At 47.3% G+C, this 71432-nt stretch overlaps 1 protein-coding gene across 5 annotated transcripts; it reads right to left on the bottom strand.

The window, feature by feature from the left end:
* Positions 1-14326: 14326 nt before the first annotated feature.
* On the bottom strand, positions 14327-55382 carry SLC25A48 (solute carrier family 25 member 48). 5 transcript variants are annotated; one of them, XM_059060609.2, is made up of 8 exons: positions 55131-55268; positions 51129-51172; positions 47610-47681; positions 45358-45616; positions 29766-30023; positions 27106-27239; positions 17871-18000; positions 14631-14699 (listed from the first exon to the last, which is right to left on the bottom strand). In XM_059060609.2, the coding sequence occupies exons 1-7, from the start codon at positions 55174-55176 to the stop codon at positions 17878-17880; spliced, it is 936 nt and encodes a 311-aa protein (XP_058916592.1). In that variant the 5' UTR covers positions 55177-55268; the 3' UTR covers positions 14631-14699; positions 17871-17877. The 5 variants fall into 5 exon arrangements, with proteins under 5 accessions (XP_058916593.1, XP_058916592.1, XP_058916594.2 ...); XM_059060610.2 differs by lacking the exon at positions 47610-47681 and having other exon boundaries at positions 14327-14699; positions 55131-55382; XM_059060611.2 differs by lacking the exons at positions 14631-14699; positions 17871-18000 and having other exon boundaries at positions 26851-27239.
* Positions 55383-71432: the final 16050 nt, after the last annotated feature.

Raw genomic sequence — 71432 nt, 5'->3', positions numbered from 1 at the left:
GGGATGCAATCAGCTGCCAGAGAAGATGGGCAGAGAGATAAGCTGCAACCCACTGTCACAGCTTAGTCACCAGCAGAGCTTGGCGGTTTCCCTTGGCTTTTCGGCAAAGGTGGCATTACCCACTGGATGCACCCCTGCAGCCAGTTCAAAGCAGGATTCTCAGGGCCTGCCTGTGATGAGGTGCCCTATCATTGCTCGCCTTCCTGTGCCAGAGGAGTTGAGATTTATCTAGAAGTCACCTTGGAAAAGGATAAAAACTAACATTTATTGTTTGCCGTGTACCAGGCACTCGGTTAATGATGTTTTGTTCAATATCTAGTTGGATCTCTACAACAAGCCCATGAGGTTGGTGTAGAATTATTGTCTGCAATTATGCCTAGTGCACAGATGAGGAAACCGAGGCCCAGAAAGTTTACAAGGTTACATAACTTGCTAGGGGCACACTGCTCACAAGTGGAAAAGCCTAGATTCCAGCTCAGGTAACTGACTCAAGAGCTACAGTCTTAAATCTGACCCACAGGAGGGTGTTGGCTCTCAACACAGTCAGTCTCAACAACCTGGCTGCCTTGTTCAGGTTGCCAGGCCTCCAGCAGAGTTGTGCCCAGGAGATTCCAGATCAGGGCACAATGAAATTGGCCAAAGCCAAGCCCGGATGCTTCTGGCCTGAAAGCTGACCAGTCCACATCCATCTGTCTGTCTCTCCCTCTCTGCCCATCCACCCCATTTAAGGCAGGAAGATACTGTGCACTCTCAGCCCTGCAATTCCTTTCCTACCCTGCTCCTCTCCTCATTCATCCCAGACCAACACCTGTCTTCCTCTGCAAAGGGAGCGTTCAGCAGAAATGCAAAGACCATTCACCCATTGAAAGTGTACAACTCAGTGGATCTGAGTATATTCACAGGGCTGTGCAACCATCACCACAATCTGATTTCAGAACACTTTCATCCCCTGCAAAAGAAACCCTGTACACATTAGCAGCCATTCCCTATCCTCCCTTCCCCCAGCCTAATCAACTAATAATCTACTTTCTGTCTCTACTGTATAAATTTACCTCTTCTGGATTTTTCCTATAATTGGAATATGACGTGTTCTTCTGGGACTGGCATCTTTGACTTACCATGATGCTTTCAAGGTTCCTTATGTTGTAGCACGTATCAGTACTTCATTTCTTTTTATTTTTTTAATTTTTATTTTATTATTATTATTTATTTCTTTTTGGCCACGCCGTGCAGCATGTGGGACCTTAGTTCCCCCACCAGGGATCGAACCCACATCCCATGCAGTGGAAATACAGTCTTAACCACTGACCACCGGGGAAGTTCCACTTCTTTTTATAGCCAAATAATATTTCTTTGCATGGATATACTGCATTTTATTTATCCATTCATCAGTTGATAGACATTTGTGTTGATTCCACTCTTTGGCTATTATGAATAATGTTGCTATGAACATTCATTTAAAGGTTTTTTGTGTGAACATGTTTTCATTTCTCTCGGGTATATACCTATGAGTGGAATGGCTAGGTCATAAGGTAATGCTATGTTTAACTTTTGAGGAACTGCCAAACTGTTTTCCAAAGTGGCTGCACCATTTTACATTTCTACCCAGAAATGTATGAGGGTTACAATTTCTCCACTTCTTTGTAATCATTTGTTATTATCTGTCCTTTTGATTATAGCCATCCTAGTGGGTATAAGGTGGTATCTAGTAGTAGCTTTGATTTGCTTTTCCCTTATAACTAGTGATGCATGTTTTCATGTGCTCATTGGTCACTTGTATAGAAATATCTATTGAAATCCTTTGCCCATGTTTTTTTTAATTTTTAAATTTTATTTTATTTTTTTATACAGCAGCTTCTTATTAGTCATCCATTTTATACACACCAATGTATACATGTCAATCCCAATCGCCCAATTCAGCACACCACCATCCCCACCCCACTGCTGCTTTCCCCCCTTGGTGTCCATACATTTGTTCTCTACATCTGTGTCTCAATTTCTGCCCTGCACACTGGTTCATCTGTACCATTTTTCTAGGTTCCACATATATGTGTTAATATACGATATTTGTTTTTCTCTTTCTGACTTACTTCACTCTGTATGACAGTCTCTAGATCCATCCACATCTCAACAAATGACCCAATTTCGTTCCTTTTTATGGCTGAGTAATATTCCATTGTATATATGTACCACAACTTTTTTATCCATTCTTCTGTCACTGGGCATTTAGGTTGCTTCCATGACCTGGCTATTGTAAATAGTGCTGCAATGAACATTGGGGTGCATGTGTCTTTTTGAATTATGCTTTTCTGTGGGTATATGCCCAGTAGTGGGATTGCTGGATCATATGGTAATTCTATTTTTAGTTTTTTAAGGAACCTCCATACTGTTCTCCATAACGGCTGTATCAATTTACATTCCCACCAACAGTGCAAGACGGTTCCCTTTTCTCCACACTCTCTCCAGCAGTTGTTGTTTGTAGATTTGCTGATGATGCCCATTCTAACTGGTGTGAGGTGATACCTCATTGCAGTTTTGATTTGCATTTCTCTAATAATTAGTGATGTTGAGCAGCTTTTTTTTCTTGGCCATCTGTATGTCTTCTTTGGAGAAATGTCTATTTAGGTCTTCTGCCCATTTTTGGATTGGGTTGTTTGTTTTCTTAATATTGAGCTGCATGAGCTATTTATATATTTTGGAGAGTAATCCTTTGTCTGTTGATTCATTTGCAAATATTTTCTCCCATCCTGAGGGTTGTCTTTTCATCTTCTTTATGGTTTCCTTTGCTGTGCAAAGCTTTGAAGTTTCATTAGGTCCCATTTGTTTATTTTTGTTTTTATTTCCATTACTCTAGGAGGTGGATCAAAAAAGATCTTGCTGTGATTTATGTCCAAGAGTGTTCTTCCTATGTTTTCCTCTAAGAGTTTTATAGTGTCCGGTCTTACATTTAGGTCCCCAATCCATTTTGAGTTTATTTTTGTGTATGGTGTTAGGGAGTGTTCTAATTTCATTCTTTTACATGTAGCTGTCCAGTTTTCCCAGGACCACTTATTGAAGAGACTGTCTTTCTCCATTGTATGTCCTTGCCTCCTTTGTCATAGATTAGTGGACCATAGGTACGTTGGTTTACCTCTGGGCTTTCTATCTTGTTCCATTGATCTATGTTTCTGTTTTTGTGCCAGTATCATATTGTCTTGATTACTGTAGCTTTATAGTATAGTCTGAAGTCAGGGAGTCCGATTCCTCCAGCTCCGTTTTTTTCCCTCAAGACTGCTTTGGCTATTAGGGGTCTTTTGGGTCTCCAAACAAATTTTAAGATTTTTTGTTCTAGTTCCCGTAAAAAATGCCATTGGTAATTTGGTAGGTATTGCATTGAATCTGTAGATTGCTTTGGGTAGTTTCATCATTTTCACGATATTGATTCTTCCAATCCAGGAACATGTTATATCTCTCCATCTGTTGGTATCATCTTTAATTTCTCTCATCAGTGTCTTATAGCTTTCTGCATACAGGTCTTCTGTCTCCCTAGGTAGACAAAAGACCTACCATTTACCATTTTGTTGCAATGGTAAATGGGAGTGTTTCCTTAATTTCTCTTTCAGATTTTTCATCATTAGTGTATAGGAATGCAAGAGATTTCGGTGCATTAATTTTGCATCCTGCAACTTTGCCAAATTCATTGATTAGCTCTAGTAGTTTTCTGGCATCTTTAGGATTCTCTATGTATAGTATCATGTCATCTGCTAACAGTGACAGTTTTAGTTCTTCTTTTCCAATTTGTATTCCTTTTATTTCTTTTTCTTCTCTGATTGCCATGGCTAGGACTTCCAAAACTATGTTGAATAATAGTGGTGAGAGTGGACATCCTTATATTGTTCCTGATCTTAGAGGAAATGCTTTCAGTTTTTCACCACTGAGAATGATGTTTGCTGTGGGCTTGTCGGATATGGCCTTTATTATGTTGAGGTAGTTTCCTTCTATGCCCACTTTCTGGAGAGTTTTCTTTATCATAAATTGGTGTTGAATTTTGTCAAAAGCTTTTTCTGCATCTATTGAGATGATCATATGGTTTTTATTCTTCAATTTGTTAATATGGTGTGTCACATTGATTGACTTGCATATATTGAAGAATCCTTGCATCCCTGGGATAAATCCCACTTGATCATGGTATATGATCCTTTTAATGTGTTGTTGGATTCTGTTTGCTAGTATATTGTTGAGGATTTTTGCATCTATATTCATCTGTGATATTGGTCTGTAATTTTTTCTTTTTTTGTAGTGTCTTTGTATGGTTTTGCTATCAGGGTGATGGTGGCCTCATAGAATGAGTTTGGGAGTGTTCCTTCCTCTGCAATTCTTTGGAAGAGTCTGAGAAGGATGGGTGTTAGCGCTTCTCTAAATGTTTGATAGAATTCACGGGTGAAGCCATCTGGTCCTGGACTTTTGTTTGTTGGAAGATTTTTAATCACAATTTCAATTTCATTACTTGCGATTGGTCTGTTCATATTTTCTGTTTCTTCCTGGTTCAGTCTTGGAAGGTTATAACTTTCTAAGAATTTGTCCATTTTTTCCAGGTTGTCCACTTTATTGGCATAGAGTTGCTTGTGGTAGTCTCTTAGGATGTTTTGTATTTCTGTGGTGTCTGTTGTAACTTCTCCTTTTTCATTTCTAATTTTATTGATTTGACTCTTCTCCCTCTTTTTCTTGATGAGTCTGGCTAATGGTTTATCAATTTTGTTTATCTTCTCAGAGAACCAGCTTTTAGTTTTATTGATCTTTGCTATTGTTTTCTTTGTTTCTATTTCATTTATTTCTGCTCTGATCTTTGATTTCTTTCCTTCTGCTAATTTTGAGTTTTCTTTGTTCTTCTTTCTCTAGTTCCTTTAGATGTAAGGTTAGATTGTCTATTTGAGACTTTTCTTGTTTCTTGAGGTAGGCTTGTATAACTATAAACTTCCCTCTTAGAACTGCTTTTGCTGCAACCCATAGGTTTTGGATCATCTTGTTTTTATTGTCATTTGTCTCCAGGTATTCTTTGATTTCCTCTTTGATTTCTCCACTGATCTCTTGGTTATTTAGTAACGTTTTGATTAGCCTCCACGTGTTTGTGTTTTTTATGTTTTTTTCCCTGTAATTCATTTCTAATCTCATAGTGTTGTGGTCAGAAAAGATGCTTGATATGATTTCAATTTTCTTAAATTTACTGAGGCTTGATTTGTGACCCAAGATGTGACCTATCCTGGAGAATGTTCCATGCGCACTTGAGAAGAAAGTGTAATCTGCTGTTTTTGGATGGAATGTCCTATAAATATCAATTAAATCTATCTGGTCTATTGTGTCATTTAAAGCTTCTGTTTCCTTATTTATTTTCATTTTGGATGATCTGTCCATTGGTGTAAGTGAGGTGTTAAAGTCCCCCACTATTATTGTGTTACTGTCGATTTCCTCTTTTATGGCTGTTAGCATTTGCCTTATGTATTGATGTACTCCTATGTTGGGTGCATATATATTTATAATTGTTATATCTTCTTCTTGGATTGATCCCTTGATCATTATATAGTGTTCTTCCTTGTCTCTTGTAACATTCTGTATATTAAAGTCTATTTTATCTGATATGAGTATTGCTACTCCAGCTTTCTTTCAATTTCCATTTGCATAGAATATATTTTTCCATCCCCTCACTTTCAGTCTGTATGTGTCCATAGGTCTGAAGTGGGTCTCTTGTAGACACTATAGATATGGGTCTTGTTTTTGTATCCATTCAGCAAGCCTGTGTCTTTTGGTTGGAGCATTTAATCCATTCACGTTTAAGGTAATTATCGGTATGTATGTTCCTATGACCATTTGCTTAATTATTTTTGGTTTGTTTTTGTAGGTCCTTTTCTTCTCTTGTGTTTCCCACTTAAAGAAGTTCCTTTAGCATTTGTTGTAGAGCTGGTTTGGTGGTGCTGAATTCTCTTAGCTTTTGCTTGTCTGTAAAGCTTTTGATTTCTCCATCGAATCTGAATGAGATCCTTGCCAGGTAGAGTAATCTTGCTTGTAGGCTCTTCCCTTTCATCACTTTAAGTATATCATGCCACTCCCTTCTGGCTTGTAGAGTTTCTGCTGAGAAATCAGCTGTTAACCTTATGGGAGTGCTCTTGTATGTTATTTGTCATTTTTCCCTTGCTGCTTTTAATAATTTGTCTTTAATTTTTGCCAATTTGATTATTATGTGCCTCGGCGTGTTTCTCCTTGGGTTTATCCTGTATGGGACTCTCTGTGCTTCCTGGACTTGGGTGGCTATTTCCTTTCCCATGTTAGCAAAGTTTTCGACTATAATCTCTTAAAATATTTTCTCGAGTCCTTTCTCTCTCTGTTCTCCTTCTGGGACCCCAATAATGCGAATGTTGCTGCATTTAATGTTGTCCCAGAGGTCTCTTAGGCTGTCTTCATTTCTTTTCATTCTTTTTTCTTTCTTCTGTTCCACAGCAGTGAATTCCACCATTCTGTCTTCCAGGTCACTTATCCGTTCTTCTGCCTCAGTTATTCTGCTATTGATTCCTTCTAGTGTAGTTTTCATTTCAGTTATTGTATTGTTCATCTCTGTTTGTTTGTTCTTTAATTCTTCTAGGTCTTTGTTAAACATTTCTTGCATCTTCTCGATCTTTGCCTCCATTTTTTTCCCCAAGGTCCTGGATCATCTTCACTATCATTATTTTGAATTCTTTTTCTGGAAGGCTGCCTATCTCCACTTCATTTAGTTGTTTTTCTGGGGTTTTATCTTGTTCCCTCATCTGGTAAATAGCCCTCTGCCTTTTCATCTTGTCTGTCTTTCTGTGAATGTGGTTTTTGTTCCACAGGCTGCAGGATTGTAGTTCTTCCTGCTTCTGCTGTCTGCCCTGCCTTTGCCCATTTTTAAATTGAGTTATTTGTCTTTTTATAGTTGAGTTGTAAGAGTTCTTTGTACTTCTGGATAAAAGTTCCTTATTTGATATAAGATTTGCAAATATTTTCTCCCATTTTGTGGGTTGTCTTTTTCCTTTTCTTCATGGTATTGGTAGCACAAAAGTTTTAAGTTATCATCCAATTTGTCTATTTTCTATTTTGTCACTTACACTTTTGGTATTCTAAGAAATCTTTGCCTAACCCAAGGTCACAAAGATTTATTTGTATGTTTTCTTCTATGAGTTTCATAGTTTTACCTCTTACATCTACGTCTATGATCTGTCTTAGGTTAATTTTCATATATGGTGTGAGGTAAGGTTCCAACTTCACTCTTCTGGCATGTGGATACTCAGTTGTCCCAACACCATTTGTTGAAAAGACTATTCTTTCTCCATTGAATTATCTTGGCACCCAAATCAAAAACCAATTGACCATGAATAGAAGGGTTTATTTCTGGACTCTCAATTTTATTCCGTTGCTCTATGAGTCTATCCTTATGCCAGCACCATGCTGTCTTGATCACTGTAACCTTGTCATAGGCAAGAGTGAGTCCTCCAACTTGACTCTCCCATATCAAAATTGTTTTGGCTACTCTGGGTCCTTTGCATTTCCATATGAGCTTTAAGATTAGCGTTTCAGTTTTGTTTTTCTTTTTTAAAGCTGTCTGGGATTTTGAGAGATTGCATTAAATCTGTATGTCAATTTGGGAAGTACTGCTATCTTAACAATATTTAGTCTTCTGATCCATGACATAGAGTATCTTTCTATTTATTTAGATCTTTTACAATTTCTTTCAGTAAGGTTTTGTAGTTTTTAGTGTAAAAATCCTATACTTCTTCTATTAAAATATGCCTAAATATTTCATTATTCAAATACTATTGTAAACAGAATTGTTTTCTTAATTTCATTTCTGGTATGTTCATTGCTAAGATATAGAAATACAATTGATTTTTGTAGGTTGATCTTCTATCCTGAAACCTTGCTGAACTTGTTTATTTGTTCTAATAGGTTTTAGTGGATTCCTTAGGATTTTCTATATAACAGATCATATCATCTGTAAATAGAAGTAGCTTAGCTCTCCTTTCCAATGTGGATTACTTATATTTCATTTTCTTGCCTAATTACCCCGGCTACAACATCCAGTGAAATATTGGATAGAAGTGGCCAGAGTCTTGTTCCTGATCTTAGCAGGAAAGCATCTATCCTTTCACTATAAGTTTGATGTTGGCTGTAGACTTTTTGTAAATGCCCTGTATCAGGTTGAGGAAGTTCTCTTCTGTTCTCAGTTCACTGAGTGTTTTTATCATCAACAGGTACTGGAGTTTGTCAAATGCTTTTTCTGCATTGACTGAGGTGACTGTCCTTTACTTATTAATATAGATGTTAATTCTTGGCTTTTGAATTTCCAAAGATAGAGCTCCTAGCTCTAGGCGGAGGAAGTAATAGCATATGAACCGTGGAAGAGAAGTTAGAGAAGATGATAGCAGACACTGGTGAGTGCCTCTCCCCCAGCTGAGCTTGGAGTGGTGGTGGCAGAACTCCAGGGAGGCTTGAGAACCTGAGAGAGAAAGGAGGGCTCCTGAGCCACATGTCCTGTGTGTCCTGGGAGATGACAATTGGAAGAGAAATTGTCTCCTGCCACCCATTACATGATGTGGCATAGGGAGCCCCAGGAAGGTGGGCAGGGTGTGGAAGGCAAGGCTTTTCCCATAGGACAGAGAGGGGCATGGATGTGTCATGGAGCACGGTAAGGCCAGAGGGGCCTCAGGGTTGGCAGATATGGCAGGCAGGAACCATGTGGCCAGGACCAGATGGGAATGAAGATGCTTCCACAGAAGCCACCATGGAGGGAAGGCCATGCCCCAGGACTAGACAGTAAGAATGCTAGCATAGGATGGAGCATCTCCCAAGAGCAAGAAGCCTCTCCCTATACCCCAAACTCTGAGAATCTATAGTCACCCCAGGAGAGAGAGAAGAAGGAGAAAATCCTGAACTGGCTGTATTTAACTTGGAATTTCTGAGTTTTACATCTGAAATGGCAAAATTACTTTTTCTGCCACCAGGTAGAATGGAAGCTTGAAAAAAACTAAATTAAAAAAAAAAGCAAGCTTCTTTTATATTTTGTACACCTGAGGATGTGGCTGAGTCAATCAACAAACACCAATAAAGCATGCAAGAAGTGCCAGATGCTGGGCTCGGCACCGTGGTGAGTAAGACACAGTGGTGTCTTCATAATCTATAGGTGTGGAGGGGAGCTACACCTGGCACAAGGCAGTTAGGGGTGGGTCCTGTGACTGGTGAGGGTGACTGGGCCCAGAGCATGCTGGCCTCTCCCCACTCTCCACCAGCAGCCGGAAAAAGCAGACATTCTCTGGATGGTTTTTCTGGCTCCCAGGTGCTCACGGGCTGGACTCCTCTGCTTGACCAAATGTTTCCTGGAAACTTCATTGATATCAGCCTGTCAGAGAGAGGTACTGGGACTCAGAACCCTGGAGGGCTTGAATCAATGACTCGACAGATATCCTGGGCATCAGAAAGGTCACATCAGCATCTGTAGCCACCCCACCCCAAGCATGCATATCGGAGGTCTACTTGGGGGTCCAGAGGCCTAGGAGCCGAGCATCTGTAGAAGTCAGAGTTTTAGAGGCAGAGACAAGGCTCAGGGACCACTGACGCAGCCACTCTGTGTCACTCCATGAAAAACGCCAACAACCCAGACTCAGAGAGAGGAGACAGCCTGAAACTGACACAGGAAACATCACAGAGTACCCAACCTCCACCATGTTCCTCTGACCCCTATGTTTAGCACTTCATATTTTAGAAAACCACTTTAGCAATAGAGTCTTACTGAATCCCTGGAAGATAGGTAAGGGAGGTCCACCCAGTGGAGCCATTTTACAGATGAGGAAACTGAGGTCTAGGAGGGCCAAATCTTGTCAAGTTCATGCAGGTAGCTGATTACAGACCTGAAGCTGGAACCCAAGGCAAGGTCTCCCTGGTCTGAAGTTAGTTCCACCAGAGAGAAGTAAAAGAACAATGACAACAATGGAGATGATGAGACCCAAAAAAACAGGAAGAGAGTGTCATGGGGCCCAGATACTCTAACCACTGAAACCAATGTCACGAGGTACCAGAAGCCCCGACCTGCGGTGCATTTAGTTGACCTCTGCTGCCACCTAGTGGCGATTCTACAGTTCATCAGCCAAGAGCGCTTTTGGGTGACTGATTTTGTTTTGTAGAGCAGGAGTTCTCAAAGGGAGACCCGTGCTCAAAACTATTTTCATATGACACCAAGATATTATCTGACTTTTTTACTCTCATATTATCATAAGTGTACAATGGAGTTTTCAGAAAACTACATGGCAAGGGATATCGCAACCGCCCGAAAGCAGAAGCAAACATGGGAATCCAACTGTCCTCTGTTTAAGCCAGACATTAGGAGACTTGCAAAACTGTAAAACAGTGCAACTTTTTTCATTATTTATTTTTGCTTGGAAAGAATAACTGTTTTCATTAAAATATGTGTGCTAAAATGTAATGGGCTTATTATAGTTTAAATGAATACTTTTAAAATTCTCAGTTTTTACAGATGGCCAAAAGATGCTCAACATCACTAATTATCAGAGAAATACAAATCAAAACTACAATGAGGTATTACCTACACCAGTCAGAATGGCCATCTTCAAAAAGTCTACAAACAATAAATGCTGGAGAGGGTGTGGAGAAAAGGGGACCCTCCTGCATTGTTGGTAGGAATGTAAATTGGTACAGCCACTATGGAGAACAGCATGGAGGTTCCTTAAAAAACTAAAAATAGAACTACCGTATGATCCAGCAATCCCACTACTCGGCATATATCTGGAAAAAAAACATGGTTCAAGAGGATACATGCACCCCAACTGCAGTGCTGTTTACAATAGCCAAGACATGGAAGCAATCTAAATGTCCATTGACAGAGGAGTGGATAAAGAAAATGTGGTACATACATACACTGGAATATTACTCAGCCACAAAAAAGAATGAAATAATGCCATCTGCAGCAACATGGATGGACCTAGAGATTGTAATACTGAGTGAAGTACTGATAAGTCAAACAGAGAAAGACAAATATCATATGATATCACTTATATGTGGAATCTAAAAAAATAGTACAAATGAACTTATTTACAAAAGAGAAATAGAGTTACAGATGTAAAAAACAAACTTATGGTTACCGGGGAGAAGGGGGGGAGGAATAAATTGGGAGATAGGGATTGACATATACACACTACTATATATAAAATTGATAACTAATAAGGACCTACTGTATAGCACAGGGAACTCAATACTCTGTAATGACCTATATGGAAAAAGAATCTAAAAGAGTGGATATACGTATTCATATAACTGATTCACTTTGCTGTACACCTGAAACTAACACAACATTGTAAAAATTCTGTTTTAAATTCTGTAAAGGTTATAATCTACATAAACAAAAATTCCTTGCGGCCCTCCGTAATTTTACAGAGTGAAAGGACTGCTGTGGAGAATGTCTGCTGTAGAATAATGGTTATTGGTATTCTTTTCACTGTCCCCAGGAAGGCAAAAGGGCAAATCTGAAGTTCTTCGAGATCAGGATACAGGCACCAAACCTGGTGCTTAGCGTGAAATTCTGTTCTGTCTTCAGTCTCTCTGAAAAATGGGATTCTGGGACTCCCCTGGCAGTCCAGTGGTTAAGACTCTGCGGTCCCAATACAGAGGGCACGGGTTTGATCCCTGGTGAGGGAACTAAGATCCCACATGCTGCAAGTCTCAGCCAACAACAATTAAAAAAAAAATGGAATTCCATTTGTAAACATATTCCTGATGATGACACAGATCAGCCTGTACTAAGCTTCCCGAGGGCAGGGTCCCTGCAATGGTCACCCAGCATGCCTAGCACAAGCACCTGGTAGAGAGTCAGATTCAACACACATCTTTTGGGTTGAGTGTATGATGTGTGGACTAAGGAAAACCCCCAAACTATTGCTCCCAATTATTCCAGAAGATTATCTCCTCCAGGAGAATCTAACAGGAAGTGGGGCCATTGCTGGTTGACCCCTCCCAGTACTGGCTACACATGTAGTTTGTCTGGGTTGGGGTTGAGTGCCTTCATTAAGGTTGAGGCCCATCCTTTTGCTGTCCAGGTGTGTGTGTGTGTGTGTGTGTGTGTGTGTGTGTGTGTGTGTGTGTGTGTGTAGAAAGTGTGCTGCAGGCTGTGTATAACTGGCACGGGGGTGGGCAGGGCAGGCAGAGGAAGGGCTGTTACTTAGAGGCTGAAGTTGGCCTGTGCAGCTGAGCCAGTGGGAGCCTGAGAAATAAGTGCCCAGCATGGAACCCAGCTCTGCAAATAGATGTGGCTTTATTTTTAAAAATTATAAAATCAATATATGCTCACTGTAGAAGACTGAAACACTATAGTGGTACACAGAGAAATCACCATCATCATCAAAGTAGAAATTGAAAGCCTTCCCCCAATTCCATATTCCCAAAATAGCCACTATTAAGTTTGGTGTGTACCCTTCCAGATTCTTTTCAATATCTACATAATTATGCATAATTAGAATATATTTATATAACATATATATTTTTTAAATTAATTTATTTTTATTTTCGGCTGTGTTGTGTCGCTGCATGCGAACTATCTTTAGTTGCAGCGAGAGGGGGCTACTGTTCGTTGCAGTGTGTGGGCTTCATGGTGCCTTCTCTTGTTGCGGAGCATGAGCTCTAGGCACACGGGCTTCAGTAGTTGTGGCTCACAGGCTCAGTAGTTGTGGCACACAGGCTTAGTTGCTCCGCGGCATGTGGGGTCTTCCCAGGCCAGGGCTCGAACCCGTGTCCCCTGCATTGGCAGGCGGATTCTTAACCACTGCGTCACCAGGGAAGCCCCAACATATATATTTTTAAAGGAGTAACATCACACATTTTACCCTTCCACTACATTTTTGCACTTAATGTACGGCCAGCATCATATTTCCATGTTAACGTACCTCCTTCGATCACGCAGAGGAGCCAAGATGATCAAAAGAACCTGGGAGAGGTTCTGACACCTGAAGAAGGTTGTTGTGGATCTCAGCTCATCAGGAGCACCCAGCAGAAGACCCCACCTGGCCTCGTAAATACAACACTCTTCTGAACAAACTGGCAACCAGCAGCAGCGCCAGGAAATGGTCTAGCTGACTTAAGAAACATGTTCTGGGTTGTGTTATACAAAACACCTCAGGTTCCCCCGGGAATGAACCAGATGCTAGTCAGCCTCTCTTCACCAGCATCCATAGTGCCTGCCGGGCCCAGAGATGCACACAGACCCACCTCTCATGTAAACAGAACCGTCTATAACACGCCAGAATGGAAGTACCACAGGGGCCCTTCATGGCTGTCCCCAACATCAAGGACAGCGTCTGCATGTAGTAAATGCTCAAAAATGTTTGATGACTGAAGGAATGAGCAAACATCCTGCTGCTGGCGGGATGAAGAGTTTAGACCGCAGCCTATAGAGCTGCCCGGGGACCCTGCAGTGCCAGGGGTAGTAAAGGAGAAAAATCAAGGAGACCATACTGAGGGTTTTATTTCAAGCAGGGAACCCTTTGCTACAGTAACAGCATAAGTTGAGGAGACTGAACACTTTCAACTTGGTGCCAGGGCCATGCTTTGTGTCGGTGCTGGGTCTGCTGGGGGAGGGGATTTTCAGAGACATTCTCCAAATCACTCACGGGGGATGGAGGCAGTGGAAAAATCAAGGAAGACCCTTTCAAGGGGGAAAAAAGGGGTGGTGGGGGGGGGGAAATCTAAGGATATTTTCCCCACCAGGATTTAGGCCAGGAATAGATGCATCATGCTGGCTGGTGGCGGCTTCCCAGGGCACTGTGTTGAGAAGGATTCGGGAGCTGCATTCAGCTCACAAGGAAGGGGCTGTATGACTGATTAGGGATGCTCTTGGGGGCGTGGAAGTGGCAGTGACATCATGGACACATAACAGCAAAAGAGCAGGGGCCTCCCCACGTGGTCCCAGGGAGAAGTAAAATTTAGATTAATGACATCATAATGGAAATCAGACTGTGGACAAAGAGTTCATTTTGTTCTGTTTTGTCCTCCATGTGAAAATAAGGCCCAGAGAACGCCCACCCGACCTGCGCTCAATGCTGCCATCCCGGAGATGCTGTAACCGCGCATGCGACTGTCCAGGGGAGAGAAACCTGCTACAAGGCTTCCCCGCCGCCCTGCCCACCTGAGGCAGCTGGGGAAAAAGGAGCGAGCTTGCCATCTGAGTTCCTCTCCTCACCTGTGTCGAGCGGGCTCCTCTCTGGGCCGGTGACATCCACAGGGGTCTAAGCAGAGGGAAGAATGAGGGTGGCCAGTCTCTTGGAAGCCAGGCGGAAGCAACTGATACAGAAATGTTTTTATTTGGGAACTTAGAGACAACTCCAGCTCCTCTGTGAATTCTCAGTGTGTTTACAGTAGTCTTGGGGGCAGGGTCTATTTGATCCTGCTTGATATCAGGTGCCAGTGAGGATCTGAAATAGATGGTCATGAATCAAAGGTCCTTCCAAGGCAGCAGCTCAGCGGCCCCAGCCCAGAGGTGAGGAAGAGGGCTTGCAACTGGGAAAGCAGGGATTTTGGAGGTGAGACCAGTTGGCTGAGGGTCGGCGGGGAGGCTTTCCTTCTCTTTAGTAAATTCACTACCGCAGGTTCTAGAGACGCCACCATCAGCATCAGCTGTAGCAGAATGAGGCCCTGGTCAGGTGATGCTGGCTCTGGGAAGAAAGAGGAAAGGTAAGACTTTCATCTAACTGGGGTTATCAGTCAGCGAGATCCAGGAGTCAATCCATCTGAAAACTGTTTTTGTGAAGCAACACTGGGCAAAGTATCGCCATGAGGACAGACTGGGGAAAGGCTATGAGGTTGTCTGGGGTTATCTGTAAAAGTTCGATAAAAGATATTGTAGGAAAACATGTATCTTCCTGCCTTGAAAGTGAATTTTCCTGAAGTTGAAAGTGGGCCAATGAAGTCTGAAGATCACAGCAGAGGGTGGACCAGCATCATTCCAGGAAAGCTCTGGGGGCAGGGGATGCTGGCGGGGCAGTAGGGATGGTGCAGTCGGATTCACAGGCCTTGGACCTGTGAATTCAGGTCAGTGCTTTGGATTAACAAGTGCTGACCGCTGAGCAGTGGTTGGGACCCCACTTCTACCACCAAAGGTCATCTTCCTCGTACAGTCTGATCCTGGTTTCTCCATGTGAACAGACAAAACTAACCACGTCACAAAACCACCACCTTGTGCGGTATTTACTGGGTTTCAAATGATCCTTGGGTCACTCATATGTGTGATCTGGGAGTGAGATAACTGAGTGGATGAGTGAGAGGGAAGTGCTCTTTCTTCCCAGGACTTTGTGGGAGCGGGGGGTGGGGGGAGAGCTCTGGTGGTTGGAAGGGGGCTGGAGCTGCTTGGGGCTGGACTCTGTTCCCTGCAGGCACCTGGAAACAATTCCACGCCATTCCCACCACCTGTGCCCAGGAATCAAGATAGACAGCATCCCACCATTTTTTAGGCTCCCTAATTCTCTAACTACCTCATCCCTCTCTGTCCTCAGTCTAGGTTACGAGGTGGGCACTGGCTGCCTTGTCTTCAGAGAGTGGGTTTTATTGCTGCCTGGGGCATGACCTGCCCGAGATCTCAGCACGACTCGATAAATTCAGATCCAGGACTCATTAAAGGGCTTTGGTGTTCTTGGATTAGAGCAAGAAGTTGAACTCCTTGGGTGAGGCTTGTTCAAGATGAGGCTCCAGAAGAGTTACTGGGAATGCCCTCCTCCACCTGAGAGGCACCAGCCCCCTTGTCACCCCAGCAAAGAAGAGGCACACAGACATCTGTGCCCCTTGTCCTATCAGAGCACTTTCAGAATGAAAAGCTTCCAGTTGGGTCACTGCTCTGAAAGGCCAAATCCAGGACAATCAGGATCGGGCTTGCTAGCAATGCCTTCTTTCCTCCTGAAGCAGCCAATCACCAGGGTGGCCACAAGTGGCAGGGTGCCATGGCTCAGGCAAGCGTCCAGTGACTCTGGGATCTGTGAAGACTTGGCATTAAACCCGCTTTGCAGCTGAAGATTTAATGACATGGAAAAATGGTCCTGAACTAGTAAATGGGAGAAGTGAGTTATAAAATACTGAGTAAAGTTGGATCCCATTTGGGGGATTTAAAAAAGTTGGAAAAATATTAACAAGGTCATGAGATTACAGGTATTTTTATTTTGTTCTTTCTGTTTATTTGTATTTTCTATTTTTTCCTACAATAAAAATGCATTGATTTTATGATAGGATTTTTTTAAGTCACTTTCATCTGTTAAAAGGGGGATGTGGCCAGTATCTGAGCACAGCTTTAAGAACCAGACTTCTCTTCCCTGTCCTGGACATAATCCAAGTTCAGTGACTCTTAACCCAGGATATTTAATTATGCAAAATGTGTTGCTGCCCTTTTCCTTTTGTAAGAGAGGGCAAAAAGCCAGAAAGCTGTGGATATAGGTGCTTTAGTGAAAGGCTAAAGCATGTGATTTAAAGCCAGCGTCCAGGGCTGGGCCTGGGCTCACTCTCATGAGCTTGATCCATCCTGCCCTTCCCTTGGCTCTAGGGTCTGGCCCCATCCGTGCATCCTAGCCAGACTCTGATGCCCCAGGGCAGTCAACAGGGAGGTTGGCTAGACCTTCCTGATGAAGACAATTCTCTCCTTTTTGAGAGAATTTGCAGTCACCACAACTGAAGCAAAATGGTCTCTTGTTTTCTAGAAAATTCAGTGACTCAGCCCACTTTGTCTTCTGAGCTCTGCAAACAACTAGTTTGGGGCTCGAGAAGGAGAAACAAGGGAGGAAAAGAAGGGGAGGAATTGAGAGGATATTGGAAGTTGATCATCCATCTACTCAACGGTGTTTCTTAGTCGCCATTTGTGTGCCAGGCTTCATGAGAAGCATTAGTGATACAGAGGTGAAAACATTGTTACAGCTCTCCTGGAACCTTCGTGCTGGCTGGGGAGTGAGGAAAGCTGGCAGGCAGTTATAATGCAAGGGCATGTGGTAGAGACAGAGCAGAGCCTACAGCAGGCACACATCCTCCTGGCTGAGACATCAGGGCAGGCTTCCTGGAGGAGGAGACCTCTACACCAAGGCCTGGACAACAAAGAGGAGTTGGTGAGGCCAAAAACAAGAGGAAGGCCTGAGGAGAGGGTGTCAGGCAAGGGCGGCATGCACAAAGACCCAGAGGCGAGAGTGAGGATTGTATGTTTAAGATGCTGGTGAGAACGAGGCTGTTAAGGACCGACCTATAACCTAGAGGGCAATGGGAAGCCATTGAGGACACTGGAGCAAGGGAGTCACTAGTTCAGATTTCTGTTTTTAGATCCCTTTGGCTGCAGTGACCTTTCTACAATGAGAACAGGAAAAGGAGAGGGTGAGGGAGGCAAGGATGGTATAGCAGAGGCTGTCCTCTAGAGCTCTGGGAGCCTGTCCTCAGACCTAGACTGAGTTCAGTAGGGAGATTGGGGAGATGCTGCCTGTGTAACAGGCGGTGGGCACCCTGGTTCAAGTCCTCCGTCTTGAGCCTGGGTTATTTAAATTGTACAGTGAAGCTAAACACGTGTCTCTCCAAGGGCTGTTGAAGCTACTGAATGGGAAACAGATAGGTGAGCTCACTATAAACAGGTAAGTTCTGTGCCGACCTCAGTTACTGAGCGTCCAGCTCACCATCAGCCACAGGTGGGCATTTCAGAAGGGATTTTTGATGACAAGAAGGGTGGCAATTCTAGCCCAGAATTAACACAGATTAAACAGGAAACAAATGACAGAGGGATATTTCAGAAGGCCACACCATTTTCACCACAAAGAAGAAAGTTTTAAGCTCCAGGAGGGCACAAGTGGCTGGGAAGGAGGTGCACTGACCTTGCGCTCAGGGGCTGGTCGCCACGTGGTCCCCGCGGATCGCCTGCAGCGAGAGCTCGTACCCAAGGAACATGGCCGCGCTCATGGGGAAGCCCCGCACGGCATTGACCGTGATGCCTCTGAAAAACACCTTTGGCAGGAGGCGGCGTTATCACAGGGCACTGACCTGCACCTTCCGCAGGGCTGCCACCAAGGGCAGAGCCAGGGCCGGCGCTGCTGTCCACCCACGCAGCCCCCTGTCCCACTGGACCCTACAAAGCCCAAAGGACCGGGAAGGTGGAGACTCTCCCCCCCCACAGCACACACACACCCCAGCCACGCCCCCACCCTCAGCCACGTCACTTCTGAAGGCACGTTCCTTCGCAGGCCCAGTACACATGCGCTACATACTATGCGCCAACAGGGAGTCCTGCGAACACCACGTACACTCGCTTAATTGTTGCTCTCTCGTGAGCATGCGCACACAAGCTCAGTTCTCGGGACTCTGCAAGTCAGAGCTCCACACGCTTTGCAGTGGTAAAGCACCCGGCCATGACCAACAACTGTAACAGGTGCTTCACAGGACGTCCCCAAAGGGGGAGGGTAGGGGGAACTCAGGCCCTGCTCAAGATGACACACCTGGAGTCCAGGTACAGTTTGCCAGTTAGTAGCTGTGTTACTTGGGAAAATAGCAAAGTCTCTAGAAGTCAATTTTCCCAGCTGTCAAATGGGGGTAATAATACTATTGACCTCCTACAGTTTTTGAGGGAATAGATGAGCCGTTGCTTTTAAAGGCATTTTCACAGTGCCTGTCCAGTAGTAAAGCACTCCTTAACTGTTGACAATCACACCACCATCCTTATTATCAGTAGTCACCACTTCATACAGAGTAGCACTCCACTTTGGTTACTAGTATGAGTGCTGAGGAGTATTAGTACCAGTGGCCTAAACCCAGCCTTTAATACAAGACTGTATTTGTCTTCACCCATAGGGAATATGGTAAGATGCTTTCCTTCCACCCTGAATCTTCCTGCCTGGTGCTGGGTAGACACTGATCTCTGTGACATGGTTCTAGCCCTTGGGAAGTTTATAACCTACTAGGGAAGATAAGCCCCATTCAGGAGTAACTACAGTATAACCTAGAACATGATGAGAATAAATAAAGGCCTTGATGAGGGGTGGGATGGGGAGGAGCTGTCATTAAATGTCTTCTCTGGGAAGAGATCACATGTCTGAAGGCAAATCACTACCCAAGTGTGAATGACCTGAGAACTGTCAGGTATAAGATGTAAACCTGTTTATTAATGCCTGTATAATTTACTGTTTATGGACTAGACCTAGTACTATAATTTTCAGAAGATAGAAATCCCTTACATGTCCCCAATTTTCTTAGTTGTTGGACACTGTGATGTCAGAGTAGGTGCAGGCCACTGTCATGGGCCAGGACATCAGGTGACAGACATCCCTTCAGGAGAGGTGCCTGCACCATGGCACTTGTGGCAGCCTGGGACATGCAGCTTTGTCAGGAAGGAGAAGGGCCTCAGTGTACCTTGGGGGGTGAGGGAGACTTGGCCCCAGGGAAGGGAGCTTAAGATGCCCAAAGGTGAGCAAGTGGCCCAACCAAACCCTGGAGCAATTCAGGTAGGGGGCAAGAAGGCTCCTTGTAACATTAATACTCCTCTCTAATGTCTAACCTTTATGGAATTCCACAGGCTCAGCCAGGGTGACTGAATAGCAGCAAGGAACTGGGTCAGCCTCTGAGAGGAAAATTCCATGCCGGGTGCACACAGAGGTTCCCGTATGCACCGGGGTTTGGCTCTGCAAGGCGAGGCAAGCCAGGCAGGACGCAGCTTGGAATGTGATCCTCCTCTCCCATGGCACTGGGCCGTGCAGGAGCCGTGGGCCACTTCAGGCAGCCAGAGTTCATGAATGCATGAACGAACGAACTCCTTGATGTGAAAAAAGAATGGTCTCTGGGCTGAAAGCATCCTGGTGGTGGTTGTGGTAGTGGGGGATTCCTGAAGTGGAGGGAGGCCTTCAGATCCCCCAAGTGGCAGAACCAAAGAGTAACCAACACTGATGCCTACTTAAAAATGGTCCCCTCCATCTCTCCTTAGAGTCATCCAGTCTCATCCCACTGTCACAAGCCCCCTCACAACAGTCACCTCTGTGGAGCTAGAGGGCATCAAGTCACTCCTCCAGCCTACTTATTGCAGATGACAGCTCTCCAAGTGTGAGCCATGGCCCATGTGGTTTAGGACATGGATCCTTGCAGCAGGCAGAGAATGGATCCAAAACTACCCCACCTTTCTTCCATTCTGACTTGGGAATGCCCCAGAAGTCCATGGACTTACTAGTTCCCCTACCATAAAGACTGCTTTACTGGTAATCCCTGAGTTACAAGGGGCTACTAAAACTGGATACCACTGCCGTTATTTCACTCCTTTCCAATTCTTTACTATCACTGAGTTCTTCTTCCATAGGGAAGTGAGAATAGGTTGCAGCCTTAGTGAGCTGCAGTAAAACTGTTTGGGAATGCGTACTCCACAAAGCCAGCACTCAAGCTCACTAGGATTGGAGCCATCCCTCAGCCTTGGGAAAAGATGCTCCACCTGCCGCTGCTGGGGATCTGACTGTGAGACCACCCAACTTTCCAGGGCTGTATAAGATTATTTTTTAATCATGTTACTATGTATGTTTATATGCAAACACATATACAAACATGCATAAATATACATACACACATATATGCTTGCATAGGCTGTGAATATTTTGAAAATATATCACAAGAAACTTATAACAGTGATTGCCTTTGAGAGAAGACTGGCAGGGGGTCACAGGAGGGACATTTAGACAGTATATCCTCTTATACCTTTTGAAGCTTCCTATGTTCACATACTACAAATTTTTTAAGCAACTAATAAAAAATAATTTCAGTCAATGATGTGGTTAATCAAGTTGAATATTGCTCTCTCTGCTTAAAACCTGTCTCTGAATATAAATTGTGTGTCAGACACTTTTGAGGTTAAGAAATCAATCATCTGACCTCAGTTGTTTTCTAGGACTTTACTTTTAACAGAACACAGTAAATTTTTGGAGGAAATAATATCAGCAATATATTTTGCTTCTACAGGACTTTTTGGAAAAATGATACATTAATATTTGGGGAAATAGAAAAAAATCTCAAATAAAAACTGAGCATCTATTTTGAATCTCTCTTATGTGTCACTCTGTATTTGTTGGTTGAATCACAAACTGTGTTTCTGCTAAAAAAATACAAAAGACAATTGATTCAACATCTATTTATGATAAAAATAATAAAGGCCATATATGACAAGCCCACAGCTAACTTCTTAATCAATGGTGAAAAGCTGAAAGCATTTCCTTTAAGATCAGGAACAAGATGAGGGTATCCACTCTTGCCACTTTTATTTAGCATAGTATTGAGAGTCCTAGCCACAGCAATCAGAGAAGAAAAAGAAATAAAAGGAATCTAAATTGGAAAAGAAGAAGTAAAACTGTCACTGTTTGAAGATGACATGATACTATACATAGGAAATCCTAAAGATGCCCCCAAAAAACTACCAGAACTCTTCAATGAATTTAGTAAAGTTTCAGGATACAAAATTAATACACAGAAATTTGTTGCTAACAATGAACTATCAGAAAGAGATATTAAGAAAACAGTCCCATTTACAATTGCATAAAAAATACCTAGGAATAAATCTAACTAAGGAGGTAAAAGGTACTTGGTAAACTATAAGACATCAATGAAAGACACTGAAGATGACACAAACAGTTGGAAAGATATACCATGCTCATGGATTGGAAGAATTAATATTATTAAAAAGACCATACTCCCCAAGGCAATCTACAGATGAAATGCAACCCCTGTCAAAATATCAATGGCATTTTTCATGGAACTAGAACAAATAATTCTAAAATTTGGATGGAAAAACAAAAGACCCTGAATAGCCAAAACAATCTTAAGAACAAAGAACAAAGCTAGAGGTACCATGCTCCCTGATTTCAAACTATACTACAAAGCTACAGTAATCAAAACAGTATGATACTGGCACAAAAACAAACACATAGATCAATGGAACAGAATAGAGGACCCAGAGATGAACCCATGCTTATATGGGCAATTGATCTATGACAAAGGAGGCAAGAATATACAATGGGGAAAATAAAGCCTCTTCAATAATGGTGTTGGAAAAACTGGACTACTTTCTCACACCCTATATAAATTCAAAGTGGATTAAAGACTTAAACATAAGACCTGAAACCATAAAACTTCTAGAAGAAAACATAGGCTATACATTCTTTGACATCAATCTTAGCAATATTTTTTGAGATCAGTCTCCTCAGGTAAGGGAAACAGAAGCAAAAATAAACAAATGGGACTATATCAAACTAAAAAGCTTTTTCACAGTGAAGGAAACTACCAGCAAAATGAAAACGCTGCATACTGAATGACAGAAGATATTTGCAAATGATATATCTGATAAGGGGTTAATATCCAAAATATACAAAAAACTCATATAACTCAACATCAAAAAACCAAACAACCCAATTAAAAAATGGGCAGAGGACCTGCAAAGACATTTTTCCAAAAAAGACATACAGATGACCAACATGCACATGAAAAGATGCTCAAAATCACTAATCATCAGGGAAATGCAAATCAAAACCACAATGAGATAGCACCTCACACCAGTCAGAATGGCTATTATCAAAAAGACAAGAAATAACATGTGTTGGTGAGGATGTGGAGAAAAGGGAACCCTTGCACACTGTTGGTGGGAATGTAAATTGGTGCAGCACTATGGAAAATAGTATGGAGGTTCCTCAAAAAATATTAAAAATAGAACTACCATACAATCCAGCAATTCCACTCCTGGGTATTTACCTAAAGAAAATAAAAACACTAATTATAAAAGATACATGCACTCCTATGTTCATTGCAGCATTATTTACAATAGCCAAGACTGAATTAAATGTTGACATTTGTGAAAAAATGGATGGACCTAGAAGGTATTATACTAAGTGAAATAAGTCAGAGAAAGACAAATACTGTATGATTTCACTTATATTTGGAGTCTAAAAAACAAAACAAATGAACAAGCATAACTAACCAGAAACAGAGTCATAGATACAGAGAACAAACAGGTTGTTGCCAAAGGGGAAGGATGTTGAGGAGGAAAGAAATAGGTGAGGGAAATTAACAGGTACAAACTTGCAGTTACAAACTAAATGAGTAATGGGTATGAAATGTACTGTGTGAGGAATATAGTCAATAATTATGTAATATCTTTGTATGGTGACAGACGGTAACTAGATTTATCATGGTGATAATTTTGAAATGCACAGGAACATCAAATCACTATGTTGTGTACCAGGAACTAATAAAGTGTTGTACGTCAATTATACTTCTAAAACAAACAAATAGAGAAAAAGAGATCAGATTTGTGGTTACCAGAAGTAAGAGGTGGTGGGAGGGGATGTACAACATGTAATGTACAACATGAAAAATATAATGAACACTGCTGTATATTATGTATGAAAGTGGTTAAGAGAGTAGATCCTGAGTTCTCATCACAAGGAAAAAAGTATTTTTCTATTTCTTTAAGTTGTATCTATATGAGGTGATAGATGTTCACTAAACTTATTGTGGTCATCATTTCATGATATATGTAAGTCAAATCATTATGCTGTACACCTTAAACATCTACAGTGCTGTATGTCTATTATATCTCAATAAAACTGGAAAAGAAAAAAAAAAAACAACTGAGGTGAGAATTCTAGGAACATGGCAGAATAGAAAGTACCAGGACTCTGTCTCCTCACCTAGATAACTATTACACAGACAGAATTTGTGTGATGTAACTACTTTAGAACTCTGGAGTTTACTGAAGGCTTCCAACTTCCAGGGGAGGGTTCGGGCAGTGGTTAATTTCAGTCAATGTCAGCATTTAGCACAGTAGCAGCTACCCATCCCCCATCCCAAGCCCTTTGGCAGGCATCTATGCACATGTTCCTGGAGTAACCTGCACACAGCTTGTGGGAACCAGAGTGGGCAATGAGAACCTTGTCCTCCAAATACTGGACATCTGTGTTCTGGTCACTGATTGCTATTTCTGATCATGAGGTGCAAAGAAGAGGGCAGTCATTCTTGTTTAACCTCCCCCTCCATCTTGCAACCTCCTTGTTCACTGGTTGAAGTGACTTCCAGGGAATTTAAAAGGATGGTGCCCCTTTCCCTTCCCTTCATTTCTCTCTTTTTCCTCTTTTGGGAGCCAGACATTAAAGACTAGGACATTCAAAAGCAAATGCGTGTATGAGGAATATTAGAAAGTGACTGCGTATGCCCAGGGAAAGGCACAGGGTCAGAAAAACACTGAGAAAACCTTAAGTTTACACCTCAGGTTTATCATTGGCACAGAGATAGTCTACAATAATCAAAAACAATAATAAAACCCACCACACCCTGGGGAAGAGGGAGAATTGGATTTCTAGAGTTACCACATTATTAGATTCAAATGTCTAGTTTTCAATAAAAAAATCACAAGGCATATAAGAAACAGGAAAGTATGGTCCACTCAAAGGAAAAAAATCAAAATACAATGTCCCTGAAAAAGACCTGATAGCATATCTACTTGACAAAGACTTTAAAATATCCTTCTTGAAGATGCTTGAAGAAATAAAGAAAGATGTGAAGAGAGTCAAGAAAATGATATGTGAACAAAATAGAAATATCAATAAAGAAATGGAAAACCCAGAAAGAAAGCAAACAAATTCTGGAGCTGAAAAGCACTGAATGAATGAATGAATAACTGAAATGAAAAATTTACTAGAATGATTCAAAGGTTTATTTGAACAGGCAGAGGAAAGAATCAGCAAACTTAAAGATAGGACAAGAGAAGTTATTTAGTCTGACAGACAGAAAGAAAAAACATTGAAGAAGAAAAGTAAACAGAGCCTAAGGGACTTGTGGGAAACTATCAAACAGAGCAACATATTCATTGTGGGAGTCCAAGGAGGAGAGAGAGAAAGAGGGAGAGAGAGAGAGAGAGAGAGAGAGAGAGAGAGAGAGAGAGAGAGAGAGAGAGAGAGAGAGAGAGGCAGAGAATATTTTAAGTAATAGGGCCAAAAACTTCCCAAACATGATGAAAGACATGAATATAAACATCAAAGAAGCTCAATGAACTCCAAGGAAGATGAACTCAAAGAGACCTACAAGAAGACACATTATAACAAACTTTTGAAGGACAAAGAAACTTGAAAGCAGATAAAAAGTATCCTCTATAAAACTTTCAGCAGATTACTCATCAGAAATTTTAGCAGCCAGAAGGCAATGGGCGAATATATCCAAAGTGCTGAAAGAAAAAAACCAAAACTGTCAACAAAGGATTACTATATCCAGAAAAACTATACTTCAAGAGTGAGAGAGAGGGCTTCCCTGGTGGCATAGTGGTTGAGAGTCCTCCTGCTGATGCAGGGGACACAGGTTCATGCCCCGGTCCAGGAAGATCCCACATGCTGTGGAGTGGCTAGGCCCGTGAGCCATGGCTGCTGAGCTTGTGCGTCCAGAGCCTGTGCTCCACAACGGGAGAGGCCACAACAGTAAGAGGCCCACGTACCGCAAAAAAAAAAAAAAAAAAGAGTGAGAAAGAAATCAAGATATTCCCAGATAAACAAAAGCTAAAGGAGTTCATTACCACTAGATCTACCCTGTAAGAAATGCTCAAGAGAGCCCTGCAGGCTGAAATAAAATCACTAGATAGTAACTTGAAGCTCTATCAAGAGATATTGTAAAAATGTCACAAAAGGTAAATACATGGGGAGAGTGACATTAGCATCATGGCAGCCCAAAATGTCCCTTATTTTGTCCTCACTTCAACAACAAAAATTCAGCATCCATCCATGAACAAAACTGCCCCTGTGGGAGTTGTGGGATCCAGCACCATACACCAAGGGACCCAAGAGGAGTCTTGCCCACCTGTGCATCAGCTAATAGGCAGACAGACCTCAGTACTGGCAGCAAAACCTGCAGTAGCCTGTGAATTGGCTCCCGCCACTCTTGGCTGTAGTCCAGGAGCAGCTGGAGAACACTGACTTGGGAGGTCACACACAGATGAGAGAGCCTTTGTGGAAGTCCAGGTTTCCAGAGGAGAAGCTCTGGCACTCCATTGGAGCAAAAAAAACAGAAGTTTGGACACACTGGAGTGGCAGTTAGTAAGGATTGGAGGGCTTGGGATGAGGCAGTAACGTGAGATAAGGCCCAGAGGTCAGTAGTAATATTAACACTAATAAAACTACTAATACTAATGCTAATGATAAACAGATGACTCTCTCTAAATGTTCTCTATGTGTTATACATTAAACTGAGCACTTTTTATATGCCTAATTTAAGTTAACCTACAAATATCTCTGCTGTTCATGGTAGGGGTGATTATCATTGGAGAAATTGAGGCCCAGAGAGGGGAAGCTTGCCTGGATTCCCCCAGTTCCCAAGTAGCCAGGCCTGGCTTTGCACTCAAGTCTGCTGACTCTAAGAGGCATGCCAAGAAGGCCAGGGGCCCATTCGAGGAAGAGCAAGCATGAGGGTACTAGGGGGTATAGTGGGAGGCAAGATAGATGGGGATGTTTATAACTTTGGACACTAGATGTGGAAACCTGATCTTCATTCTGAGATACTTGAGAGGCAAGTAGAGGCTTGGGTTTAGGATAAGCCCTTTAGGTTCAGGAGAAGGGAGACAAGGTCAGGCTGGAGGCTGCCTCAGTAGCCGAGACCAGAGGTGATGGGGTCTGGACTTGTGTGGGGTGGAAAGCAGAAGACAGATCAGGGAATTGGAACCTGCAAGATGTGATGTTTGCGATGGTTCTGGGAATTCCCACTTATAGGAGGGGTGAGGCTGAGGTGCTGAGCAGGGAGTGAGGAAGGAGCTCCTAGCCTTTCTGGATGAGGAGGCCAGCTTTGGTAACACAGATGTGAGTCTAGACCCCGGCTCTGCCACATACCAGCTGTGTGACCTCAGGTAGGTTACCGGTCCTCTCTGAACCCATCAGCTGGCTGCACACCCACTTCTTCCTTCAGCCCAGGGCAAGGACTGGATGAAACAAGTGCTTCATAATTTAACTGCCAGCACCTCGGTTTCCTGATTCCCTTCTCTGTAGTCTCACATCTTCCAAAATCTCTGACCCTACCTTCCAGGGACTGACACTGACCCTGCATGACTGCTGTGGGGCTTACTTTAAGACCTTCCTTCTGGTAACTCTGGGAGATACAGTCCAGGACACCTTTGTATTTGTTTACATAAACCCCGTCAGCTTGCAGTCGGCTCTTCACGACATCCATAGGAGTTGCTGTCCCCCAAGAAATTGCTCCTGTTAAGAGAGAGACAGGTATCAGGGGCTGGCTGGTTGGGGTCTGGAGGGGACCCAGCTCCCTGCAGATTTCCACCATTCAGAGGCTTAATATGCTGCTGGGGGATGTGGAAAGAGGTCAAGGTCAGGACCTATGCAGGGGATTCTTGATCCTCCTTTGCCACTTGCTGTGGGGACTTTGCATAAGTCTTCTGCCACCTCTAGGCCTTGGGTTTGTCTTCTGTAAAATGGGTCTGCAGTACCCATCTTCATGGGGTTGCTATGAGGACAAATAACCTGATGCATGTGAAGCATTTAGCACAGTGCCAGGTCCATCTCTAGTGCTTCCTAAGCAGAAGGCTTTATTAGCAGCTTTTATTGGGGGAACAGGAACAGGCCCCATAGTACTTTCCGGGCACAGGGGAGGGAGACCAGGGTGAGGCCTGAGGCTGAAGGCTGGCAGCTCCCCAGAGGCAGGATTTACTTTGAACATGAAGAAGATGCTAAACAAACACTTTCAGATAGCCTGCTTGCCAAGGAAGGGTCAGCTTAGGAATTGCAGAGAAGAGCAGGGGCAGGTCTTTAAAAAGCTCTTATCTTTTCCAGTGATGTGGAATAGAAGCCTTAGGACCATGTGCCACTGGGTCATCTTCATTGGATAAGTTCAGGTGTCCTGGTTTGAGTACTTTGTGACTTTAACGGACTCTAAGAAAACAACGCCAGGTTATTGTATAAACAGAGAAATTGGCAAATTCTTTGATGGGGAGAGAAAAACAAACTGATGCCAAAGTCCAAGGCAGCTGGTTTGCAAGGTTTTGTAACTGCTGCCCAGCGGCTCCCAAAAGAGGCCTTAGCCTGTCCCCAGCCCCCTGCCCATCTCAGCCTCCTGCCCTTGGTCCTCTGGGAGCCCTCTGGACCTCTCCTCCCTCCTGCTTTCTTCCAGGATAAATGGGGCCGCTTTCCTTGGAGTCAGCCCAGGTGCTGCCCTGGCATACTCCCCTGTTCTCAGCCCATGCGCGAGGGTATTACAAAACCAGGTTTGACGGCCAGGCCACACGCATCTGCTCTCACCAGAAATGAGAGCAGCTGGGGCCTGTTTGCCTTCTCAGTCAAGAAGTACTTATTGAGCACTTACTGGGAGCTGGCACAGGCCAGGCCTCAGGCACAAGGTGGGGAACGGGTACACTGGGGTCTGGTGGCTAAGATGTGGGCTCTGTTATGTGTTTCCTAAGTTTCAAGCACAGCTGATTAGATGATGATGAGGAGGAGGAATGACAATTTTCTTCTCTCCAGTGGAACGGTCAGCATCAAACATACCATGTTATCTGCCTTTTTAAAAAAATTTTTATTGCAGTTTGGTTGCTTTACAATGTTGCGTTAGCCTCCACTGCAGAACAAAATGAATCAGCCATACACATACAGACCTCCCCTCCCTTTTGGACTTCCCTCTCATTTAGGTTACCACAGTGCATTAGGTAGAGTTCCCTGTGCTATACAGTATGTTCCCATCTGTTATCCACCTTCTTGAGAAGCAATCCTCTCTTGACTTCCGTACCCCTCTCTGACTATAGCTGTGTTTCTCTCTTTCCCAATACAGCACATTCAAATCTCTCAGAAGTGCTGTTTGTACTTGGGTTCTCCAATTTCTTTCATCCCATTCTCTCTTGATCCCACTTCAATCAGGTTTTCACACCCTTCTCTTCATCAAAATGGGTCTTGTCAAAGTCCCTGGTGACCTATGCATTGCTAAATGCAAGCAGTGGGAATAGCAAGTGCAAAGGCCCTGTGGTGGGGAGAGAGCCAGGCACGGTCAAGTTGCAGGAAAGAGACCAGTGTGGCTGGAGCAGAGCAAAGTAAGGGGACGGTAGCAAAAAAATGAGTGCAGAAGGGTAACAGGCAGCTGGAATGCTGATGGTCTTGAAACCATTGCAAGGTCATCGACTTTTACCCAAAGTGAAATGGGGATGCAGCGTGGGTTCTGAGTAAGGAGGTTAAGTAACCAGTCCATGGTCACAAAATGACTAAGTGTGGATTTGAACTTGGATCTTTCTGACTGCAGAGTCCCTACTATACTGTCTACATTAGCTGTGTGACCTTGAGTTGGTCACGCTGAACCTGTTTTCTCACCTGAAACATGGGGAGACTGATTCCTACCTTTTGGGGCTAATGAAAATCTCACATTAGAAAGGTTTGCAGGGTGCCAGTATTCAAAAAAGGTGAGCCATGATAAGAGATTTTCTTTTCAAAGCTCAGTGATACCTGACACAGAGTAAGTGCTCAAAATATACCTTCCAGCTGAAAGCTGCAAGAGCCCAAATAGGGACTCAGAGAGAAGCAGATGGGAGAAAGAGGGGGGATCATTCCCCATTCCTAGCCCTTCGTCTGCCTGGCCAGGTCTGGCCATAGCACGTACTTAACAAAGGATTGCTGGATGAGTGGCTGGATGAACCCGGCCCTTCCCCAGGGCTGAGCAGGGCATGGTAGGCTCCCCAGCTGTCTTGCTGCCGTGGTCAGCACAGGGGCAGGGATCGGCCATGCCGCCCTTACCTGCCACGCCGCCCGCCAGCCACACAGCACAGGGGCTGGGGCCTGTGTGGGCCTCCGGCGTAATCCAGTCACTCAGGAACACATAAGGGATGAAGTAGAGGCAGTAGCCCGGGACGTCCCGCAGCAGCATGGCACTGGCGCCCCGGTACAGCCCTGCCAGGCCTTCAGTCCGCACGATGGTTATGATGCAATGCACAGGCCCCTGGTAGGCTGGCTGCTCCCCAAGAGCTGCCACCCTGGGCTTCAAACCGAGGTTGGCTGCAAAGACAGGGCAAAAAGATGGCAAGTGACCTGGGCGCAAGAGAATGACCATTTTCTGGCATTGGAGTCAGCCCAGCCCATTGACAGTTCCCACTCACGTCACCAATGGATTTTTACCAAAACTTCTGACCATCTTGGCAGCTCAAACGGGGATTCTGAAGGCCCAACAGGGAGCTCCTGCCAGCATGTGCAGCCAGACTGGACAAAATCCAAGCCAGGTGATAAAGCACCTGTTGCCTTAGAATGCCCAGAGGTTCTCGGTCAACCATCACTATGTCTTTTTGAGTAGATGTGACTGCACAATGCCTTGGATCAAATATGCTGAGGCATACCAAGCTCCTTCTTGAAGCAGAGGCTGGAAAAGCCAACACTCTGTGTGTGTGTGTGTGTGTGTGTGTGTGTGTGTGTGTGTGTGTGTGTGTGTGTGTATACTCATGCATAATGTGGTAAAAAGTGTATGAGATTTTGACCCAGACTGTCCTGGTTCCAAATCCTGGCCCTGCTTACCAACTTTCTGACCTTGGTAGGCACCTTTTTAGCCTTTGTTTCCTTACCTTTGAAAAGGGGACAGGCCAATACTGTATTGTATACTTGAAAGTTGCTAAGAGAGCAGATCTTAAACATTCTCACCATATACACACACAAAATGGTAACTATGTGAGGTGATGGATGTGTAAAGTGACCTTATCTTGGTAATCATTTCACTATACATACGTGTACCAAATCATCACATTGTGCACCCTAAACTTACACAAGGCTATATGTCAACTGTATCTCAATAAAGTTGGAAAATTGTATTTTTTAAATAAAAAGGAGAACAGGCTCTTGTGAGTATAAACAAGGTAATACCTATAAAGAGCTCAGCATGGTGCTAGGAACACTGTAGGGGTGCAATGTTATCACCAGATTATTACTGAGACCAAGTTGACTGGTGTGAGTTGGGTGCAGGATGCACTGGCTGGAGGGCTGGATATGTTCTCACTGACTCTCTCCAGCCCTGGCCAGACTGTGCCCTGAAACAGCTGTAGGGCAGTACTGGTGCCATTGGCCCCTCAAAGTCCAGGGGCACAGGGTGCTGTCTCCTTAGCTGACCTCTGGGGTCTCTGCTGGCAGATCATCAGTTGTTATATCAGTAGCTTCTTTACAGGATGTGTGTAGCCAGCAAGTAGTCACTCTGTGTGTCCCTCTAATTCTTCCATCGGGCTTCTTCCATCTCCCTGCCTTATTCCTGTCTACTCTGCTATGGACCTTTTAGCACAGCTCTGACTCATGGCCAGAGATACCTCCTAGTCCCAGTGCAGATAAAGCAGACTCATGTTCTCAACTTTCCCTTCTTGAAGAACTAACATGACATGGCCAGGACAGAAACAGGATGAAGCTTGCCTGTGACCACATGCATATTTTGCCACCTGGGTTTAATTCCCTATAAGCACCCTCTCAATTGGGGTTTTACACATGCTGGCTAAGAGACAGATCACTTTTGTTATGTAGGTGAACATCCAAGCCCCCTACATAGCCCCATCTTTATCAAAGGAAGGTTAGGAAAAAATACTCAGCTTCATGATGCCACAATCCAAACTGGAGATTTAGGAGTAAAGTACAACCTGTCCTTTTCACTCAACCCGGAAGTAGACGAGGTCCAGGCGGAGGTTCCTATTTGCCTGGAAAGTATGCTTGAGCAAATTAATCCTGTATTTTCTTTCTATGTTGGGGGAATAGAGGCATCCTGGCCACATGCATTAGGCCAGCTACAGCATGGGCAGGAGGCTGAGTCTCATTCTACAGTCTACAGCAGGGAGTGAGCAGGGGTGGTGGCCACTTTTAGGGGCACAGGGCCCTCTGAGCTCAGAGCAAGATCAGACACTGTGGTCTTTGAGAATCCACTGAGAGGTCACTGAACACCCCTTTCTCTCCCCAATCCACTATGATACCACCAGGGTCATCCTGGGAAATTTTGACATTAGCCCACACAGATGTTAATTGTCCCAACATATAAACGTTGCCTGGGCCATGCTCATGTCAAAGTAACAGTGATCTGTCCCAGGAGTCAAGGTTTTCATGAATCAACTGTGGGTATGATGTAGCTTTCAGAAGTTACTGATTGAAAGAGAATGTCCTGATAACATTCTGCTTGTTTGGGGGACAGATGTTGAAAAAAAAACTTGTCCAACTTCCAACTGACTTTTTCAACAAAAAACCTGTACTTTTTTCCTTTTCTTTTCGGGATAAGCGATAAGGAAATTCTCTCACATTCTCCTAGGGTTGTAACATAAGCGATCTAGCTTTTATTGCTTGAAAATGATCCATTTACAATTATTACAGGAATAGAATTGTCATGGTGACCTGGAATACTGACACGAGTCTGAACTGGTGGCCAAGGCCTTCTGGACACAAGTTGATATTGTGAAGCCCTTGGAACTCCTTCCAGCTCCCTCGACCCCAATATTTTTAAAGAAACTTTTTATTTGGAAATAATTTCAAATTTTCAAAAAAAAAAGTACAAAAAAGGAAGACTACACAGAACACCTTTACCCAGATTCACCTACTGTTAATATTTTACCTTATTTGTTTTATGGTTTGTGTGCTCTCTCCCTCCCTCCCCATCTTCTCCCCCCCCCCCCCCACTTTTCACTCAAACACGTGTGTGCAGTTAAACTGAACAGATGCCTTTGTCCCAGTGACTAAACTTTGGCTGGGCCATGTTCATCTCCAGGTAACAGTGACATGACTTGGAGTCAGTGTTTTCACGAATCAGCTGTGGGTACAATGTGGCTTTCAGGAGTTACTGATAGAAGGAGAGAATCTGATAAAATTAGAAAAACACTTGGCCAAACGAGAACCAGCCTTGACATCAAGACCCAAACCAGAACCAAATCTGTACTTTCATTTTTTTCTCCCAAAATAAGCACTAAGGAAATTCTTTTGCACACACATGCATACATAATTTTATTCTCTGACCCATTTCAGGGTGAGTTACATACAAAATGGTCCTTTACCCCTAAATACTTCAGTCTGTATTTCCTAAGACTCAGAAGAACATTCTACATACTGTGGGACAACAGCCAGGTTCATAATCTACATGGACAATACTTGTATCTAATGTACTGCCTATGCTCATACCTTCCTGTGATCTCATGCTGACCTTTAGAGTGTTCCTCCCCAACTCCCAGGACAGGATCCAGTCTATCAGGTATTATATTTAGTTGTCATGTCTCTTTAGCTTCCTTTCATTTGGAGCATTTCCACAGCCTTTCCTTGTTTTTTTTATGACACTGCCATTTTTCAAGACTACACCGCCCCCTTTCTTTTTAACAGAACTTTCCTTATCTGAGGCTTGTTTGATGCATCCTTGTTATTACATTGAGATGATGCATTCTTGGCCGGACTTCTTCCCTGTTCTTAAGTCTCACCTTTTTTCCCCATGAAGACCAATCACTCTTAAGAGCCCCTGTCTTCTCCTCTGGCCTCCTCTGCCTGTTTTTATGAGTTTGTTTTTTTTTTTTTTTTTTTTTTTTTTGCGGTATGCGGGCCTCTCACTGTTGTGGCCTCTCCCATCGTGGAGCACAGGCTCCGGACGCGCAGGCTCAGCGGCCATGGCTCACGGGCCCAGCTGCTCCGCGGCACGTGGGATCTTCCCGGACCAGGGCACGAACCCGTGTCCCCTGCATCGGCAGGCGGATTCTCAACCACTGCGCCACCAGGGAAGCCCTATGAGTTTGTTTTTTAACTGAGGTATAATTTACATTCCATAAAAGGTGTAGCTTGTAAGTGCACAGTTGGTGAGTTTTGACCATGGCATGCACCAGACACAATATCCTACTGAGAAAATGACGTCTTAGACTTGAAATAAACTGTTTTGGTCACTCAAGCAGAGCAAAGAAGCCTACCTAGCCTCTCCTGCTTTTCCAGGCAAAAGGATTCTGTGACATCAATGATGTGTCACTCAATGAGAAGCAAATCTCTTTTGGGTGACAGTTGTTATAGGCCCACCTACGTTAGCAATAGTGGTATGAACAATTCATAAGGGACCACAAGGCAGAAGACCACTGGGACTCTGATCAGTTGCTCAGACCACAAGATGCTCTGTGGCTCACCTGGGGAAGGAGTCGCCCAGGAGCCTTGGCAGCTAGACTTAGAAAAGTGCCGAATCAGAGCTTCCGGTAACTCTAGCAGTGGATCAAATTTAGTTTGTGTAAAACAAATTTTGGTGACCCTTAAAAACTGACTTGGGAGGTTGCTGGCAAGCAGCTCTTGGAAATACGCACAACTGATACATGTGGATTTGTCTTTGTGCAAGGAACCCAAGGAAGGAAGTAGGCACCCTACTCACGCTGAACCACTGCCCCTCAGCCTGTTGTTCTGGAACCTTCAGGGCTTTGGCTTGGGGTGCACATATGCAAGTGAAGGGTTCACATTAGGTATATTTCCTTCTAGAATGAAATGTATTTAGTTTCTCTAATGAGAATTTTTTGTTCTGAAATGAGGATAAGATGGTGAATCAAATTTTGATTATTTCTTATCATGAGCACTTTGCCATTAAGGCCATTTTCTGCTGTACTCTGTAAATCAAGAGTCTTTTACTATGATAGGTAGAGTTACACTCAGGATGCCTGTGGTTTTCTTTGTTTTCCCAAATTCACTTAGGGTCAACTCAAGTACCCTACACCACGACGAGCAGGATGTTCAAAGTTGATAAAATTGCCCCCCACCCTGCTCCTAACCTTCACCTAGGAGCTTAGGAAGGCCTACACGGTTCTAAAACGACCCCTCCTCCAGGCTCCCCTGCCTTGTCCAGCTCAGTCCCCGCCATCCCTCCTCGGACCACACACTGTGGCCGTCTGGCTCCACCGCTCAGCAGCAGTGTCTGGTGCCTTGCTTGCTGGCTCCTGCCTGGGCCAGGAGGTCCCTCTGTAGGCAGGTGCCTCTGCAGGAAGCTCTGCAGCGAGTACGGGTGTCCAGGTTTGGCCAGTTCTAACAGGTACACATGCAGACACTCCTTGGGGGGGGGGTCCTCCTACCTCAGAGAGGCTGCACTGGCCCAGATGCAGGCTGAGGTCCCCACAGATCTGCCACTAGTGTCCCTCTTCTCAGAACCCAGGGTCTTTCCACTGCATCCCGCTGTACCCTTCCCAGACACAAACACGAACAAGTTTCGCTTCTTTCCTTTTTCAGGCAATGCTGTTCAATTTCTTCAGTGGGTCATGACCTTGGAAACGGGAAAGTCAGCTGAAACACAGTGACTGGTCACTGATCCACTGAGGTAAGGAGGGCCCAGGCCTCAGGAGCCTCTCTGGAAGGGAGAGCGCCACCAGTCCTCCTCTGTGTGCCTATGTTAGGGTGGGGTGGAAATACAACATCATTTCTCAACGGGTCACTTTCTCCAGAAAAATCCTTAACAAGTCCGCCACCCACTGATGAGGCCCTGATGGTCCCCAGTTAGCGATGTGCAGGCTCACCAAGTGTTCTGTGCTCGAATGCCTCTGGGCCAGCAGGCTTTCAAATGGAACGGGGCAGCATGAGGTTATTTCAAGGGACCCACCAATCCACAAGCATCATAGATTGACAGAATTCCTAAAATATCTCACATACATGTCTGGCCATTTTTCTCATATGTGTAGGTGCTATTGTGGGAACACAATAACAATTACTTAAATACACTGATGATCCATGGTAGCTTCTTGTCATATGTGTTTTCTTAATCTGTGGACACAAAGTAAACAGCTGTTCTATGGGTTGGACTCCATTTTATATATTTAAAGGGTACTCGTAGAAAAAGCTGGGACCCCTAGTCCATGCCAAGGCTGTACCCCCTATCATGGTCTGTCCTGTCTGCTGCTGTTTTCTGAGCATGTTGTTTTGCCTTAACCGGTTCAGTGAGTTTCCTGATGATAGGAATCACACACTGTGGTCTGTCCCAGGCACTGTGGCCCTGTGCCTGACACTGTGGGCCTCATGTGCCTCAACATCCATTCAGCGAACACTTGAGCATCTGATCGGCAGCTCTAGCACTGAGGCCTCCCAAAGCTTCACCTCCTGTGTTCGGCATTCCTCCAAGCCCAGCCCTGTCATAAGCTGCCACACTTGTCGAAGATGCTATGGAAGCATCCAGTAATGTGGATGGACATCCTCCAACAAACAGGTTGGGTATAACCTCTGTGGTTTGGGTTTGAACAAGCTGAGGGACCCCTCAGTTCACTTCCCCAGGGTATTACCAACTGGGAAGCTCTGGCCCAGTTCCTGTTTCTAAAGAGTCCAGCAGTTTTCTCATGATCTGAAGAGTCCATGATAGGCAGATGGTTTAGTAGAAAGAGCCCTGGATTAGGAGCAGCTGGGATTTGCTCTGCTGCTCAGTTTCTATTTACTGTACAACCTGGTACAAAGGACTCAACCACACTGGGCTGCAGTTTCCTCATCATACACAAAAGTGGAAGAATCAGTGGCCTGTCCACATCATTTGGCTTTTGTGAAAATTAATTGAGAATGTTGGCAAATGTACTTCACTAAAATGTGTGTTGTGCAAATGTACTTTACTTGAGGCAAATAGTTATTGTTCCTGTCTTTATTACCTTGCCCTGATGTGGCTTCAGATTCCGGAAGTGCTGGACCTGCTAATCTCAGGCAGCCATGCCCTGCTGTCACCTGCCATGACCTGCCAAGCCTACTGTGGAAAGATTGTAGATACCGACCCAGCTCTGAGAACTACCAACACTAGTGTCAAGTCTAGAAATCAGGACAATATTTGCCCTTGTCAATTGATTGAAAGAACAAATAGATGTGTCCCCACTATATGTAACTCATACAATGGTGTGTTATGTTGTGTACACCTTCATTAATCTTGGCAAGCTATGTGGGACCACAGTTTGAACAATATTCACTGTCCAGAACTCAAGGGCGCCTCTTCAACTGCATGGCTATATGCCTGGCCTCTTCAAAAACCTCCTCCCTCCACTTTTGGGCTGCCATTGCTCCAGCCCTCACTTCCTACTGGCACACAGCCTACTTGAGAAGAAGGCCCCGACTGTATGATCCTGGCTAGTCTCCAGGTTTTTGTGCCCCTTATCACATTCCAAGGGTTCCTGCCTTCCCAGAGGCTTCCTTCTTTAGGAACTGAATGGGGCAATGTGTATCTCTTTATGGAGCTTAGCATCAGTAATTCCTGCCCTGAACTGGGAAATTCTTAGAAAGTCCACTGTATCAAAAGGCTAACCTGCCTGGAGATAAGTATGCTTCTTGGCAGCCACTTATCTTTATGGGAGCAATAAAACTGTGTTGCCAAAGAGACAAACTGATGTAGTCAGGGCCTCTGAGGCACAGTTGTTGACCTTCTCAGCCAGACATTTCAGAAGATCCAGGGAGAAATGGTTTAACCCCATTTTGTCATCATGCAGATTCTTGAGCTCAAACGGGCTTTGTGTTCAGGTGTGTGGCTAATGATCTTACTTGCCCAGATCACCCCTCAGATGGCACCGCCACTGTTACCATCCAGTCCAGCTTGTCTCCTCTCGGCATATCCAGATATTAGGACCTTCTCCTCCTCAAATCCTGGCCACACCCTGTCCCTTTCATTCCATCAAATTATCTTAAGTATGGTAGAGTCAGTCTTCCTCAACTTCCTTCCTCTTGCCTCAAAATTCTCTCTTTCCTTCTCCCCTCCCAACTTGGAAAAGAAAGTCTTTTTCCTTCTTTACCCATTGGTCTCCGTCCCCACCATCACCCTGACTTCAGCAGCTCTCCCTTCTTCCCTCTCCTTCCCCACGTTGGTGACACGAGTCTCTCAGGACTGTGTTCCCAGGGTGTGGAGCTGCATGGCCCGGGATGGAACAGCCCTGGGAGCATGGACAAGTCAGTTAAGCCCAGCCTCAGTTTCCCCACCTGTCAAATGGAGAATGACAGTGTGGATTTCATAGAGTTGCTGTGGTGACTGAATCACGGGATTTGTGTTAGTACAGAGCACATGGCTGGGGCGCAATACTTGTTAACTGAAGCTATTAGCATCAGTATCGCTCCCTCCCAAACTCCTTTACAGCGTTTTCTCATTGACGTCTACCCTGGTCTTATTGCAGCTCACCTTGGCATTTGCATCTAACATCATGACCTCAGCTGTCACTTCTATGTCTGTCACACCCCTGTCTAGACCTCCAGCCCTGACATTCCATTTGCAGTCCCTCCCTCGACAGGAACCAAGGTCAAGTCCCCACGTTCTCACTTGAGCCTACCCCTCCAGCCAGGGTCCAAACCAGCAGCAGCAACAACGAGCATGTGTGCTCACCCACTCCACGCCAAGCTCTGTCTTGCATGCTTCAGCTGCTGGTTAATTCCCTGCGTGGGAGGTACCACCTCCCTCATCACCACCCAACTTTGAAATCCTGGGTCATTTTCGACACTCTCCTCTCTCCTGCTTGGCCTGTTGTTTCTACATCATCAATGCCTTTTCCATCTGCTGCTCCTCACTACTCCCAAAGCCCACGGCCCTGGGTCCGGCGTTCCCAGCCTCTCGCCTGGTCTGTGGCGCAGCCTCCAAGTCAGCCTCCTCACCTCTACTATTCCCACCCCCTTCCATCCCTTCTGAAGGCCGGGTTCACTTCCTACCACACAGCTTTGCTCAGGTCATGCTGCTGTCCAAGACGCTCCACTGCCTGCAGAATAGAAAGGAAACCCATACTTGGCTAAAAATCCAAGCTCTTCCCAACTGACCCTGCATCTTCCACCCCTCCCCCCTCATCCTGCCACATGCTTGTCTTTCCTATCACGGACTCTTTTTTTTTTTTAAGATTTTTTTTTTAAATGTGGACCATTTTTTTTAACATCTTTATTGCAGTATAACTGCTTTACAATGAGGTGTTAGTTTCTGCTTTATAACAAAGTGAATCATCTATACATATACATATATCCCCATATCTTCTCCCTCTTGCATCTCCCTCCCACCCTCCCTATCCTACCCCTCTAGGTGGTCACAAAGCACCGAGCTGATCTCCCTGTGCCATGGGGCTGCTTCCCACTAGCTATCGGTTTTACATTTGGTAGTGTATATATGTCCATGCCACTCTCTCACTTCGAATGTGGACCAGTTTTAAAGCCTTTATTGAATTTGTTACAATACTGCTTCTGTTTTATGTTTTGGCTTTTTGGTTGCAAGACATGTGGGATCTTAGCTCCCCGACCAGGGATCGAACCCTCACCCCCTGTGCTGGAAGGTGAAGTCTTAACCACTGGACCACCAGGGAAGTCCCCTGCCACTGACTCTTTCCTTACATCGTTTCTCAGTCTGAAACATCTCTCCCTCCCTACATCCCCACCTCCAAATCCTAGCCAGTATTCAAACACCCAATCAATAGCCACTTCCTCTCTGGAGCCTTCCTGGTCTGCAGAGCCAGATTCTGAGGTTCCAGAGCCTTCCTGGGGCCCTTCTCATTCTGGTGCACACCTGATTCCCCACCAGACTGAGTGCTCCATGAAGGCAGGGGCTGTGCATGTCTGATACCCGATTTACCTACTCTGCTTGGCTCAGAGCAGGGCCTCGGGAAATGCTCGTGAATGAATGAATCAGAGTGAATTCAATCAAGTGTAACCCTCAGCCCTTTGCCTCCAACTGGGCCTGGTGAAATTGCTATGATGGTCAGCACAGAGTTAATGCTGAGTCCTCCTCTGATTCCCCAAACTCTGGCCTCCTGTAGTGTTGAGGGCTTTGTGATCTGCACATTAATTAGGCTCTTAATGAAAACACAGACCTGAAAGCTCCCAGATGGGGGAGGAGTGAGTGTCATTGGCCACTGGGCTCCAGGATGTGACTTGGCCCAGGCAGCAGAGGCGCCTCACCCCTGAATTCCAGCTCGGGCCCAACGGGGTTGCCTAGCGAGGCTCATGCCCGGGTGAAGGGTAATGATAACTTGAAAACGGCACCTTCACAGGCACCTTACTGTCAAGGCCAGATCTGAATTCATTCAGGCCAAGTGACAGAGGCCCCAGGAGAAGTTCCAACTTCCTCCGTGAAGTTGGAAGAGTTTTCGTGAGGATAACTGCCGTTTAGCATATACGCCAAGCGGACACTCCCTTGAAACTTTAGCAACTGCCCATGTAATTTGGTAAAACCCCTCTGTATAACAAATTTCGCAATACATACCAAGAATCTTAAAAATGACTGTACTCTTTGACCCAGTCACGAATCAAAGAGCCCACACATTTAGGGAAATGACTGTAAATGAAGGCAACTCTTTATGGACAAATTTGCTGATCACATCACTATTTTTAGAAGAGGAAAAACTGTAAACAACCTAAATGTTCACTAGTAGGAAGACTTCTAAATAATAAGTTTAATTGCATAGCTAACATTTATTTCGTGTTTTCAATGTGCCAGACATTGTGCTAAGATCTTCCTGTGTTACATGTTATCCCATCCCATCCCAGTTATGAAGGAGTTACTCCTGTTACGCCTTTTATGCAGATGAGTAAACTGAGGCTTGGCAACAACAGGTAGAGGTAAGATTAGAAGCAGGTGGCCTAACTCCAGAAACTGAATTCTTACTACACTGTATCATCCCTCTCAAAATGTGTGTGTGTGTGTGTGTTTATTTGATGGAATATTGTACATCTATTTTAAATATCCATCTATTTTAATTTTATAATTCTATTTTAGTAACATGGAAGATGCTTCTGTTTTACATTGAATTAAGAACAGGATGTGAAACTGTCTATATAACATACATAAAACCTCTTAAAACATTTAACCCATGCATATAGAACAGGAAAAGGAAACATGTTAATGTGTTAACGGTGACTGTATTTGGGTGGAGGGGCGCTTTCTCCCTCCACATTCAGACAGTCAGGATGAACTCAATGGCTTTATATTTGCATGTCTCCAACCATATGAGCTGAGTTCTCACCTCGCCATGGCCTCCGTTCTACTTGACACATGCCCCAAAGCAGGGAAGCCAGAGGCCTCTGGCACCTGCCTTCAGTGCATGGCGTAGTCTCTCATACCCTGTTGTCACCACCCGGGAAGTGGACTGGAAGTTCTGGGGTAAAGCCACAAGCCATGAGCAATCCCACAAGCCCTGCACAGGGTAGCCGGCAATTACCCATCTCAGCCCACTTATCAGGGAGAGCGGTCCTGGCTCAGAGCAGAGACCACAAGCTCGCAGCCAACCACAGCCCCACACTGTCCAGCCCACACAATGCTTTGGTCTGCGTGGTGTTACGTTGGTTTGTGTTTGGTTTTGTTTTTACTTGAATTATCTGACAATTTCCAGTTGGAAGACCCTGGGAAAATCTAGCTTTCTTCTTTCCCTTAAAAAGCAGAAGATCCAGGCCACGTGGCAACAGTCAGCCGGAGCAGGGTTGCAGCCACACCTCCCACAGGATCTGGGCAGCTTGCAACTGTGCACACCACTCCCAACTGCCTTCCCAGCACCAAGACTGACACATGTGCTTGAACTGCTGTGTTTCTAACAGTAGAGTGATGTGGAAAGTGAAGCATGTTCTGTGTTTCAATAAAAAGAGGAAAAACGAAACATGGGTTAGGAGGGCTGTAGGTGTCCAAAAAATGGAAAAGGGTACATTTTCCAGGTACCAGTGCTTACTTATGTTACCTCCCTGGTCCCAGTGAGTCTTTGAGCTTTCTATCTCTGGCCTAGAGGGTTCCCGAGGAACAAGTGAAAGATAACCACGTCCTTCCTCATCTTCTGGAGAGATTCCTGGCAGAAAGTACTGCCTGGTGACTCACTGCCTGCCTCCCATGCTTTATCCCCAATAGTTGATCGTGACCAGAACCTGTAGTCACCAAAGCCCTTTCCCCATGTATCTGGGGGGACAGGGGAAGGTGAGGAAGAGTGGGCCACGCAGAGCAGAGCGGCCCAAAGCCACAGAATTCAGACCCATCCCTCGGAGCCCACAAGCTATGCCCACTACTTGAACAATATCATTTTGGAGACATGCTCCAAGTCCCCTTTCCTCCCTCAAAGTTTGCAACTGGTTTTGTACATGATGATTTTGTGCAAAGGCCCAGATATTACCAAAGTTGTTGTAGCCTCAGCTTCTACAAAACCCTGGGGCAGAAGCAGAAACAATATCAGTGGGCTCTGAGTCAGTTGCCTGGGTCTGTATCCCACCTTCCACTAGGGCAGTGACCTCAGGCGGGTGATGGAATCTCTCTGTGCCTCAGTCTCCCCTTTGTAAACGTCTAGGAATTGGGTTGTTGTGAAGATTAAACACACACTAAGTTCTTTGCACAGTGCCTGGCACATGGTAAGGGCTAAGTAAATACTGGCTCCTCAGCCCCCATGGCTGTGACTATTCTGGGTTAGTCCAGATCAGAGGCTCTAGGGGCACAGCTGAGGCGGACCCTCCTCCAGTCTTGGTTTCTACCTTCCCTCACACACGTTTTTGTGTCCACACTGCCAGCTAAGCCCCTGGGATCAGGCGCTAATGACTTCGAGTTTTGCAGGGCTGAGAAAAATCTATGAACAGGACATCCCTTGGTCTCTTATTAAGAGCCTTCCCTGAGCTCCCCAAAGGTCAGCTTCCTGCACACTGGGGAAGACAGAACAAACACATTTTCATTTTCTGTTGCTGCCTCAAGCCGTTTACTTAAGAACCGGTTTCCTTCTGGCACCATGCGGATGAACTTACAGCCTGAGGCCATGGTACCGTCCATACAGGAGTAGGGCCAAGGAACCTCCTCCCGCCCTGAGATGCTGGAGAAGGACAGGGAGGGCACACCAACCCCATGTTCTCCCTGCTCAGAGGGCTTATCCAGGAAACAAGGCTCCAGAAGGGTCCTGACTTCCTGGACGGGCAGTTCTAGAGAGTCCCAGCCCAGGTGGGCTGTGCCTCAGGCTCCCATGGCCCAGGAGAGCAGGCATGGGTGGCCCTCGGTGCTGCCCTAACCAGGTGTACAGTCCTGACCTCCCCGCTCTCCTTCCACCCCTCCCACCACCTGCCCCGGAGCCCTTCCTGACCCCCAGCCTGGCTGAGAGACCAACCCACTCCCTGCCACCCACTCTATTCGGAGTGGCCCAATTCCTGTCTGCCCGTCTGCTGGACAGAGCCCTATAAGAGGGATGGAGTCTTTTGTTCACTGCTGTGTCCCCAGCACTTAGCCCTGTGCCTGGCACACAGCAGGTACATAACTATTGTGTGTTGGGTAAATGAACAGGGCTAACAGTCATGCTGACCTCCCACTGTCGGGTGGATATTAAATGAGATGATGCACATACAGCACTTAACACAGTGTCAGGACACAATGAACACTTAGCAACTTTGGCAGCTGCTAATGGAGGCTGCTCAGCTCCCTAAAAGTGAGGTTCCTGCACGCCCAGCGTTGGGGGCTTTCTTGGGTCTGGCTGTTCTGCTCCTATCCTTCCTCCAGTCTCTGGAGGCTTCTAGTCTGGCCTCAGGACCCCTGTAGCTCAGGCCTTAGCCTGCCAAGACAGCCACCATTCTAGAACCCTCTGCAGGGAAAGTGTAGGTGGGTGAGGACAGAACAGAGAATGGACGCAAACACCGTGAAGAAAGTTTACCAATTAACTTGCCTCCAAATGTGCCGGCCTTTATTGAGAAACACCTTCCTTGGTACCTAGGCCGGCTGAGGGCCCCCTCACACGTACACAAGCATGCCTACTCCTCTCTCCTCCCCTTCCATGGACAAGGTGCCCTGGTTGTGAAGGAGGTGGGGCTGCACCCAGGAGCCTCATCACCGAGACTCTCGTAACATCTGGACCCCAAAGAGCTTTAAGGCTTACGGAGAGATTTCCTCTGTACCCTAGACTAACACAGCTTTTTGGAAGTAGACAGGATAGTGCAAAAAAACAGCCTGGGGGCCCGGACTCCCGGGTTCTAGGCCTGTCCACGATGCCCTTCATTTCTCTACATCTTTGCTTTTGCCTCTGGGATAGGACCAGATCAGCGAGCTTCAAACTCTTTTCAGAGGTGTGACCCTTTGGTCAAACTGAGCTGTACCAAGACACGATTCAGTATGTTAGGTAGATGGAGGTGAGGATCTGCCTGCCCTGTATCTCCCTGGGCGGCCCCCATGGGAGTATGCTCTGTGACCCTCTGGGTGAGCCAACCGGTTTGTTGCCCTGCATCTCCCTGCATGCTGACAGTGACCATGAGCGTCCAGCAGGTGTGACTCATGTTCTTGGGGTAGCAGGGACGCCTGTGAGGACCATCAGCACTGTGCTCTGAGTGTGTGCAGACCTGCCCTAGACATCTCCCCGGCTGAGCAGGGATTGCAGGCTGAATCGAGGAACCTGGCTTGGGAGCAGGAGAGGCACTGGCCTGGGATGCTCCTGAGTGAGCTTTGGGGGCTTCAGCCCTGGGGCAGAGCCGACCCCCCATCTCTGTGGGCAGAGGGTTCACGTGGAGGCCATTCAGAAGGCTGCAAGGAGAGGGGTCTTACCCATGAGATCTGTCAGGTATCTATCTGAGGTGACAGGAAGGACCTGGGATGCAATCCTTCCATTATACAGAAAAGAGACTGAGGCCCAGGAAAGAATAATATCTTCCCTGAGGAGACAGAGTAAAATGAGAGCCAAGGACCAAACCCCAAGGTATTGAAATTTGTCTAAGACCCCCAGCTCATCCTTCCTCTGGAGCTGGCACTTTCTACTCTGCACAGCAAGTGCCTTCCCATTCTTTCCATCCTCCTTTATCAAAACTGCTCCAGGAGAAGAGTCAGAAACCTCTTTCCCAGCAGGGAGGAGATGACAGCTCCAGCTCACGGCGCAGGAGTAGCTACGTAGCACATAAGAAATGAAACTCTAATGGAACATCAAGGGTGAGGGAGGGGCAGCCCACTTCATGGCCCCGCAGCCAGTCCAGCTTGAAGCCTCCCTGGCTGCACTCCCTGGTGTGTGGGGGGGCAGGTGTGGGTCTGAGACCCGGGCAGTCGCACAGGGCCCCTCACTTGACAACGCTCTGCTGTTGCCCTTTTAAAATTCTTACTAATTTGTGATCAAGAGATTGCATTTTCATTTCACCCTGGGGGGCTGCAAGTTATGTAGCTGGTCCTGATTGCCCAGTCATTAATTGTGTGTCCTTGAATAAGCATCTTAACCTCTGGGAACTTCAGTTTTCTCATCTGTAAAATGGAAAAAATCACAGCACCTGCCTCAGAGAATTGTGCTAAAGACGAATTAAGAGAACCCAGGCGGGGCTCTTTGCAAGCGCCGGACGCGTAGAAAATCCTTAACCAGTGAGAGTTACCGCTATAGATAAAATGATTCAACATAGATGCCAGGCTCCATTAAAAGATTATTAACCAAATACCAGACCTGGGAAACCAGGAAAGGGTCACAGGTCCCCAGACACCAGGCCACCTCCCCTGGCCACTTACCTTCCCGAAATGGCTGTGTTTGCATCTGCAGCCGGATCTTGATGAGGTCCACCGGTGCACCCAGCCCTACAGAGACCACGCCAGCCACCATGCTGGCCAGCAGCAGGTCAGACAGCACGCGGGGTGAGCCGGCCTCGGGCTCCTGGCACCGGTGGTGGCTGAGGAACCTCTGTGTGTTGCTGAAGACCCCAAACACCACTGAGTTGTAGACAGCGATGCTGGCGAGGGGGAAGGCCATGCCCTTGAAGAAGCCAAGCACCTGTGGGGAGACCCAGGGGGAGGAAGCATGAGGGCCTATGCTGCCCTTGGCAGAGACCTTGCCCTCCTGGAGCCTGCAGGCTGGTGGGGGAGACACCATAGGAGAAGCAAACCAGTACGTTGGTGGAAAGAATAAAAGAGGATGCTGATGTGAGAGGAGAGACAGGGGAGGGCGAGAGCATCCTTAACCCAAGGAGGAACCGGCTTCTGCATGAAGCTTTGGTTCCTGAGCCGTGATGCGCTGGGCCTGGAACCTGCATTTGTCACTGGAGTGGCAGTGTTCTTGGGCTGTGGCTGAGGGCAGCCCATGGAGCCCCACTGGGTAGTGGGCTTACCAAGCACCATACACTCTCTCCTCATGTGTCACTCCAACAAAAACATTCTCTGGGCATGTGCCAGGCCCTGGAGGACAAGAAGAAAGACACACTCTCCGCCCTCACTGAGCTCACAGTCTGTGGGCAGGGCAGTGGGGACCCAGACAGACAAACTGACAGGCAATTAAAATATAATGTGCTAAGCCTGTAGTGATGGGGTAAGAAGGGTCCCACAGCATCCCAGGGGCACCTGGGCCAGCATGTAGCTGGGTGCCCCGAGCATGGGAGTCTGTTGGATAAAAGCCAGAGGGGGAGTCCCCAGATGAACAGCACGAAGAGGCTTCTGTCCATACACACCGCGTTCTCAGCAAACACTACAGATGCTCCACTGAAACTGGAAAATTCCACAGGTTCTTCGAGGAGTCAGTGCAGCACGCATGGCACCAAAGATGAAAAAGCACCGGGAAGCCATTGTAAAAACTCCAGGCTGTACTCAAACCCACTAATCCTGACCTGAATGCATGCCCCTTATTTGCAAGGGGCAGGACACCTCCTCACACAGGCGTCCACACACGCATGTGCACACAAACAATTATGCACACACGCACCATGCTTCAGCCTCTTCCTCTACAAGGTCCCTCAGATAACTTGAGACATCACTTAGCTCTGAGCTGCTGTGTCTCAGAGGAACACCCACAGTCCCCACAGAAACCCCAGAGCGGAGATGCTGGCTGGCAGACACTGCGGAGAACATGTGCCAAAAAGGAGGCTCAACAGCTGCCATTCAGGGGACGCAGGAATCGGACAACATTACCCTGGAACAATGAGTGCTGGGTTTACAGTGCTCACCCTGATTTTAAAGCAGACGATCAAGAGACTCAGAACAACACCAGGTCACAAAACATATTTTGACTGAAGAGAAGAACCTCCAGGTGCAGGCAGGAGGCTCCCGAGCTCCAGGGCACTTCCTAGGATGGAGCCTGGTGGCGACAGCAGTCAACAATGGGGCCACATTTCCAGTGACTCAAGGAAAAGCCCAGGGCTGTAAGCCCAGGGCTTACACCTGATTATTTCTTTAAACCAACAGGTCATTTCATCCTAAATTTTAAAATTTATTTGAAATTCCCCAAGGAGGAGCCTTGGAAAGTCTTCCAAAAGCACATACTCATTCTCAAGAAGGTCACCTGATGCTTCTTCTACAAAATGTTATTCAGAATTTTCCCTTTGCAGAGAAAACTCCTGGGTCCCATGGTCTGGACTGACCTGTGGTACAAGCCCGTTCCGGGTGCCTGGGATCAGAAGAGCCTGCTCCCCACACCCTCCGCCCCACGCTGGGATAAAGGGAGCCTGTGAACACACGGTTTGCCGCCACACATTTGGTTTTGAAAACCTGGAAGGTCATCCTGTTTTTGTAGGAATTTTCCACATTGTGGTTCTAAATGCCTCCGAATTTCTCCAGAGAGGTGACACCAAACCAGTGTTTTTCCTCAATAACATCCCACTTGGGGGCAGGGTTAAGTTTAGGTAACACATAATATTTGAGGAGTGGTGTGAGATGAAGAGAGAAAATTGAGCCGAAGGTGACGAGCGAGCGGAACGAACAGGCCTCCAGCCGGGCGTGCCAGTGTGAGGGCTGTGACCTCGGTCCCCAGGAGGAGACCCCGTCCCGGGAGCACTTACACTCTCCCTCCTGTACACAGTGCGGATGCAGCTAAGGGTGCTCCCGTAGCCAGTGCCGGCCTGCAGGCGAGCCTGCGGAGAAAGGCAAGGGCGTGAGGGCCAGCCGGAGACAGGTTACATCCCCACCTCCCTCACGGCTCTGGGCTCCCAGCACTGAAGCCCAGAGAAGGGAAGCCCCTGCCCCCAGTGACCCCGTCAGGAAGGAGGCCTGGACTTCAGTCCCGGCCTGGCTGGCCTTGCATCCCCTACCTGCACCAAGTCCCGTTCTCACCTTGCTAAATGCAGCAGGAGTCCCCTTGGTCTGAGAGAAGAACAAGGGCCAGTTTGTTGTGCAAAAGCAATGCTTGTGTGGGGACATATGATGCTGCTGCATCTTGAGTACAAAAAGCTAACCCGTGGCTCTGGCCCACCTGCTGTCCGTCACTCTGCCCTCCTAAATACTCCCAGGAGCAACCTGCTCTTCTCATCTCCAGAACCCATGCATCTCTCACCCTGATGATGAGCTGGGCCCCTCGCTGGCCTCCTGTTTCCCCCACCCCAACTCCTTTGCCTGTGTCTACACAACAGTCAGACTAATCTTTTCCAAACAACGATGAATGTTTGTCACTGCTGTTTCAAGCTCTCCAGTGGCCTCCCACCAAACTCAGAATAAATTCCACCCTTAACCAGCACCCAGAAGCATGGCTTTCACCACCTGCATGTCATTTCCTCTGCACCTGTTGTGCCTGCCACAGGGCACATTCCTGGACCCTGGAGCATCAGTTTTTTCTTACTTCCAGAATGTTCCACCTGCGTTCCTCCCCTGGAAAGCTCTTTCTCCAGCTTCTGCTCATCTTTTGGGTCTGAGCTTAAATGCTGCAATGATGTGATCTGTTTGTCTGTTTACTTAGGGTTTATTTGGGCTCCCGCTCTGGGGCAGAGCCACCTTGTATTTCCCTCTCGTCCCCGGAGCTGAGCGTGGCCATAGCACTCGGCCCTTTGCACTGGCTAACCGAGGGCCCAGAGGGTGAAACTGTGGCATCCTCTAATGGAGGCTGGCACTGGTGACTGGGGGCATCCGTAGACAGGCAGAGGGTCTGAGAAAAGCCACAGAAGAGCCCAGAGCACACTTCACTCTGGGTCTAGACCAGAGCAAAAGTTTATCAGCTCTTGAGGAAGCTGCCGCCGAGGCCAGCAGCACAGTTCAAGCCTCTAAGGCCTCCAATTGCAACAAGAGCTAGCATTTAGTGTGCACCAACTGCATACTTTGGAAAACACTGGAAATCTTATGGAACTAATCTCACAGAATCCCACAAATGCTCTGAGGCATGGATACTATCCCCACTTCACAAATGAAGAAAGCTGATTCCCTGTATATGTTTCCAATTGCTGCTGTAACAAATTATGATAAATTCAGTGGCTTAAAACAATGCAAATTTATTCTCTTACAGTGCTCTAGCTGGGCTATAGAGAGCTGAGCCCTGAGTAGAAAACCCTGGTCACATTGCATCAGACACATACTTTAAATGCACCAGCTGTGCCGGGAACCAGCAGTGACTCCTGACCCCAGCTCTACTGCCACCAAGTAGCCAGTGCTGGCTCTCCCACCTGTGGTGAGGCAGCTGCGGGCAGGGAATGAGTCTTTGACCCAGGTCAGCAGCCTGGATCCTTCTAGCTTGGCTCTCCCAGGGGCAAGCCTGGGAACCAGAAACAAGTCACTCATCTGCCTCCCCACACTCCAATGTGTATATTCTTCAGGACAGGAGGGGATTGCTCACTGCTCTATCCTCACTGCCACTTGACAATCCTCATGACAGCCCCAACGGGGAGGTGCTCTTTGCCCATTTTACAGATGAGGAAACTGAGGCTTGGGGAGGTTAAGTGCTGTGTCCTAGGCACAGGAGAGTATGTGGGAGGCTGGAACTGGACTCCAGGTTATTCTGACTCGGAGGCTCTTGCCCAGACCTTTCTCAGTGAACAGGAACTCTAGAGAAAATGCCAGCCAGAATGAAGGAGGATGTTCTGGAGAGAAACAAGGGCTCCAGGCCACAGCCCCGGGCTGGATCCAGAGGCCAGCCATGTAAGGCAGCATCTTTAGGCTGGGACCCTCAGCAGAGAGGTTCTCAGGCTGAACAGAGACAAGATTTTATGTATCAGGAAAGGTTCCCTGCAGAGGCTCAGGGGGCAGAGTGGAGAAAAGAAGGAGAGTCCTGGTCTTTACAGGTGACATGTGGCTAGGCAAAGAGTGGCCAGGCTTGCCTGTGCCAGGGGCAGGGGATGAGGACGGGGGTTCCAACAAGCTCTACCATCCCCTAACCAAGCTGCAGGTGAGGGAAGGATGCTCTACCAGGGAGAGACACTGGTTGCCTGGGTCAGAAATGTGGCTCTTAGGCCTGCCGGGGCAAGGACTGGACTTGCTTTGTCTACCACTGCTGCCCTGCCAGCCCCACAGTTCCTGCACAGAGAAAGCATCCAAGATGCATTTGATGTATGAGCAAAAGGCTGGGCTTGTGTGAGTGATGTGAGGGGCCAGGAAGTACCTTTAACTATTTAGACGCATAGGCTGACCTCCCCATCAAGAAGAGAGCAGGCCTGGGCTCTGGCTGAGGAGGGGCCCATGGCCATGCAGGGAGGAAGATGGGGAGAAAAAAGGGGACCACACTGGCCACTGGACAAGGGCCTGGGAGGTTCCTCTTTGTGCACGATCCTGGCAGAGCATTAGATACAAATGTGGAATCAGGGTGAGGAGGCACTATTTGTGGCCACATTCTCAGGGTACCGCTGTGAGTGCTGCTCACAGGGGGACAGCTGGCAGGGGTAGGGGTGGACCCAAAGAATGTCCCTTTGTGACATCTCACTCCTCAATGCTTCGATTTGTTGTATGACCTGAGGTGACACCCTTCCCCTTTCTGGGCCAGTTTCCACATGTGTAGAACAAGAAGCATGGATGATCCCAATGCCAGGTGGCTTTGGTGGCTCCATCAAGTTATAACGGCTTCCCATTCCCAACCTAAGTCTAGAGTCCTAACCTGAAGTTCAAGGCCTCCAAGGATTGAGTGCCAACCTACCGGTCCTGGATTCTGATCCGTAGCTGCTTTCAGAAACCTGATGCATCAGCAGAAGTGGCCATGTTGGCCCTTCCGAAGCATGGCCCCCTGGCGGTGTCCCCACCTCACTGTCTTTGCCCATGCCGTTCTCTGTGCCTGGAGTATCTTTTTCAATGGCCCAACCTTAGATTGTGGGTCCAGATTCTGGTTCCTTTGCTCCATAGAGGCTTGCAGGAGAGCACTCACAGTGCCCCACCCCTCCCCTGCAGCTCATGTGAGCCTGGAGGCAGAAATGGAGCTTCATAAAAGCAAAATCACTGCCCAGCAAGGAGGGAGGAGCATTCCAACTGGGTCTCCTAGTGCTCCGCCCCTGTGGACTGGCACAGAGAGCCTGCCCTGCGCTGGTGGCTTTCTGGGGGTCAGAAACAGCAGGCACAGTCCCAGAGTCAGACTCACTCCAGGCCCCTTTCCAAAAGGGAAATGGCTACTGTACCTTGACTGTGTCCAGAGGGTGGCCGACGATGACGCTCGCTGCACCTGTGGATCAAAGAGGACTTCCTGGTTACTCAGTCCCTAGACTCCTTGCTTGTACTGGCTGGCTCTTAGGACAGAACAGAGGATTCAGATACTTACATTCACTTATTCAGTCAATGCCCAGTCACCAGAGGGGACACCCCCCACCCCCACCCAGTGTGTTAGGCACAGGCTCACGCATGGAGGAAGGCAAAGAAAATGGAGTAAAACCTGGGCCCTGCCTCAAGAAACAAGTAGCCTAAAAAAAGGGAGGTAAAGGTGCTGGGATAACTAGGTACCCACATGCAAAAGAATAAATAGACCTCTACCTCATACTATATACAAAAGTTTAAAGAAACCAAAGACCTAAATGGAAGCACTGCAACTATAGAAATCATATGTTAAAATATAGGGGGAAATCTCCACGAATGTAGATTTGCAACAGATTCTTATATATGACAACAAAAGTACAAGCAACAAAAGAAAAATTGGATAAATTGGATGTCATAAAAATTAAAAACATTTGTACATAAAAGAACACTCTCAAGAAAGTAAAGAAACCTACAGAAGGGGGGGGGATATTTGCAAATTGAATATTTGATAAGGGTCAAATATCCAGAATATGTAAAGAACTCTAACAACTAAAAAGAAAAAAAAATTTTTTAAGGGCAAAGGACTTGAATAGACATTTTTCCAAAGAAGATACACAAACGGCCAAGTACATGAAAAGATGCTCAACATCATTGGTCATTAGGGAAATGCAAGTCAAAAGCACGGTGAGATTCTGCTTCACACCCACTAGCATGGCTATAATTAAAAAAAAGAAAAGGAAAATAACAAGTATTCGTGATGATATAGAGAAATTGGAACTCATATATATTGCTGGTTGAAACGTAAAATGGTGCAGCTGCCGTAGAAAACAGTTTGGCTTATTACAAAGTTAAACATAGGATTACCCTATAACCCAGTGATTCCACTATTAGAAATATACCTAAAAGAACTGAAAACAGGCATTCAAACAAGTACATATACACATATGTTTATAGCAGCAGTATTCAAAAAAGCCAAAAGGTAAAAACAGCCCAATGTCCACTGCTGGATGAATGGCTAAATAAAATGTGGTATATCCATACAATGGAATATTACTAGACATAAATAGGAATGAAGTACGGATCCATGCTGCAGTGTGGATGAATGTGGAAAACATTATGCAAAGTGAAAGAGGCCAGACAAAAAAGGTCACATACTGTATGATTCTATGTATATGAATTATCCAGAATAGGTAAATCCATAGAGACAGAAAGCAGATTAGGGATTGCCAGAGTTTGGAGGAGGGGAAATGGGAGTGTACCTGCTTAATGGGTCCAGAAGCTTCTTTGGGCATGAGAAAAAATGTTTTGGAACTAGATGGATGGTTGCACAACACCGTGAATGTACTAAATGTCACTGAATTGTATACTTTCAAATGATTAATTTTATGTTATGTGAATTTCACCTCAAAAAAAGAGGGAGGGTATGAAGAGAAAACCCAGAAACTTTTCAGGTACCTGCAGGTTATTTAGCTTTTCTACACCTCCCTTTTAGCATGTGTAGTGGGAATAATATTAGCACCTACCTCATGGTTCCATTTTAAGAATGAAATGAAGTAAAAAATGTAAAGTACCAGCAGAGCTTGGCACTTACAGGATGCTCAAAAGGGGCTGCCATCCCTATTGAGTGTTTTTTTTTTAAGAAGGCCTCTTTGAGGGTTTCCCTGGTGGCGCAGTGGTTGAGAGTCCGCCTTCCGATGCAGGGGACGCGGGTTCGTGCCCCGGTCAGTGAGGATCCCACATGCCGCGGAGCAGCTGGGCCCGTGAGCCACAGCCACTGAGCCTGCGCGTCTGGAGCCTGTGCTCCACAACGGGAGAGGCCACAGCAGTGAGAGGCCCACGTACCGCAGGAAAAAAAAAAAAAAAATGGCCCTGGTACAAGACTGTCTGGGTTGGAATCCTAGTGTTCATCCTAGATGTATCGTTTGGGGCAAGTCATTGAACTTCTCTGAGTATCCATTTCCTCATCTGTCAAATGGGGATGTAATGATAGTAGCTACCTCATTAGAGCTATAAAGAAATATACATAGACATAAGACCACATATTGCATGATTCTGTTTATATAAAGTGTCCAGAAAACACTAATTTATAGAGCCTGAAAGTGGTTGCCCAGAGAGAGAGGGAGGGGATGGGGTTTAATTGTAAATGGGCATAAGGGATCTTAGTGGGGGATAAAATGTTCTAAAACTAGTTTATGGTAAGGGTTGCACCACTTGGTAAAATTACTAAGAATCACTAAATTGTACACTTGAAATGAGTGGATTTTATGATATATAAAATAACCTCAATGAAGTTGCTTTAAAAGTATCCATGTGGCATTTAAACAGCACCTGACACTTATGAAGTATTCACTGCTACTACATTCATGTTCATTTCATGGAAGCAAAAACAAAAACAAATAAAACCATGTTGACTTCAACAAGGAAGGGCAATCTCAGAAAAAAGGACAACCCACTACTTGCTGTGTGAGTTGGGGAAGGTCTCTGTGTCATCAGAGATTTTGAGCTACTCTGACAGTCTTACCCTCCAGGACATTTCTCAAACCAAGCCCCTGGCAGCCCTACTGAAGTTAGTCTGACTATTTAAAGGGCAGCCGAGGAAAGCCTCTCCCTCTGAACGGCTGAAAGGGTGTCCAAAGAGGGTCTGGATGTGCCTGGTAGGTCCCTGGGCACAGTCCCCTGACTGGCAAAGTTAGGAGAGGCAGGTCTCAGCCCTACCCAAGGGAGCCTGTGCAACGGAACTGCCCCCAGTGAGAGGAATCACCTTTGCTTGGGAGGGTGAGAAGCAGGGGTCCTGCAGCCACCTGTCCCCTGTGGGGTACAGACATGGACTCCTGCTAGGAGGTGGGAGGGTGCCACCAGAAGGGGAACCACGCAGGATCTAGCTGGTTAGTTGCTTTTTTAGTTTTTTTTCCTTTCCTACAAATCTCCTGGTCTCCAAACCTAGAACACTTGGTGGGGCACAAACATGCTAGCCATAGCCTCTACCTGAGCATCTCAGGATTTTACATTGGGGAGGGGCTGCATTCGCCACCAGCTCTTTTCTGATGGTCCTCTTAGATGGAGCCAAAAGAAAGGCTATATCTGACAATAAGCAAGGTCCCTCACCCCCGCCCCTCCCCCGCCCGCAATAGCTGAGCAAAGAGGAGGGATAGACCTATTGGAAAGAGAAGAATGGAGAAGCAAGGCAATGGATGCGACTATTGCCCAAGGAAACACACCCCAGGCTCAGCAGAGAGCGTCTCCAAGAGCGGTAGGAAGGGACCGGCGGGCCTAACAGTGTCCTAGGAGAGGCGTGACATTTGGCTGCGGCTGAAAACGTGAAGGGTTCCTCCTATCTGGCAGCGGACACCTGCAGCCTGTGCTGGGCTCCCAGCTCTGCGCTCCGCTCCCCGCAGCCGGACGCCACAAGGGCCGGCCTGACCGCCAGGCCGGGCTCTGCATCCCGCGCGCGGGGGCGGGCGGCGGTCAAACGCCACCCTCACACACGAGCTCCTGTGAGCCCAGAGTCCCCAGACTCAGGTGCGCACCAGGGCGCCGAAGGGTGTGTACGCGCCGGGACGTTCCATTGGCTGTCCGCTTTGACCAGCGGTTTAATCATTACAGGATCAAGTTCCGCGGATCCAAACTTTGAGGCAAATCGTAGACTCGGGATGAATCTCCCCCGGGATCGCGGCAGCAGGCGAGGAGAGAGGCAAGACCAGCCGGGCGGCGGGCAGCGCGCACCCAGGGCACGTGTGGGCAGCGCCCGGGCTCGGAGCTCCCTGACCCGGCCCGGCGTGGAAACTCCGCCTGCGCAACTCCCGGCTGGCTCGCTCTCTTCCTCCCGGGCCGGGCTGTCCCGTCAGCGCACTCACCTCTGGGGGGTCCCTCCCATCCGGGGATGCTCTCACCTCCGATCCAACCCGCCACAAAGTCTTCCAGCTGGAAGTTGCCCATGGCCGGGGCCGCGGAGCCTCGCGTTCCCGGAGCCGGCTCGGTGCAGGTTCAGGGTCTGCTGGTCATGGCCCACGGGCGAGCGCCCCGGGCGGGCGAAGTCAGGGACGCGGAGCTCCCGGCAGGTCCTCCTCCACAACGGGCTCGGAATGGCTCAGAATCGCCGAAGCACGCGGGCAGCCCGGCTCTCGCTCCAAGTGCCCGCGGGCAGCTGACATCACGCCCCCAGTAGACCTTAAAGGCGCAGCGCGCGGGCCGGAGGAGGGAGTGTCCACCGGGAGTTATGGTAGTTCCGTCACATCTCCTCCGGGACACTGGAAATGATTTCAGGGACATTTTTCAAAGTTCATGACAAGAGGTACAGAGGAAGGCTTTATCCGAAGTCCAGAAGTATTTGATTACAAACACCAAGGTCTCTCTGTGATAGGATTATTTAGCTGGGTGGACACATCCTCTTTTTAGCTAAAACAGAGCTGAAATAATTATAATTGAATGTCCAACTATCAGCTAAACCAGGAGTTCTCAATTCTTTGAGCTGATTGAAAGCCATGGACAGTTTCGCTATAAAATACAAAGGACACACAATTTTCCATAACAACTTTAGTGGTCAGGGGCTCTTCTCCCGCCTGCACGCCACACCTTTCTCTAGCCCCCAGTTTTCAAAACCCTATCTATCCCTGAATTACTGAAATAATGTGTGGAAAGCACCTAGCCCAGGGGCAGGCTCCAAATCAGCTCTAAATAAGTACTCGCTCTTAATAACGTTCAACATTTCCTGGACATTGAAATCAGGCCCCCTTCACTGTACCTGGGCGTACTCCTCACAGCAGCCCTGTGAGATGGGTGTTATTATTATCCCCATTCCTAGGGAAATGATTGTATGACACATAGATTTTAAACTTCTAGAAAACTGGCCCAGATTAGGAGATGAAAGTTGTCGCACCTGAATTATAGGTTTAGCTGTGTGAGGACAGATTTGAACTTATTCCCAGAAGATCTGGCTGCCACGGTGGAGAGCCCAGGGGAGACCCCACCCAGACTTGAAGGTCCTGCAGCACCCCCTGGCTGAGGGCACACAGCCCCCTGCTGAGAGCACCCGGGCCAGGTAGGAATTTCCAGAGCCCTGAAAACTCTCAGCCTGCCCCTGGCCAGGCTTTCAGGAGGGATGAGGCTATAGCCTGGAAATTTCCTCTGAGAGCTGCCTGGGCATGAGGTCTGGGTGGCCAGGCAGCACGCTGTGCCTCTGGAAGTGCCTGCCTTGAAGCTCCCCCAAACCGCTGCTGATGCCCCACCCACAAAGCCCCCAGGGCTCTCTGAGCCAGTCCCCACCCCCTGCAGACAAGCAGACCCCAACCCAGCTCGGCCTCCTTGGCTCAAACACTTCTGACCAGGCTGCAAACGCACTACCCGCAGGCTCCAGACAGGCACAGGGAACCAGAGCTGCCTTTTGCTCTGAGGATGTCTTCAAGCCAGAGTCTGTGCAAAGTCTTACTTCCTCACTCCCCTCACAGCAGCTGTGAGCAGGCACTGGGGGTCATCCCCGCGATGGTCACTTTTATATGTCAACTTGGCTGGGTGACAGTACCCAGTGATTTGATCAAACTCTCATCTAGGTGTTGCCGGGAAGGGATTCTGTGGAGGTGAGGACAACCCACTGCGACGACCCACTGATTTTAAGTCTGGGAGCTTATCCTTGAAAATCTGGGTGAGCTTCGTCCAATCAGCTGAAAGCCTAAATTTAGAGCAAAATGGAGGTTTCCCTGAGAAAGAAATGCCACCTGTGGAATGAGCATTTCCAGCCTGCCAGCCTGCCCTCCAGATTTCACACTTGCCCAGCCGGACCCTACAATTATGTAACATAGAATCTTCCTCTGGTTCTGTTTCTCTGGTAGAAGCCTAACTGTGTATGTAATCTGTAAAATAGAGATGAGGCAGCTCATAGGAGACTCAGGGAGGTTTAATGAGACCCTAACCAGTCAGGGGGTCTCATGCCTCCCAGCTGTGAGCTGGTAGAGGAATTCTAGGGACAGCCTTGCTCTTGACCTCTCTCCACACACTTTTCACCCCGCCTTCCACTTGCCTATCCAGCCCCTTGTCCTGAAATGGTGTGCTTCGTGGTGTGCTCATGTCTCCCCGAGCCCGTACTGATCCCCATCAGCCATGGGCTCTCTCTTCCCTGTCCTGCCCCCAGGCAGTGATGCTTATTACCATTCCAGCCATGTCCCAGGCCCTGGCCCCAGAGCAAGCAAGACCTGGAGGGCCAGGGTCATGTCTGACTCTGCAGGGGCCCAGCTCCCTCCAGGCCCAGGCTCAGCCTGAGCCAGCCCAGAAGGCAGAGGGGTGGTCACCTCTCTCTCGGACTCCCTCTCTGTAGGCAGCCCTGCACCCAGCCGGGTCCCAGCTGGAGGTCCATGCTAACTGGGAAATGTGACCTGGCTACGTGTAGGTGCTTTTGGTCCAGTGAGAGCTCCCTGGCCTCCCTCCAAGAAGGAGGACTGGTGTACCTCAGTGTCCTTCTAGTTTCCAGCAGGGACCCAGCCTTAGCACCTGGGATTTCAAAAAATGGTGAGGGGTAATGCCTCAAGGAAGGGGTCTCTGCTGGGCCTCTCCCACTGGCACATTTATGTCACATTGTCAAGAACGTCATGGTGTGGCAGCTGCCCAGGGCTCCTTCTTCCAAAGCAAGACAAAGTTTGTCACTGAGGCTTGATCCGAAAAGGGCTGAGAGGAGTGGGGCTACCAGTAGCAGCTCTCCCCCTTCACCATGCTGTGCCCTGCCATGCTTGGGACGTGTGCCAGGACAGTTATGAGAAATGAAAGGTCTCCAAAGAGTGGTCATTGTGTGAACTCACCTTGAAGCCAGTCCACAGGTGGAGAGCCTGCCAGTTCACCAAGGCCTGCCTGCTCTTTTGGAGGACCACCCAAAGGAGGGTGCCAGGTGGATTGTCGTTCCCTCAGTCCTGTGTTGGCACCAAGTAAGAAAGCCTTGAGTTGGCGGGCAGAGGCTCTGGAGTCCTGGGACAGCCTCCCGGGCCCAGAAAGCGGCTGCTTGAACTGCTAATGAGCTGCAGTAGAGTGGAGGCTGTGGACTCCTTTCCAGAAGGAACTTCTGGGCTCCATTCCCAAATGTGGGCCACAGATCTGCCCAGCAGGCATACCGACGAGGGAGGTAGGGGGAGGACCCAGGTCTCGTGGCAGCCAATGGCCTGGCCAGAGAATCCTAGACCCAGCAGAATGCTGACTCTGGGGAGGACTCTGAGCTGCTACTTGTTCCTGGCTTCCCTGCTTCGGAGCAGCATTTGTAGTGCTGCCGTGCACACTTGTATTCCGCCCTCGGGAGAGAGCAGATCAAGCAACTGAGGCACAGAGAGATCAACTCCCTGGGTTGCTGGGGTCAGAAAGAAACCCAGTTTCCTTTCTTCTTCAGCTCCTTCCCCAAAGGTAACCCCCAGAGCATCTTCCCCTGCAGTGGGGATAAGCAGATGGGCGATACTGACAGTCTTTGGTAATGAGTGGCCCATTTCCCATTTCTCATTTGCCCTTTCAGGTAAACAGTTTCCCAAGCACCTAGTCTGTGTCAGTCTCTGCTCTTGGGAAGGTCTCTGGCAGAGAGGGGACCATTTGCCTGAGATGCCACATGGGGGCGGCTGTGAGAGCATTGAGGGGAGTCAAGCGTCAGTCAGCAGTCAAGGAAGACCCCCCACTCACCCCGGGGCCTGCAGCCTCCTGGCACCCTGAGTCTCTCCAGCCCCATGGCTCCACTTCCTTGGCCAAGCCCAGGTCCCCCACCTGCTACACCTGGGCCAGCTGCTCCCACCTGACACCCCGTGGCAGAGACCCTGCCCTGCTCTCCTCTGTCTTCTGGAAGCTTGCCCTCACCCGGTGGGGCGGCCTTTCTCCCTGACTACCGTGCTCTCTCTCCTTCTCTCTGTCCGCGGTACTCACTTCCTGAACCTCATTCAGTTTGGGGACTCTCAGGGCCCTCACCTGAACCCTCTCCCATCTATACCCATCCCCTCTCAGATCACAGCCTCGACACCTCATCTCCTACCTGTCTCTCCTCTACTCAACTCCTCTACTTGGATGGCCCCATGTCATCTCTAACTCAGCACATTCTTCTATGGACTCTCTGCTTAACTAACTCTCTAACTATCCCTCCAGTGCCCCACCCAGCTGGCCACCCGAACCAGACGCTGGGCATCACCCTCGACTCTGCTCTCTCCCCCAAGGCCTCATCCCATCAGCCGTGAAGTCAAGGGCCCATCTCCTCCCTGGCCCCGACATCCATCCCTCTCTGACGTCTTCCAGTGTGGCTCAGCCCAGCCCTGTGCCTCTGCCTGCCTGGATCATAGTGGACAGAAGCCCCTGGGTCCCTCTATACCCCAATCCTCTGTCCCTCCAGCAGCTGCCACAGTGAGCTTCTGAGACCTTGAATCTGCTCCTGCTTCCCGGCTGACAGACATCCAATGACTCGCCATGGCCTTGAGTCTAATTCCACTTCCTTAGCTTGGCATGTGAGGGTCTGTGGGCCTGGGTCCGGCTGCCTCTCCACTTCTCACCTCCTACCACCCCAGCCCTCCCCTCAGGCCAAAGCCCCAGCTGAGTAGTATGTCCTGCACGCCCCACATGCTTTTCACATGTGTGCCCACCCACATGTTCCCTTGCTGGGAAGCCCCCACTTCTTCTCTAGCTAACCCTCATACCTTACTCCTTTGAAACTCAGTTCAGACAGCTTCTCCCGATAGGCCTTCCTTGAAGCACTCACGGCCCACTCCATGCTGGATCTGCTATCTTTCAACTGTATTTCCAGAATGTTCCAGGCATATGCATAACACTGCCGTCACGCTCTATGGATTATAGTCTATCTTCCCGTCAGGAGTGTGGACACACTGAGAAAAGGGCACTGCCTTATTCTCCTCTGGACCTGCAGAGCCTGGCAGAGGCCTGGTGGACATCACTGCTCAGCGGGCCTTAAAAAGGGAGGCCATGGAGACCAAGTGGTGAAGGGCCTGCTGACTGCTGGCAGTCAAAGAGGGAGTCCAGATACAAGGCGGAGCAGAAGAGACCAGGGTCTTTCTTGGCGTGTCACAGAAGCCCGGCTCCTTGCAGGCCCGCAAAAGTTCCAGATGCTTTTCCAGCTCAGGGCCTTTGCACTAATTGCTCCCCCTCTGCTTTGCAGCTCCCTCCTCTTGCCATCCTCAAGGTCAGCTCTGCCTCCCTCAGGACTAAGCTGAAACATCCTCTGCAGAGAGAGCTCTCTCATTGCCCCTCCCAAGGCTCCCTGCTTCTCCTTCCAGCCCTCACTGTGTTGGTCAGCCTTTGTGCAATGCCTAGGAGGTCCAGGAGGGTAGGGGCTGTCCTCCTTGTCCACTGCCGCTGCATTCTAAGCCTCTGCTGCAGAGCAGGTGAACGGTAAGGACTAACGATTGAGTGCAAATGAATGAATGAAGTGGGACACATGCATGTCTTGTCTTTCTTCTTTGGGTGTTTGTACCTGCTGCATCACTCCTGGGCCGGCCTCAGACAATGGGAGGTCTGGGGTCCCTTCCCTGACTCTGATGAGTGATTTTGAAGGTGCTACTGGAGTTTCTCATTTGGGGCAGGATTCCTTCTTTTACTGACAGTTCTTTGAGAGAGTCTGTTCAGAGCATGTTCTGACCGTATTTGGTCCAGTGCCCGTTCAATTTGATGCTCTAAGTCAAGTAACAGAGGCGAGTGGCTGTGAAGTGAGGGGGCAAAGCAGCTTCTGGGAGGCTGGGCTGCCTGGGCTCTGCTTCTGGTGCTGCTGTTCACTGGGCACCTTGGGCAAGTCCAGGGCTCAATTTCCCCTCTGCTTTTTGTAGAGTAGAGACGAGTCTCCTCAGTGTCCAGAGAAGTCTAAAATTCTGGGCCATGGAGATGCCGGCCGTGGGTGTCTTCTTAAGATATGTCAGCAGAGGGCGCTGCTGCACAGCACTTGGAACTCCCAGGAGGAAAAGACACTGCTTGGCTGCAGCCGGGAGAGAGGTTCCTGGCCCAGTTTCCCCGGCACTGGGCTGGCAGAGTCAGAGCCAGTATACACTTGGGCAACGAAAGAGGCGCTGACACGGGAGGCTCAGGTGGAGTCTGAAGGTGCCAGAGCGGACCTCTGAGGGGCTTGATGAGGACCCATCTGAGGCTTCCTGGGAGTTGACTCTGTACTTGGAGGGAGAGCTGACACCTCCATCTCTTCACCTGCCTTGACTCATCCGGGCCTCAAATTTACCAGGTTCTTTTCCACCTCAGGGCTCCAAGCTGGGCCAGTGCTATATGTTGTTCCTACACTAGCTCATCGAATTCTGTGAGGCAATTCCCCACTTTTCAGGTGAGAAGAATGAAGCTCAGGTTGGTTAAGCAATTTCTCCAAAATCACACAAAACCTCCGTGAGTGAAGGATTAAGGATTCACACCTTTTGTTTGACTCCAGGACCCAGCTCATAACCAAGGTGCTGCCTCCTTCCTGGTCAAGCCTCAGAAAGTGGAGGTGACTTTCCCCAAAGCCCTGCCCCCTCCCTGCCCTGGCCCCTGTGCATAAATGTCCTAACTTCTCTGGCTCAGCTTCTCCACCATCAGGGAGATGGTATGAACCTTTGCCAACTATGCTCACATTCTTAGGGCTGCTGGAGCAGATGTCTCAGGAATCAAGGGGAGTGCCCTGGGCTGCCCTCAGTCCTTGCCTCCCTGCCAGGGTCCTGTGGGCTGAGATGGCTCTGTGAACATCTGAGAACAAGGCAAGCCTGCCCTTTTCTTCTCAGCTGATTGGCATAAGCGGGCTTGTGCTGAGGACAAGCGGAGGCCGGGCAAGTCAGGAACCAGGAAACCTGGGATTGAGGGATTTCCGCAGAAGAAGAGGGGTGTGGGGTGGGCGATGGCGGGAGGACTCCACTGCAGCTGTTGAGGTCACAGCCAGCGGCCCCTGCTGAGCACTGCTGTGTGCTGAACTGCCTGGGGTGCAAAGAGCTGGTGACTCGGATGGTGAGAGAGGAGTCTGTGTTGGGAATGGTGGCCCCATCTCTGCCGCCCTGTGGCGAGTCTCCTCCACCGGCCGGCTCAAACTTCAGCGGCTGGACCGAGGGAAAGCAGGAAACCTCATCTCGTGCCTGAGCTGAAAAGAAGAGGAGCCAGACTCCGAAGTCTCAGGAAGGAGCTGGTCCTAAAAAGACGATCTGGATTTCGGCCTGCGGAGGCAGTAGAGAGGGCATCCATCACATCACAGGCAGAGGGCAGAGCTGAGTGACCCCAGGCAGGAGAGAGCACAGGAGCCAAAAGAGCTCACCTGCTGTGGGAGAGGAGGCTGAAGGCTTGGAGTCTGAGCTCCAGGACCCTGGCTAGCCAGGCGACTCTGTGGGCGGTGGCACCTGCTGTCTATCGGCAGTCCCCAGTCCTCCTGCTGCCCCTGTGAGTGGACGGAGGACCCATCTGGGGGCTAGCTGCATCTCACCTGGACAGACCTCCCTGGCCCACCCTGAGGCGGGCCTGGGCTCCTTGCACACCAACCTTGCTCTCTGTGGGAAACTGGCGGGTTTGCCTCGGGAGGCTGAGGCCTGTGCTGGTCCAGCCTCTCAGAAGGGCTGTGGTGTCCCTTCGCTCCCCTCACCCCAGCACACGCACAGCACACTCATCAGCCTCTGGGTGAAAGTGAGGTGTGGGCACAAGAACCAGCAACATGTTCTGTCCGCAGAGGTAGCACAGGTCTTCCCACTCGCTGTGCGTCTCTGGATGCACTCTTCCTTCCAGACCTCAGTTTCTCCATCTATTAAAAGAAAGGCCATACTTAAGACCCCACACCTCGAAGAAAGATACGGGGTGACAAAACTCTCAGCTTGGAACCCACCCAAAACCACTGCTCTCTGCTCCAGGGTCAGTGTGAACACGGCAAAGAGCAACTTCCTGTTTTTAAGAGAGGGGAGATTTAAAGGACTCCAAGGACATCTCATTTTTGATGCAAGTACAAAGAAAAAACTTAAAAGAACAAAATCTCAAAACCATGTGGATTCAATTTTCTCCAAAATAGAGATTTCCTAAGTGACAAATCTGTAGCCAGGGAGAAGGCTGAGGAGAACCAGCCTTAAATGAGGTACAAGTCCACTTGGGGAGGGGAGTGCAGAAGGGAAATTGCCCACTGCCTCATGCCTTACATGGTTCTGCTGCAGCCGCGTCTCCCAGCAAAGCAGCAGAGCTCTGGCTCTGCCCCTGCCTGTCACTTCTTCCAGCCCCCTCTCCACCTTCTCCTGAGGAGCTCCACCTTTTTCCTCTTGCATGTAGCCTCCGAAGGTGCCTCAGAATGACCAAGGTGGCTTCCATCCCTCTTCCTCCACTCCTCCCCTAAGTTTAGGCCCCATAAAACCAGAATGTGCCCCCCTTTCTGCCTTTATTGATGCCTCATCCATTCATCCAACAATGAATGCTTGAGTACCTCCCATGAACTAGGCATAATGCTGGCTACTGGGGATACAGCCCTGTTATCTTAGCACATCCCTCCCAAGTACAGTGTTAATGCCACTTCCCTCTGATGCCGCACCCCAACTCCAGGGCCTGCTTTGGTGAATGAGCCCTCTCTCCCCACGAATCCCCGGAATTTGGCACTATACCTTATATTAGAGCATATGGGAGCCCATCTTCCAGGATGGTCCCCAATGCTTCTCACTATTCATGCCCTTGTGAGGTCTCTTTCTATACTGAATTAGAGCTCACTTGTGTGGCCAACAGAATATGGCAGAGGCAAAAATATGTGACTTCTGAGGCTCAGTTGTTAATAGGCATTACAACTTCTGTCTTGGTCTCTGTGATTACTTGCTCTGGAGAAGCCAGTTACCATGCTGTGCGGCTGCTCAAGCAGCCTTGTGGAGGGGCCCACGAGGTGAGGAGCTGAGGCCTCCTGCCAGGAACCGGCACCAATTTGCCAACCGTGTGAGGGAGGAAGCAGATCCTCCAGGCCCAGTCAAGCCTTCAGATGACTGCAGCCCTGGCCAACACCTTAACTGCAACTCCACAAGCGATCTCAAGCCACAATCACCCAGCCAAGCTGCTCCCAGATTCCTGAACCTTAACGCTGTGAGAAATTGTTTTTATTGTTATGTTAAGCCCCCAAATTTTGAGATAATTTATTACGTGGAAATAGACATCTAATACAAGCATAATAGTTAAGAGCATGGACTCCAGAGCTAGATAGTGTTTAGATCCTAGCTCTAAAGCTTTCCAGCTCTGTATTATTTGGTTGGCCATTTAATCTCCCTGTGTCTGGACATACTCCTCTGTAAAATGGGGCTGCTAACTGTACCTAACCAAAGTCAAAATCAGTGTGTTAAGTCATGTACGGTGCTCAGCACTGTGGTTGGTGCACAGTAAACACTCAACAAAAGTTAACTCTCACCATTGTTCCGGCCTCTGCGTCCTCATGTGTGCTCATGTCTGTGTCGGCACAGAGCAGCTCCCGGCCAGTGCCAGCTGGATGGATGAGAAGGAAATTGCTCTTGCAGATAAGCCCATCATCCCCTTACCCAGGATCTCTCTGCCCCAGATCCTTCCTGCAAACCACTCCCTCAAGAGAGCTCTCAGTCTTGAAAAGCTCCAGGGTCTCTTCAGCCCTGGCACTTGGCTGCAGGGCTCCCAGCCCTACCTGTGCTCTACAAGCCCCACACACGGACCGAGGGAGCCGCACCTGGGACCCAGCTCGGAGAGCACAAAGAAAGAGTGGTCCCCCCACCCTGGTTTCTAACTCACACCCAGACACCTCCCAACTGTTTGAGGGCAGTGAGGGCTCAAGGATGCCAGCCAGCACAGACCCAGCCCAGACTTGGCCCTGAGGAACACACAAGGGACCAGGCCAATTCCCCCACTCCATGAGCAAAGCCAAGGAGTCTTCCAGCAAGGGCACCTAGATTTCATCCATCACACTCCCAACCCCAAGTCCCCCAGACCAAAGGGAAGTCACAGGAAATATCAAAAAGTGGATTTTTTTAGAAGAAATTCTTCCATATACCTGAAGTGTGACCGACTGATTTATTTCCCCTCTTCCTCAATTTCCTCATCCTCAGGAAGAGTGGGGAGGAGGTGCAGGCATTCCCCTGGTGCAGGAACAGGAATCAGCCATCAGGGGTGTGTGGGTCATGGAATCAACACCGCGGGACAGACTGGCTGTGAAGGTGGGACATGACCTGTATGACTGGGCACTCGAGGACAGTTTCAAACAGAAGCCAACATCCGTGTGCTCAGTCCCAGGAGTGGGTAGGGTGGCCGGACACACCCATGTGTCCTCATCCCATGTGCTTCAGCCTCAGGTCCCTCTGCTGTGGTGCGTGGGGGCAACCTGGAGTTGGGGCACCAGACAGCATGTCTGCGGAGTCCAAGAAGGCAGGGCCTCGGCAGATGTGTGCTGTGTCGCTGCGTCCTGCCTGCTGCTCCAAAGTGCAGGAAGCTGGGGAAGGAAAGGCAGAGGGGCAGTGAGGAAAGGAGAGCTGGGGGTAGGTCCAAGGGAGGCTGGCAGGCAGCAGCTGGCTATCTCCTTGCCATGTGAAGACTCACGGAGGAGGGGCATGTGGGGAAGTGCTCAAGCACTCAGGCCCCCCCGTCAGACAGACCTCGGTGTGAATCCCAGCTCCTCTGTTGGCGAGCTGTGTGAGCTCGGGCATGTTACTTAACCTCTCTGAGCCTGTTTTTTCAACTGTAGAATGGCGATGACACAAGTGTATGCCCCTAAGGATTATGGAGATGGTCTCTGTGAGGTGCCTAGTACATAGTAAATGCTCAATACACGGAAGCCACAGGTATTGCTTCAAAGCATCAAATTAGTGCACCAACGCCAACCCTTGTAGTGGAATGATTTATTTACAGTGAGTAGAGGCATCCCTGGCCTCTACTCACTGGGTGCTAGCAGCACCCCTTCCCCTGAGTTATGACTACCGAAAATTTCTCCAGACATTGCCAGATGTCCCCTGGGGGGAAAATAGCTTTCAGTTGTGAACCATTGCTATAAATTTACTATATTCCTTGAAATCAGCTATAGGAGTCTGTCAGCTTTGGTCATTTGAAAAAATATTTTACATTTTTAAAATATAAAAATAAAAACATACTGTAGGTCCTTTGCATTTTCATATAAATTTATGTTAACTTCTAAATATTTCAAGTTTTATATATATATATATCTTTTTTAGTTAATAAAATATACCCTATTGAGTGTACAGATCTATGAATTTTGTCAAATGCACACCAATATGTAATCATGACCTTAATCAAAATATAGAACAGTTCACCTCCTACACTGTTGGTGGGAATGTAAATTGGTACAGCCACTATGGAGAACAGTATGGAGGTTTCTTAAAAAACTAAAAATAGAGTTACCACATGATCCTGCAATCCCACTCCTGGACATATATCAAGAGAAAACTATAATTCAAAAAGACACATGCACCCCAATGTTCACTGCAGCACTATTTACAACAGGCAAGACATGAAAGCAATCTAAATGTCCATTGACAGATGAATGGATCAAGAAGATGTGGTACATATATACAATGGAGTACTACTGAGCCATAAGAAAGAATGAAATAATGCCATTTGCAGCAACATAGAAGGACCAAGAGATTATCATACTAAGTTAAGTAAGTCAGACAAAGACAAGTATCATATGATATTGCTTATAAGTGGAATCTAAAAAAAAAAAAAGAGAGAGAGATACAAATGAACTTTTTTACAAAACAGAAATAGACCCACAGATGTAGAAAACAAACTTATGGTTACCAAAGGGGAAAGGAGGGTGGGAAAGGATAAATTAGGAGTTTGAGATTAACATATACACTCTACTATATATAAAATAGAAAACCAACAAGGACCTACTGTATAGCACGGGGAACTATACTCAATATTTTGTAATAACCTATAAGGAAAAAGAATCTTAAAAAAAAAAGATATACATGTATGTATAAGTGAATCACTTTGCTGTACACCTGAAATTAACACAACATTGTAAATCAACTATACTTCAATAAAAAACACATAGAACAGTTTAATTATCCCCCCCAAAACCCCTTTTGCCCAGTGGTGCTCTCGTAAACCAGCTCTCAAAAACAAACAACACAGCCAAGCCCTGATGGGAGTGTCCGCTGATTTCCCTGGTGTAGATACTCCCACCTGGCTGATTCCAAGATGCTAACATGGCACGGCTCAATGTGGACTTGGGAAGAGAGGTGCAGACTGGGCTCCTGTGAGGTGGTACCTCGTACCTCCTGGCCACCATTCATTGTACCACTTGGTAGAAGGCACCCCCTTCTCCTCACCCCCATTTAACCACTGATCTGTTATCTGTCCCTTTGGTTTTTGCCTTCCCCCTAAAATCACACAGAAGGAATCATATGCAAGTTCTGGTTATCTCATCTTTCTTGAACATCCGTCTCTGCCTTCTTGACTCAGAGAGACTGAGGCACTGTGCTCTGAACGAGTATCCCCTCCCTGCTGCATTTTAAAAAGGGTCCTCAGTGGGACAGCTGTGGTGATTTTAGGGCTCACCTCCTTTGTTCCCTTTCTTGCCTGAATCACTCTCCTGCATTTTCTGTTTTCCATTGTCTTAGAATAGTGGTTTCCTGGTTTATCCACTTTCCTATTTGTTCACAGTGGGAGGGCAAATTTAGTACTAGTTGCACTTCGGCATGAAGAGAACCAATTTTCAATAGTCACATTTATTTGCACGGTTATTCTATGCCAGGAACCATGTTGATCATTTTTCATTGATTATTTCCATTTAATAATCCTATCGGGTATGTAAAGAGAAGAAAATGAAGTTTAAAAAGGTTAAGAATGTATTGAGTAATCAATGGCCAGTATTAAGTGGCAAAGCTGGAATTTCAAACTTAGGCAGTTAGACTCCAAAACTGAAGTACTTAATCACTTTGCCATTGAAGAATGATTTCAGGTGACACACAGGGGAAGTTTTTATTTTGATAGCAAATATATTTAATTTAATGTATATTAGAAAAAATATAATTATCACATCAAAGCTATGATTTTATAGATATTTTTGCTTGGGACAAGGTAGATTTTCTTTCAATAAAAATATGAGTCTTTAAATATCTGTATCATAGGTTGTAATCAGATGCGGAAAGAACATGGAGGAGATGTGAGAATGTCTGTGCTGTGGGACACAGACACTACACCTTGTCCCTTCTGGTTTGGTGAATGTGGTTCCAGGCTGGCCTGTGTCTGTGTGTATCTGTCGATGTGGATGACGATAACTAATTTTACGTAAAGGAAATCATGTATCACAAGTTGTTTTCTTCGTTTCATAACGCTTGTTAGACTTTGCCCTAACCCATAAATATAGAGAGTTTAAGGCCAGCCCCTCAGGCTTTTCTGTGGGGTTGATGCCCTTTTTACCTGTAAGACATTTCAGGTGACTTTTAGAGAGCCACCTCCCCATGGCTGCTGTGCAAGTCCAGGGTTCCAGGATTTCTGTGGCAAACCCTCAGCCATCCCGGCCCTCACAGAGCCCCGGAGAAGATGCATCTAACTCACTGTACAAGCCAGAGCGTACTCAAACTGCAGCTCAAGGGTTTGGTCCAGCAGAGTCCCTATCCCTGGGACCATCCCCTGGGCACTGCTGCCAGTTCACAAGACGTTGCCCTTCCTGGCCTCACTGAATCCTCACTGGATCCTCACACTTGTGACTAGCAGGGCATCATCAGGCCCAGAGATGGGGACTGTCTTATCCAGGTAGAGCCAGGACTCAGCACCAGGCACTATGCTGAGGAACCCTCATAGGGCTTCCCTGGTGGCACAGTGGTTGAGAGTCCGCCTGCCGATGCAGGGGACACGGGTTCGTGCCCTGGTCCGGGAAGATCCCACATGCCGCGGAGCGGCTGGGCCCACGAGCCGTGGCCGCTGAGCCTGCGCGTCCGGAGCCTGTGCTCCGCAATGGGAGAGGCCATGACAGTGAGAGGCCCATGTACCACAAAAATAAAAAACCAAAAAACCCTCATAATCCCAGGGACAGGGACTCAGAGCACAGTTGTGGAGATTCTCACTCCAGGTCAGTGTGGCTAAGCATCTCGGCCCAGGCCCTTGACTCCGGAGCTTGTGCTTCTATCCCTTGCTCTGGAGGCAGAGCATGCTCTCTGCCCAGACAGATTACAGTCTAGATGGGGAGGGACATCAGCCCTCCATATGCCTCATGCCTCATCTGTGTAACAGGGACCATGTGACCATCTTGCAGGAGGTTTGAAATTGGGATTTGCAGGGACACATGGTCCCTGTGCTTCTAAAGTCCAGGTGGAGTTTGGAGAAAGCAGAGATTCGATAAGATGGGCATGGTCAGCTAAGGGAACAGAGTGAGGGGTGCAGAGCTAAGGCCCAGAGTGCAGAGACCTGCATGGGTAGCCCATGCTCAGTGAGATGTCAGCTCAAAACCTGGAGCTCATCTATAGTGTGGATTCTGTTTCAATTGCCAACTTGATTTTTCTTTGTTGGAAAAAATACTCCACCACATTTGTGTCTTTGGTGGTCAGAATTGTCCTTTGTGTTTTCCTCCTCCTGCCAGAAGTGACACATTTATCACCCTGAAGCTGCTCTTAGGTGGCCTGAGGTCACTCTGTCAGGAGAAACTGAGGCCTTTGGTCCTAAGTCCCTCACCTGGGGTGCGTGCAGGAGCAGAACTTTCCTCCCACAATTTGGGGGTGTTCTCCCCTTTACCCCATGCTCCTGGTGTCTCCCTCCTTCTCTCCCCCCAGGATTTTCTTACTTTCTACTGTTTTTCAGGAAAAGCTCCAATAAAGTTCCTGTTCTAAACCATCTCAGGGCAGGAGCATGCCACAGAACCTGCAGCTTTCAAGAATGTGAACTCCGCTGGTACCTTTAACATTGTTTATTTCTTTTTGAGAGGACTGATGATGTGTTTAGTTTCCTTTTTCACCTGGGCCCCCAGATGAGCTGTTCAACTAGCCCCTCTTCCAATTCAGATAAGAAGTTTGTCAGAAGGACAAACTTTCACCTAAGAGGACTGTCTGCTTTTCAATGCTGGCAAATCAAAGACGTACTTTTATACATACCAGTCACAGTAACAGACGGGTGTCACTAAGGGTTTACGGCTCTTACCCAAGTTCTCCTCTTTCTCCGACCCTTGCCTCCCCCTACACTCTGGTCATCATATCTCTTACCTATCAGACAGTGCCATGCGGATCCCTCCTGTGGGGCCTCCATGTCACCTATGAACTGTTCCTTCTTGGGGATCTACTTCTGACCTGTTCCCCAGTCATGCTCACTCAGACCCTTAAAACTCACCCCAGGCAACTGCAGCCTCTTTCAGCTGGTCCCAACCTCAGACATTCCCCTGCCAACCTAACCTGCTCCCAGACTTCTCTTTCTAAAATTGGGATTTTATTCTATCACTCCCTTGCTCAAAAACCTTGGTGGCTCCCTCTTGCTTAGGAAACAAAATCCAAACTCTCTGGTCTGGCATTCTAGGCCCTTCACCATCTAGCTTCCTCTCTCCACTAAGCAAGTGACCCCTCCGGCCCATTGGACTTGCGCTGACCCTGACAGACCCGGCACATCGGCCCCTGTGCCTTCTCTCACATGGCAACCCTACTCCCACCTGAGCAAGCCAGTAGCCTTCCTCCAAGAAACCTCCCGGGTGGCCACAGGTGCTCTATTAGTCTTCTAGGGCTGCCATAATACAATCCCACAGACTGGGTGACTTAAACACTCAAATTTATTTTCTCACAGTCCTGGAGGCTGGAAGTCTGAAGTCAAGGTAGAGGCAGGGTTGATTTCTTTTGAGGCCTTTCTCCCTGACTTGTAGATGGGTCCCTTCTCCCTGTGTCTTCACGACTTTCCCTCTATGCGTGTCCATGTCCCAATCTCCTCTTATAAGGACACCAGCCATACTGGATTAGGCCCCCTCTGAATGACCTCATTTTGCCTTCATTATCTCTTTAAAGACCCTCTCTCCAAATTACATTTGAAGGTACTCGGGGTTAGGCCTCTAACATATGAATTTGGGTGGATACAATTCGGCTTAAAACAGGTCCTCATAACTTCTTCTGTCCCCATTTCTCAGACTGTATTACAGAGAGAATGGCCTCCTTCTGCCTCCCCGAACGCCCAGAGCTGCTCTAGTGCTTTCCCTGTCCCCTGTCCCTTGCAGGGAGTTTGTCTCTAGCCATCTCTGAGTCTCAGCGTCCTCAGCTGTAAAATGGGGATAAGAATAGCCTAAGCTTGTGACAAGAATTAGTTTAGAGAACAGTCATAAATGG

Source organism: Kogia breviceps, chromosome 4 (genome assembly GCF_026419965.1).
Source record: "Kogia breviceps isolate mKogBre1 chromosome 4, mKogBre1 haplotype 1, whole genome shotgun sequence".
NCBI classification, from domain to species: domain Eukaryota; kingdom Metazoa; phylum Chordata; class Mammalia; order Artiodactyla; family Physeteridae; genus Kogia; species Kogia breviceps.
The sequence above is the reverse complement of the archived record's forward strand: the minus strand, read 5'-3'. Positions and strand labels throughout refer to the sequence as shown.

Bases quoted from the DNA above. Each gene is read 5' to 3' on its own strand.
- SLC25A48 (XM_059060611.2), bottom strand. From the start codon at position 55,176: ATGGGCAACTTCCAGCTGGAAGACTTTGTGGCGGGTTGGATCGGAG. The intron at 51,173-55,130 runs GTGAGAGCATCC...TTTGATCCACAG, and splicing joins TGTGGCGGGTTGGATCGGAG to GTGCAGCGAGCGTCATCGTC. The intron at 47,682-51,128 runs GTACAGTAGCCA...CTTTCTCCGCAG, and splicing joins ACCCTCTGGACACAGTCAAG to GCTCGCCTGCAGGCCGGCAC.